This window comes from Adiantum capillus-veneris, chromosome 30 (assembly GCF_014529385.1).
Source record: "Adiantum capillus-veneris isolate H3 chromosome 30, ASM1452938v2, whole genome shotgun sequence".
In the NCBI taxonomy this organism is placed as follows: domain Eukaryota; kingdom Viridiplantae; phylum Streptophyta; class Polypodiopsida; order Polypodiales; family Pteridaceae; genus Adiantum; species Adiantum capillus-veneris.
Genome location: NC_140960.1, coordinates 101,771,268 through 101,843,356, shown reverse-complemented (window position 1 = coordinate 101,843,356; position 72,089 = coordinate 101,771,268). Strand labels below are relative to the sequence as shown.

The 72,089-nt window shown below is 43.3% G+C and overlaps 1 protein-coding gene across 2 annotated transcripts; it reads right to left on the bottom strand.

The window, feature by feature from the left end:
* Positions 1 to 21,147: 21,147 nt before the first annotated feature.
* On the bottom strand, positions 21,148 to 50,024 carry LOC147418532 (methyl-CpG-binding domain-containing protein 2-like). Of its 2 annotated transcripts, none has more exons than XM_086507430.1 (4): positions 49,356 to 50,024; positions 21,686 to 21,739; positions 21,518 to 21,593; positions 21,148 to 21,379 (listed from the first exon to the last, which is right to left on the bottom strand). In XM_086507430.1, the coding sequence occupies exons 1-4, from the start codon at positions 49,877 to 49,879 to the stop codon at positions 21,341 to 21,343; spliced, it is 693 nt and encodes a 230-aa protein (XP_086363556.1). In that variant the 5' UTR covers positions 49,880 to 50,024; the 3' UTR covers positions 21,148 to 21,340. The 2 variants fall into 2 exon arrangements, with proteins under 2 accessions (XP_086363556.1, XP_086363555.1); XM_086507429.1 differs by having other exon boundaries at positions 21,518 to 21,604; positions 49,356 to 50,023.
* Positions 50,025 to 72,089: the final 22,065 nt, after the last annotated feature.

Sequence of the window (72,089 nt, the reverse complement as noted above, 5' to 3'; positions counted from 1 at the left end):
AATCTCATTGACATAATTAGGATCTATAAACAACACCTTTTTCCCCATGTTGAAGAGGCATGGTTGCCATTCATAAGCCTTAAATATGATATGAGACTTATGTTTATCTCACTAGTATTTCTGTGAATTAAAGTACCCAATTAATCGGGTCCACCCATCCATAGACTAGTTCTCTTTGGATATGAGTCTCCCACTTTCCAAACCGCACTCACCCATTCTTCTTGTTTTGTAATTACTACCATATTGTTTTATATGTACATAGAATGTTCTTTTTTTAATTTCAGGCACAACTTCTTTCATACAGGCATTCAAACATCACCAAAACAATCCTTTCTTAGTCAGGGTCTAATAAAGACAATCCTAGATTTCAAAAAAATTAATTAACTAAGTTTCTTATGAGTTTTGTGCTACCCACGGCATTTCTCTCTCTAACCAACAGAGCCTTTGCAAAGGATTTACTTATTTGCTAACATGCAAAATGCAACTTAATCGCTAACCACAAGACATCTTGCTAACTACAAGGGACAAAAAGAGAGCTGATAATCTCAGCTTATTCTCCTCTAACCACGGAATTATCTCGCTAATCGTGAGTTCCATCTGGAAATAAGATATTCCTTCAGTAATTATTTTCTTTAAGTGCTTCTTCAAGCATGATCCCAACTCCTAATATCAAACAGTAACAATTTGTCAAATAATTCTTTCACTACTCTACAAAACCATATGCTTGTTTCTTGTGATATAATCACGTTTCTTGGCTTGACTTATCAGTAAACATGTACAACGATTCATAATTATAAATTTATCTTATCAAATTAGCGACACAACTGACTACCTCTTGTGTTGGAGGTCGGACAACTTCAACTTCTTTCGCAGCTGATACCTTTGCTTGCATTACGATTGAAGTAGATGATACCTTCCTTTGTATCTTCCTTGGAGGTGGAACAACAAGAGCATCTTTGGAGACCTTTTTCTTTCTTTTTTTAACATTGCATGCACGCATCTTGATGCACGATTTGGAGACTCTAATTTAGGAGAAGCTTGTCTAAAAAGAAGAAAAGAAGTTCTAATCTTGACTAACCTACTTTGTTTCTCTAAAAATACTATTTCTTTGCTAAAAATACTCCTTCTTTCCTAAAAACACTCCTTCTTTTCTAAAAACACTCTTTCTTTCTTCTTGAGGATCAACTCTTATCTTTAAACATAGTCTTTAAGGCTTAAATTCCCATAGAAACCTTTTCTTCCCAAGTGAATAAGGGCCATAACTAATTTTCACAAAGTCCAAGTTTTCTTTTGATGGTTCTGTTAAAACTCTCTATGAATTAATAAAAATGCCAACCTCAAATACTTTTGCAAAATAACTGAAATATTTTTATCAAAAAATCTTAGGTATGTTACATCAAGCACTAATGGCCTCATGCTCTTTCACACTAAGTAAGTCTTCTAGGGTCACCTTCTTGGTATTGGGAAATCTGTTGGGTGGATCCATAGGTGCTAGGGATAATTCTTGTAGGTTGTCTCATCTTGGGGCCTCTTTTCAAACCATTTTTGGTGCCGTAGAGGTTGACTCTCCAGGATGAGAAACATATGCTACGTGGTTATTGGGACTCCCTCATAGCCTCCTTTAGCATTTGGTTCTAGTTCTAGAAGTATCTTTCTATTCCACAAAATAGCCTCTTGCTTCATCAATGCTAGTGGAATCATCTCATGGCTAAAATTCTTGGCATGCTCATTTGGCTTGATCATTAGTAGAGCAGCTGATTCTAGGACCTTGAGCACGTACAACATGTATTCTTTGTGTGCACCTTTGGGCATATCGTCAATCCATTTCCTAAGCTCATCCGGTGCATCCATTTATTCTATCTCTTCTTCAAGCTCTTGCATTCCTCCCCTGGATGAAGTGCTTGGTAAGTCCACCAATAATGGGGGTAGGTCAACACTCTCAAACTCAACAATCTGGTTTTGTATGATCGGAGCTTGAGTCTGTGTTTGTAGAGCAATCAATTCTTCAACTCTAGCTTGCAACTCCTTGTTGTGCATCTCCATTTGTGCCATTAAATTTGCTCTTGCCTTACCAAACTCCTCTTGAAGCTCCTTGATCTATTTCTCTCTTTATGATTTTGTTCTAAGTATGCCGGTCATCAAGAATTTCTTTTGCAATTTCTCTTGCTCTAGCTCTATCTTTAATGCTTTTATCTCTTTTATAGTCATAGTGGAGGATTTCAATGTAGAAGTAGATGCAACTATGTCTTGAGTTTCTAGGAGGGTGGAGAGGGTGTGCCTAACCATATCATAGGAGTTGCACATCTTGGAGGATCGTTTCTTTTCCCCCCTCTAGATCCTCTTCTAGTGCTTGTTGTTGCACTTGGATCTCACTGTTCACTTCAATATTCTTCTCTAGATCTTGGTAGATACTTGCAGCATCCTCCTTCTCTCTCTTCAAAGAGGTTTGCAATTGCTCCTTATCCTCTTGCAGTCTATTTACTTGTTGCTTGAGCTGCTCTATCTCTTGTTGTGAGAATTGAGTGTCTACTTTAGCATCTTTTGTTCTTGTATCCTAAGTTGTTTTATAGCCTTTTGACATCTAAATTGTAGTTCAATCATTTCAAGATGCTTTGAGATCAAATTCTTCAAGGATTCTTTGTGTCACCACCTCGTCATCTTGGTTTGGAAGTGGGACATCCCTCTTTACTTGGTTCTCTCTTTTTGGGAGGTCTCCACTTTTGTTTGTATTTGGCGTTGCATTTCTAGATGTTGTTGCCTTTCAAAATTTTGTTGTTTTTTCCTCACGTAGTCTTGATCTTCCTTTCTAGCTTGAGATTCTCTTTTCTCTTTATCAGCAGGAGGTGGAGATGGCTCGAAGATGGTGGCTTTGGAGAGACCATCTACTCATTTTCCTCCGCATCTTTTGTCGTTGTTGTGCCTTGAGCAGTCTCATCATGGTGTGATTGTTGACTTTTAGGAGATCCCAAAGGTGAATCTAATTCGATTGTCTTTTGTCTCTTGGACTCCTTATCTTCGATTTGTTCAAATTTCCTCTTCAGTACCTTGTGGATTTACTATCAGGTTGAGCTAGCCAATTTAATTTTTGCTTGAGCTTTTTGTCTCCTTTCTTCCTTAAGTTTCTTGATCCTTGCATCTGGATCAAAATCATCAACTTTGGATGTAGAGTACTCTTCCTATGTTTTCTTCTTTCTTCTTTTCCTCCCCTCTCTTTCCCAGGATTTCCTCTCTTAGTAGGGATGAGCTTCCTCCATGGATCATTGTACTTGAGATTTTTGGATATGCTCAATGTGTTGTGGTTTCTTTCTGACGAAAGGAATCTCGACCTCTTCTTCCTTTGAGGAGTGATATTTTGATAGAACATCCTCTTTCTTCTTGATTTTATCTCACGAAGCTCAAAATTCAACTCCGTAGCTTTGATGTCGGTTGTTAGTGCTTTGGTGATATGGCCATGTGTTCTTCTCTTTGTGGGAGTTGTGGAAGAGTTTCCCACTACTTTACTAGGTTCTTGGCATTGTGAATTTGGTCCAACTAAGACTCTGCTTTTGGTAAATCCCCTATCATGCCCAGGGCTTGGTAGGCAATCCGCATTAGCATTTTTTTCAACATTCATGTAGACCTTGTTCCTCTCATTGATTTTTAAGTTGGCTTCAACTAGATTGTCAAGGATACATTTTCCAAGGTCACTCTTCATGACTCTTCTCTCTGCCAACCCAAAAGCCATGACCACCACTACATGTACTAAGGGCTTTGTATAGTGAGGTTCCTTCTATACCTTGTGTTGTGAGATGAGTTGTAGGGGCAACTCTATCTCTAAGTGAATCAAATCCTTGTAAGTCAGCTTGTGCCCTTGTTGTTTGAAGAAATATTTATCATTGTCAATGGATTTTGACTTAAATAGTAGGTTGTGGCTACCTGTGCTTGGCAGATAAGGTCACTTGTAATTCACTAGAGGCTCCATCTTTGTTTGTTAATGTGACTTATTTACTATAGTGTATGGTGCTCATTATTTCATGGGTCATCTAGAAGTATCTCCCCCATGGCATTAGTCTGAAGAAACTATCTAATTCTAGAGAGTGGGCACTATCAATGACCTCTAGCTTTTGGTGATGTCCAGAGCTCCTTTGTAAAAATGGTGGCTTTTACTTTAGTGCCATCAACTACCTAGGATTAGTCAATGAAGATAATGGTCGGAATTTTCCCTAGCTCCTCATCTATGATGTGTGCTTTTTCATTTGATGGTATGTCAATGATCTCATACATGGTATCTTGCTACTCAAATTTTAGTTGTTTAGTGTCCAAAAATTGATCATAATGTTGGTAAAAAATTCAATTCAATGCAAACTGACAATCAAATGAAAAATGAGAATAACTTGAGAAAAAGAGATCCAAATCTGACAAAACTTCACCAGTGTGTCTAGGACAACTACATACACTAGGTCAAACTGGCTCAAGTCAATTCTAGGTCATATGTACATAGATCACAATCCATGTTGGAGCACATTTTGGAGTGATCTTTGCACTGTTTAATTTAGCATGATCAAAGGATGCTATGGGTCAAAACTTTTGTGATTTGGATCACTAGTTGGGTTTCTAAACCAAATTTTGTAAATTTTCTGTAGACTTGAGAATTTTGGCATTCTCACAAGGATTTTGTTATTCAAATGGATTGAAAACTTGAGGTTAGGCTTTAAATAGCATGTGGGTCAAGTAGAACCTAACCCACCTGAAATCTAGAAAAGGTGCATGGATCGCAATCCATGTTGGGTCACATTTTGGGCTAAGACTTTGTGGGCATGTTCCATTAGCCTATCCTAGCACACTAGTGGAATCTTTTTAAATTTAAATCTAGTTAACCCAATTGCCTAGTTTATGGCCCTGTTTTCATGACTTTAACCATGTATTTTTTTGAGAACCCACTTTGATTTATTATTGTGGGTAATGGGTGTTGGTTATTGTGTTTCTAATACTTGGATGTTGATTAACACATTTATACCCACTTGTCCTTAAAGTTTTAGTGCCATCTGACTTTGATTGACCTTCCTAGTCTTGCTATCAAAACTTACACTTTTTCCAAGCATTTATTGGCTTCTCTTTGAAACTTTGAATATTCAAACATATCTGACTTTAGTACTTATGGTCTTCCTTTCTTTTAAAACCCTAGGCACTCTCACTCTTTAAAATCGCAAGTCTCTGGAAATTTAGACCAATCTTGCACAATTTCCTCATTACTTGATGATTTGGACACTTCCATACACTTGGGACCCAAAATTTGTAAACTTTGCACCTGGGAGTCATGGATTGCAATCCATGTTTGGAACCCAAGTTTTACCAAACTTGTGGGGAAGCATCTCAACATGTTCCCTACACCTTTGGTCATCAACTTTTGAGGTTTGGGTCTTTTCTTCTTGAACTAAGTCAAAATGACCATTTTTAGATTAAAAGTTTGAGAATTTAGGGTTTTGTGGTCTAATGATATCCATTTTGGCCCAAACTTCAGGGCACTTTCCCAAAGCTTGATCTAGTTGTGAATAATTTTTGGTCCCATTTTGACATGTTGAGGGACATGAATTGTGATCCATGTCTAAGAAGATTTTTGAAATGTGATTGAAAAATCTGATAGGCATTGTGTAGGGTATTCTATAGGCAAAAACTCTCTGGATGTTGGGAAACATGGATCGCAATCCATGTTCCACCACCAAACATGGTTGTGTTTGCATGTACTTGAAGCTCTTGCTTGAGGAGTCTTTTGGTCAAAACTTCTTGAAATTGGAGAAGTTTTACCCCCTCTATCAGCCTCTGATAGTTTGCAAGTTTTGTGGATTTTATTTGATTAATGTGTCTAATCTTGTCTCATTTGTGTGGTGTGGCTTATAGGCATTTGTGAAGGGAGTTTAGTGAATCATACATGTCAAATCTGGTCGAGTGGTGGCTCTGCATGCCTTGCTTGAGGAGTCTTTTGGTCAAAACTTCTTGAAATTGGAGAATTTTTACCCCCTCTATCAGCCTCTGATAGTTTGCAAGTTTTGTGGATTTTATTTGATTAATGTGTCTAATCTTGTCTCATTTGTGTGGTGTGGCTTATAGGCATTTGTGAAGGGAGTTTAGTGAATCATACATGTCAAATCTGGTCGAGTGGTGGCTCCGCATGCCCATAGCAAGTAGAAATGTGCTCCTATGGGCTAGGTCGCAAACAACAAAGCTCTCTCTCTCTGTCTCAACTCAAGCAGATGTAAATGAGGCCTTTTTGGTCCTATTTTTCCTATATGTGTTCGACTTACCCGAATTCTCAAGTGCACAGTTACCTTCCTTGACTTGATTTCTCATGGCATATCACCTATGACTTAGCATCTCATCATTTGGACATTAATCACTGATTGCCCTCGATTTTGCGAATTTTATTTGTCGTAAGTTTGCCAAAATTTGATTTGCCATGAATCTTTTAAAACTTGACATGCTTGAAGCTCTTGCTTTATTGATCCGATGTTCTCTTTTAGAACTCAATTTTTGCTCTCTTGATTGATTTTATTAATTTTTTAATTTTACTAGCTAAAAAATAAAGAAAATTATTATTTCTTGGTCAAAAATTATCAGAATTTATTTTACACTCTTTGTTTATATACTCTCACTCTAGGAATCTTGATTGTCAAAAATCTATTAATATGGCTCATTATTATGCTTGATAAGAGGTAAAACTAAGTAGAAAGCAACTAAAAAGCAAAAATTAAGCAAAAAAACACACTTTTTTACATTATACACATGAATTCTTATCATCTTGTAGCATAATCCCCCCTTCCCATTTTGAGTTATCTCGAAGGAAGGTTTGTACAATGTGCATGGACGAGAAGACCGTGTCTATGCAAGGACCTAGAATGTGGCCATATTATGCCAATGGAAGAGATGCATGGGGTAACAATATAATGTGCAAGATGTGGGTACTAAATGGATTGTTTAGTGGATTTTGTTGGTGAGGCTCCATCTATGCTACGTAGTCCAAACAAAAGTATTTGAAGATGGCATACTCTTTCTCTCATTGTTGATTTGTGGAGTACCATTGTCTTGATTTCCATGGTTTGTGGCATCTTCGGTGCCCACTTGTGTTTGGTTAGTGGATATTGTTAAATTGAATGTAGAATGGGTTGCTTTGGTCTCCTTTGCCAAGTTGTTCTGCTTTAATTTGGTTGGTTGGATGGTTTGCGCTTTAGAATTCATTGATATTTGGGTTGGTTTTGTTTTTAGGCTACCACTTCCAAGTATAACTATATTGAGGTTGTCCAGATTTTGCTGGTAAAATTTGTTTCTTTGGTTTGGTAGCCACATGTATATTGGTTGGCTTTGGTATCCATATTTGCTTAGGCTTATTGGCCATGATGGATTTCTTTACCCGTACATGTCTTGTGGTTTGTCCATTGAATTGTCATATTAGCTGTTGTTCTATAGCAATGGGTTGTGCCTCCCACATATGATCACTTTGTGCCAATGGAGTGACATAAGAGGTGTTGCTGAGTTTGAACTTTAAGGTATCCTCTTACCAATCTAGAATTTCTTTGTAAGTTTGTATCCATGGTACACCTAGGATGATTGTTCTTTTGAGTACTATATCTGCCATAACGTGAAATTGATGTGTGCATTCATGTCCATCTATGTTGATTGGCAGATTTTCCTGACCTAAGCTGACCATCTTTCCTCGGTTTGCATCTTTAAGCTCTATTTGATTTTTTGTTAATGATACATCTGACATCTTCATGTATGTAGAGTACTTGATGGCACTGGCTCAAGCTCTAGTGTCTACAAGTTCTCTCTCTATCGATCCATCAAAAAGTTGTATTCAGATGCATACATCTATGCCTCCAAGCCAATTTTTCTTTGTCTAAATTGCTTCTATGGAAGGAGGTGCTATTGTAGGTTGTGGTAGAATGCGTATGTGGTTTTGTCATTCCTTGTTCTTTAAAATGCACAATTTTGCTTCCTCTTGAGCCTTTGACTGATTAGCTTTGGCTTTGCTTCCACCTTTGTGTTGTGTTGTGGATCTTTGCCAACATTTCTCCAACCAGTGGTAGATGATATTTCTTCAACCTACAGCCATTAATCTAGTTGGGCATCTCTTCTCCCTCTAATGTTGCAAGTTTTGTGGCACCACTTGATGATATGTCATGAATTTTGGAGTGTTGTTTTAAGGTATAGACTAATTCATAGTCACCATTTTTGAACACATGTTTATAACATGTTGATTGTGACACTCTTTCATGTCTCATTTTTGTGCGTAGATGTTTGCAATAGCTCGTAAGCATGTCTTGTCTAGCTGCTTGAGAACATCTAACTTCTCTCATAGCTCATGGCCAGTTCACTCTAAGTTCTTGGCTACTCAAAGCATGGGAATCAAGAATTCCATGGGCAGTATTGCATTAAATTCAAACGCTAAGTTAAAAGGTGTCGTTCCAATCAATATTTTGTAAGCTATGAGGTATGCCCATAAAGCTAAATGCAGCTTGGTCCCCATCCACTCTTGACTCATTCACTATCTTTGTGAGCATCGTGCATATGATTTTGTTCGTGCTCTCCACTTGTCCATTAGCTTGAGGGTGATAAGGTGCTGATTTGCGATGAATTACCATGAACTTTTTCAGGAAGAATTATATCACTTCATATAAGAAATGAGTCCTTCTGTCACTAACTATCTCAATTGGTAGCCCATAGCTTTGATCCATTTGATGAGATAGTCAGTGGTCACTATAATATACTAAGCATTCGTACAATACACAGAAGGGGCTATCGATCCTACAAATTCTATGCCCACTTTGTAAAATCTCTTGTCCCTATCACTGGTCTTAGAGACATTCTGTCTCTCTGCATAGGTGCTTTTGTTTGTTGAAATTTGTCACATCTCTTTACATATGCTTTACCATCCATAAACAAGGTCGGCCACCAGATTCTTGCAGCAAGAATTGCTTTCATGGTTTTGTCAGTAGAAAAACGTATGCTTGCTTGTCCAACATGAGCTTGCTCAAGTATCACAATGTATTTGCCTTTTGTGGTGGACATCCGCACTTGATTGTCCTTTCCTCTCTTGTAGAGGTTGCCCTCAAGCAACATGTAGCTCTCCGCTTTGACCTGAGTGGATTTCATTCTTGCTTTGCTCAAACCCTCTGGTAAGGTTCCATTCATTAGGTAATGCACAATTTACGAGCTCCACTTACGTGGAATCGTGACTTTGAACAATGTTGCATGTTCTACAAGTGCCTCAGTTGCACAAATATCATATGAACTAATGTAGTCATGAACACTTCTCTACATTCTAGGCCATTATACACCTAGTGTCATTAATCTCTAAAGTGTTTGCACTTTTTCATTGTGAACTTCCATGTTTTTCACATGTACTTGGATCAAGTACATGTTTCTATCATTTGGCTCTATACATAGCCTCAATATACTGTCAGTTCCTTGCTTGTATAGTCTCCTAGCTATCAGCACAAGTGTTTGTGTTGTTTTGATGGTTGATGGTTGCCTTTCAATTTGTAGTGATCCATTGGTGAGCCTTTGAAGGTATGACATGTTCACTCCACCTTGAAGCCATTTCAGTGTCGAATAGGTAAGAATCTGGCAAGGCATCATCAACTCCGATTGGTGCTTCTCCATGTATCAATCTTGACAAATGGTTAGCCCTCTCATGTGTGGTTCCTTTCTTTACCACTACAGTGAAATTAAACTCAATCAATTTAATGAACCTTTGTACATTATGTCCTATAGTGCAAGGTTTGTTCATCAAGTATAATAATGCTTGATGATCCACAAAAAACACAAACTTTTTACAAGAATGTAGTGTCTAAACTTCTTTACATTATAGACCATTCCTAATCCTTCTCTCTCCGTGGTCGTGTAGTATTTTTTTGCACAATTCAGTTGTCTATTGGAGTAACACATGGGAAAATCCATGTTCTTCTCTCCAAATTGTGCTAAAATAAATTTTATAGTGTAGGATGATGCATCATTGTGGACATGGAAGATCTTTGTCCAATCAAGAGCTTTTAGAACTGGAGTAGAATCAATTTTTTCTTCAATAATTGGAAAAGTCCCATGAAGACTTGCACCTCCCTACCTTTTGTCAATCGTGGTAGAGCTACAATCACTTGAATCTTCTTGAGATCTGTAGAAATGCCATTCTTGAAACACAATGGTACCTTAAATTTTTCCTTGTCTTACCATGAAGACACGTTTCTCTGGGTTCAAGCAGATATGATAGGTTTTGCACTTCTCAAATATCCTCTTCAAGTGTTCTATGTGCTTATTTCTCATGAGAGAATGTATGCATAAGTCGTCCATGTAAATCTCTAAGAATCGGGCTCTCGCATTTGGAATCTCCACACATCTAAATATATGCTTTGGTTTGTAACCATGTTAGGTATCTTTTTCTCATTGGTTGTTGTTGAGTCAAATTTCTCTAAAAGAGTTCAACTAATATCTCTAGAGTTGTGGTCCTTGACACTGATCCTCATTGTAATCTCCTTGTGTCATAAGTAGATATGATCATAGCTCCAATCTTGTACCATTTTAAGTTGACGCGTGAATGGTCTTTCTAAAATGACATCGAAGTTGAAGTTGTTGCTCTTGTCAAAATCCACTATGGCTAAGGTATGCTCTTACCCTATCCGGAATGAGGATACTACGATTTGTTCCAACATACCCACATCTCTCTCTATGCATCTCTCTGCAAGGTTTAGATTCATTTTTGTTTTTTTGAGAGTTGGTCGCCCCTATTTTTCCCATATTCCTCCTCCTTTGTGTTCCAACGATAGGGTGGTATTTCCCTCTTCCCCTTCACACTAATCACCCAGCTTGTTGATAGGTACTGATTTAGTTGTTTTGTGTCATTTTACCCATGCATTCATCTATAGGGATGTCCGGATAAGAAAATTTCAACCCCATTTTTTCCAAGTTTTTTCCTACTTCTCCCCATAAATACAATCTAGTTTTTACAGGTCTAAGAGAGTGATCGTGCATTGTATAGGATTCCACGTCAATTCATGAATTTTTTTGGTGTCCATCATCTTTGGAATTGACTTCCATTGAGAAAGCACTACCTTGACGTCTGGTTTTGTTTCATACTCCAAACTCTCAATTTTTTTTGAGCTAGCACTTTGCTTTTGTCCTCAACAAGTGTGTTTTTTGCAACTTCTTGAGCTTGAGATCTAGTGACCACATTTATTGGAGTTGTTGGCTTGGTTTTGGATCCACTTGAACATGGCAAAATTATATTGGTGTTTATTGTCTCTTTTTCCTTATTGTCAAGATTTTGGAACAATTTGGAAGAAGATTATCTATCCCACATCAATCACAAAACCCAAAATTCTTCTTATGTTCACCCATGTGTGGGCAAACTCTTGCCCAATGATCACCTCCACATCCATAGCAAGGGCCTTCTAGTTGACATTCTTGTTGAGTCCCCCATTGGTTGTCTTGACCTAGGAGGATAACCTCTTTCTAATTTTCTATGAACATGAGTGTGTTTTTGTTCAATGTATAGTGATTCCTCATTGATTGAGCAACATATGATGGCTCTATAGCATCATCTATCCTTACCCACGAAAGATATCCTTCATCGGCATATGCAATTCTCTCAAGCTCTCTCTCATAAGTCTCACTTGGTTAGTCGATGGCAACATTCCCTAGTTTACAAGTGTTTCTACAGGTTATGTATAGCTAACAATTTCTCACTTATCTTGAGGTAAAGGAGGTTGTTGGCCCAATACTAGTTGAGGCTAGTCTCCCATTTGGGTTGCGTTATATGGGCCTATTTGGTCCCTCGATGGTTGTGCCAAAGATTGCACCCCCGGAGGTCTATATGGCATTTCCCTCACATAGTTCTTGTTATAAAAACACTCACTTGTTTTGTGATTTGTCCCCTTCAACACATGTGGTACATTTGCTACTAGTGGTGGTTCTCATATATTAGGGTTTTTTCGATAGCTGTGGTTCATCCTTCTAACCACTGGTTCAACCATTTGATCAACATTCAGTCCGGCTGGAGAGAACACTCCACTTTGTTGTGGATTCACTAATAGTGAAAGAGGTGCTACTCTTGCGTTACCTCCCTGTAAACCTTACATTTGTCAACTAGATATGTAACCCTTGCAGGGGGGATTCCCATGTAAAAGATTAATATCAAGCCATTTTGGTCATAAATAGAAAGTTTCTATTTTTGGTAGTTTTTCCACCTTTGATGTACTAATAATGAATATATTGATGTAAGCTTTTCAAAAATGAAATTTTTAATTTTTTGTCACATTTTTCTAAATATAGTAAGTTTTGAGGTGCTTACACCCACCTAAACATGGCCCACCTTCTTATCAAAATCTACCCCGTCTTGAATTTTCATAAAAATAGCTACCTGGTCCAAAATACAGCAGGTATGTGCATCTAACACCTTAAATTGTCATCCTCAAGCATGTCTTTTAATAGCGACTTTCAAAATTAAATTCTGATAAGCGCCCAAGCTCACTCTAGACAATTAATTTTCATCATAGTGTTAATAAATTAATTCATGATTCTAAGGTATGTATGTGTATGCATGTGCATGGGTATGTATGTGCATGTGTATGCATGCCAATGGATACCCATAAATGATACATAGCCATGGACCCATCTCTTATAGAATAATTGACTATGAGCATGGGGGCACTACATGAGGTGTATCACCCAAAAGGTAAAGAGGGACACCTCTAATGACTAAGTGGGAGCTTGTGACACCTCTACACATGCTTTTAGCAAGAGGGGGCAAGTTAGGGAGGTATGGGGCTGATTTGGGCAACAAGACACTTCCAAGTCTCTATATAAAGGGCATTCCCACTCAGTTTTACACACACTTGGGAGAAGGGAGCTCTGTTGTTGTGAAAAACAACTTGGTGACTACCGCATCAAAGCTTTGAGAGATCAATAACTCCAAAGAACATTTAAGCAATGTAAATCTATTATTTGATCAATTTATTATCAATCTCTTTTCTCAATTGGAATCCTTTCCAATTGCTGCCATATTAATATTCAATTGGAATCCTTTCCAATTACTACCATATTATTACTCAATTGGAATCCTTTCCAATTGCTACTCTATTATCAAATGCTTTACTCTTATTTACCTATCCTCAATTGGAAATCAACAACCATTATACCTATTTTATGGTAATTTCTCTACATTACAAAATAATGAAGGTCTCACTGCTCAATTACATAATCAATTGTGTTCACTGTATGCACAATTCTTCATCAATGTAACCTAGATGCTTGCATGAATTAGCTAATCATATTCAAGAATTTTTTTTGAGTAAAATGATGGATTGTTCTTGCAAGTAGATATAAGTGATTAATCATGTGATTAGTATATGGGTTATAACGCATGTTTATCATAAGATTATGGCAAGATTAAGCAAGCATATGTTTTTGGTTTGATGTGTGGAATAACCATATATGCTTTTGAATTAAAACGCTTATTATCATTTACCCTACTTCCATTGGATCTTTATACTTTAGCTTACAACTTCTCAAGTTATCTAGTAGTGGGAATGGCAACCAAGAGAACTCGCTATGGTGGATCACACGATCATGAAGCCAGAATCAGTGATGGTAAAGGAAAAAGAAAGACCTCAATGAATAAGGATGTTCCATTTATCCCATGAAGTGATGTTATTGCTCAAGAACAGGTAGGAAACTTCTTTTTTGTTCGATGCATCATGAGTAATTAGGAAGGAGAAAACTACCTAAACATTGGGCCAGTCCCAATTCGACACCACATCAATTGAACTTGTTAAATTCCTTTAAGATGTATTAATATGGAAGGATTGTTTGAGGATATATTATTTGAAGTAGGAAAGAAATTTTTTCCTAGTAGGAAAACTCTCGAACCTTCTTCATTCAAAATCCTATATTGATATAGTCAAAACTCTCTTTGATATCCAGGGAGGAGGGATTAGCGGAGTGAACGCTAAAGCAGTGCATATGGGTGCACACATCTTACGGGTTTGTGCCCAGCTTGTAGGACAATTTAGTTGTATGTGCAACTAAAGACACCGGGAGCTATAAACTCTCACCAAGAGGAGTGAACTCTTGAGGTTGGTATATTTTAATGAAGAAGGATCGTCTGTTGTTTTTCTTCTAGAAAAGATTGTTTTGGTGCCACTTTGATCATGTTTAAAGGGTTGTTTTAATAAACTTGTGATGGGAGCCATAAAAAGGAACTTTGTGTATGAACAATCATGTGCTAGTAATTAGAAAACAAGCTAAAATGTGTGAGTGTGGGGTGGAAAGTGGGGGCTGGCTCTGCCAGTCAAGGATGGGTGGTCTCGATTAGTCAAGAAACTCTCCACTCTCTCTTATTAAGAGAAGCAAAATAGAGACTCTTTGTGCCAAGAGTCGAGAAGTTCCAAATATGCGTGCCCCTGAAAGCTATGGGTAAAAATTATTTGGATTTTCATCTTTTGGAAGGTGAGAATTTGGGACATATAAAATTCTTGTATTAGCCTGCAAGATAGGGCTAGGAACCCTCTTCAATGGTTCGGACTCAAGTTACTTGATGACGAGAGACCGTCCATTGGAAATCAATTCCTTCTTGACTATGTTTTCTCAAGCGATTAAGGCCTAGCAACCTGTGAGATATCTTCCTATTTCCAAATGGATATGGTAACGAGGTGGGGACCTCACACGTCGTATTAGAGCTTAGGTTAGGAAACTAGAAAAATCATTATTGTTTGAAAATTTGGAAAAATGGATTGGAGACTTAAGTTTGAGAACTTACCAGCATCGATGTTTCAAGAAGATGTCGAAGTTGAGTATCGCAAGTTCAAGACCTTTGAGATAATGTATTTTGAGGCTTGTCACTCTTCAAATTTTTCTTTTGGATGCAACATGATGAAGATTTTGATGAAGGCTTTCTCTCCTCCATCAACAAGAATTCAGAGGGGATGGGAACTTGCGTGAGGATGCAGCGGTGGCATCTTTTACATCAATATGAAGAAGCTCGAATGCCTCTCTTCTGATTTAAAGAAGCTTTGGTGGGGGAAAGAGCTGCGAGTTATCCAGCTTTACTACTTTATTGGTATTGTTAGAGATGACTACAATGTTAACTCTGAAGATGGCATTCACATGACCGTAAATGAATGGGTTTTCAATCAAGTGGTGAAAGTAATCCTTACTTATAGGATCAAACCCATTTCTATCCCTGACATCTTTCCGCAAAATAAGAGTCTTGTATTCTATGAACCCCGCAAAGATGTGTATAAAAGCTACTACTTAGACAGAATAGTGGATTGTAAAAACTTATCCACAAATACCTATCAATTATAACACTATGTCCTTGGGAATCCATCTATAAGAATCATATAGATTTTTAGTAGAGCTAATCTTTTTATACATCGTAATAGAATAAAAAGATGCTCATCTAGCTTCTTGATGAGATCTCAAGCTTGTACGTATCTTGATATAAATAAAGTTATGGAATCTTGAATTTAATTAAGATAGTTGCTTTCCAAATTTTGCCTTGAGTTGTGGAAGTTTAAAGCAATTGATATTGCGATAAGTCTTAAATCAAACCATCGACAAGCATATTATTGTGTAGGAACCGTCAAATGCCTTATACACTACCGTATAGGAGAAAAAATTTCTTCTAAAACGAGCCCAACCACCCACATTCAAAGGCAAGGGAACCCATATCGAGCGCAATGCTAAAGCCTGGATTGAGTCAATGGAAGACTATTTCGAAGTTGCAAGGACCCAACCTAAAAATCAAACTATGCTTGAAATGTTTCATCTTATTGGCGATGCAAAAATATGGTGGAAACAACATTGCAAGAACTTGGGTGTTTCAGGACCTTATCAGTCTTGAGAGGATATTAAAGAAGCGATTACAACACGATATCTTCCACTCGCTCATCAAGACGCCAAAATGAATGAGTTCTTTGCTCTAAAACAACTATCCTTATCGGTGGCAGAGGACTACTCCAAATTTGTAACCTTGCAAAGATATGCCCTAAAAATGTCCATTGAGCAACAAGTAGCACGGTCCTGTCAAGGATTGAATCATCCCTTGGATACTGTCTTGAAGCAATGAGACCCACATCGCTGCAAGATGCTCTCTTAAGGGAAACACCTTTGGCTAAATAAATGACCACGAATCAAGGGAGAAAATATTCTAAAAATCAAAGGGGCATTCCCAACAATTGGAGCCCCATACTTGTTGATCAAACTTATCAACCTCGCATTTTAGCAACCGCAACTACAACAACTCAACTTGAGCATCTTGATGTTCGTTGTTATGAGTGTAATGAGCTAGGAAACTATAAAAGTGTAGCAACTACTGCAAATGCAATTCCTGTAGCACCGAATGGTAGAGGTCAACCGGTTCATCGTGGAGAAAGGAAGCAGGAAGAGGTCATTGAAGAGGAGTTGTGGCTCAAACTCATGCCATTATTATGAAAGAGCCAACATTAGGAGACCTAGCTAATGAGAGATTAACTTTTCACCCTCGAAACTTGAGAAAGGAAGCTTAGGAATAGAAGCATCATCGAACACCTTGTCAAATGGAAAGATTTTCCTGAAGAAGATGAAATGTGGGAAGACGAGAAATATCTCCTTAAACATCATCCAGGCTTACCTTTGAGATGAGAACATCTGAATTCTTCAAGTTGGGGAGAGTGTAAGTTCTCTGGCACCGTTGCAGAGGGGATTCCCATGTAAAGGATTAATATCATGCCATTTTGGTCATAATTATTTTATTTTTGGTAGTTTTTTCACATTTAATGTACTAATGATGAATATATAGATGTAAGCTTTTCAAAAATGAAATTTTTACTTTTTTGTCACCTTTTTCTAAATATAGTAATTTTTGAGGTGCTTACACCCACCTAGACGCAACCGTCTCGTCAAAATCTACCCCATCCTAAATTTCCATAAAAATAGCTATTTGCTCCAAAAACTGCTAAATATAGTAGGTGTGTGCAGTCAAGTAGTGCTTAGAGATCAATTTTTCCAAATGCGTTGTGGTTCGCTAGTCATTGCGAGAGGAGCCAAGATTGGCTTGGTCTACCCTATGCATGTATTTGAGGTGCGAGACGGTATAGTCTCGATTACATTACACTCATGTCAACGAGAGATTAGACACATATCTTTCGCAGATGAGCTCCACAGTGTTATGCACAACATGTTTGTAGATGCAGAGTTAGAGCGGCCATGCTCTAGCGAGACACAGCAAATTGATCCTCTTAGGCTAGAGATGCCTCCTACCACGTAGATGAGCGATATAGAGTTCTTTGACATGCTCTTGCTAGAGGGTGATATGGTGAAGCCAGGACATGTGGATACAATCACTATGGACAATGAGGGAGTGACAACTACCCTAGACCAGGATTGACGTGTCTATACGCAACTAGTTCTAGTGGTGATACAAAATGAGCATTGAGATACTTATACTGCGGATAGATTGGTAGAGGTCATTGAACATGGTGTTGATCCGATTGTCGTGGATATGCTAGTAGAGATTACTTGTGTATCATCAGCCTTCAAAACTCTCATGTACGACCTCTTAGTATCGAGATCCAATATAGCAGCTACAATGGGAGCGTTTGCAGTTGGGATTCTCAGTTGTGCGATGACTGACATTAGCATGATGCGTCATGGAGTAGTGAAGATCATTACAGGATACGTGCATGGTATGCATGTTGATTCTAGCAGGGATATTTTCTGTTGCACACCGCTAGAGCCTATACAACAACATCCATTGACTTTGAGAGAGCCAGTGGGTGTAGATTGAGACGAGTTTCCTCCCTATACCTCTTGTACATAGTACTAGGCCCTATAGTAGTAGCACTTATCGTCACATTCGCCTTTAATTGGGAGATTGTTGGGGTAAAGGCAGTGTGTCTCTTACCCCCCCAGATGGCCAAAGGCATTCAACCCTCCATCAATTGTACACACCTTATTCTTTACTAGATAGAAGAATAAGGGGCTCTATTACACATTGTGGTGATTTTTTCCACCTACATTGTGTGTTCTCTCTCTCTCTCCCTCCTTCTCTCTTTCCACACACGTACCACATTTGTGCACTCTAGACCACTTGGGCCACGTTGGACTTCAAGTGGGAGATTGTTAGGTTAATTCAAATCCTCACTGAGAGCTCTTCTTCTCCCTCTCACTCCGCACGCATCGTGCACTCTACAAAGAGAGGAGAAGAAGAAGATGGTGTTGAAATTGTGTTTCTAGTATGAAACAACACAATCTATCTCATAAATCGCTCCTTTGGAGTCAAAACTATGCAACCCATGAGTATTTTTGAGGTTTTAATACATTTGGGACATAATAAAGATTTGTAATTTTCTCAGTGTAGAAGTTTTCAATAGCTTACAGCAATACTTTGAAGGTTTAGACACCGCATCATGCATCATTGTTTTTGTGTGCTTTGTGCTTAAAACTTGTTTTAGGATACTCTGAATCATGAAGATAGCCATTTGTGAGCTCTATGTTGAACATCATCACTTAATCTCCTTTGAACTTCTTGGCATGTTTCTTCCTTATGCATTAGTCTACCTAAAAAACTTTGAGGGCATGAGAGAAAGGGTGTGATTTTCAATGTTGGTTGTGGTGTTGAAGGTTGGTGTTTTTACAAGGCATGTGTGTAGGAGAGTTGCAGAGACATTGGGTTCTACTTCCTCACAACATGTGAGATGGATGGTTCGACACTAAAACAATACGCTTCCATGTACTGAGCTATCATTTCAAGTTGAAGAATCTTAATTATTTTTTAAAAGTGCATGGGTTTATACACGGCCTAGATAGGGAACATTGGCGTAATGTACATACGTAAACCCTAAAATCATGCAAGGTGCAATTAAAAGTGCAAATATATGGAATCTCGTCCCCCGCCTATAGTAAAGCTAGCTAAGAAGCCCAAAGTCTTGAGCACTTCGACTAAGCAATGCATGCCATCATTTTCCTTTTCAGAGATGGTGTACTCATAATTGTGTTCTTAATCGTTCTAACACTAACAAGAGACTCTCCTCACCAAGAGCATTCATATTGCTCTAGTCGTGGGGAAAGAGGGTCCAGAAAAATTGAATGGCAATGGATTTCACACTTGGCACACCAAGGTGAAGGGCTATTTGGTGAGGAAAATATATGGGCAAGTTGCTCAAAATGGGTTAAAAAATACACGCAGTAATATTTATTTTAGGAAAAAGAGGTTGTGCTTGGTAGTACTTTGGGCAATATGTATTCCAAATTGGTTTATTTATGTTGGAATTTTTGAGACCTTCGAACTATTTTTTACGACGCAATGCAAGGACCTCCCTTCACAATTAATACTGACATCAAACAAGTTATTTTCACTTTGAAAAATTGCTATGTATCAAGCTCTTATTTGTACGCCACCATAGTAGCATTGTTTGTTGAAGGGACTTGGCTATAAGTGCTTTGAAGATGGAACATTGCAATATCTTTTCTCTAAATATATTGTTAGTGAACGCTTAGCATGGAATTTTTCAGGAATGCATAGTAGAACTATTCTCATACCATTACCTTAGATTGCCTCTTGAGAACTCGTGGCAGCATACAAAGGCCAAAAACTCATTGATGAAGTTGTGGGACATGAAATTTTGCGATCGAATCCTAAGCACTCGTGTGTCTACAAATCTAGTATTCTAATCAAGGTGATTTAGCTTGAGTGGGTGCGGTTGCAAATGCATTTATGGACAGGAGCTAATGGAGTTCACTTGAGGTACTACAAGTAGTTGTTTGTAAGCTCTTCGTGATTTCGGCACAACACCATGGGACCTATAGAATACTTGAAATAGGTGTAGGCTATAGTCTTGTTCTTAATGTTGTCACCTTTGCTTGCAAGTTGAAAGCCTCTGGCTTTGTAGGAGATTTTACAATAGGTCCAAGAAGCACTTCTTCTAGTTTTGAAATGGCATGTATGGGCTAAGGACACTTTGCTTGCCAATGTAGTTGTAAATATGTAAGCCCAATGTGGTGCATTCTAAGAAGCACAAAAAAGTGTTTGTTGAGCTTTCTTCTTGGAGCATTATCTCATGGGTGGCTTTGATGGACTGATATCCTCAACATGGACTTACTTAAGAATTCTTGAATTGAACTGATATCCTAAGCATGGACGGACTTGAGAATTCTTGAATTTTTTGGCAGACTCATCAATAGGGGCTCTCTCCACATGCAGTTACTTGAGTTGGCTTCTTTAGAGCTTGTGGCAACATAGGACCCACATCAAAAGGGCCAAAAACTTCAAGTTGAACACAAGAGTGTATGTTGTTCCATAAAGGCCCACAACACAAGCTCTAGAAGTTTACCTAGCCCCTAGCCTCAAACCTTGCCCTTACTGAAGTCAAGTCAAGCTTACTTCAAATAACCTCTAGAAGTTTACCTAGCCCCTAGCCTCAAACCTTGCCCTTACTGAAGTCAAGTCAAGCTTACTTCAAATGCTGAGCCATCCATTTTGACCAAGAGTAGAGCAACCATGGCTTGTGTTCACCCATGAGGCCACCCACATAGCGTGTTCTTGACCCATGCTTAACATAGAGGACGCAAGTATATCAGAAGCATGTTTTGGCGTCGGATCATGGATAAGCATAAATACATACATCCACATATATTAAACAACCAGCATGAGCATTTGCTAATCTTATCACTCAATAACAAGATACATTTGTTGCCAACTTGTACTCCTAACAAGTAATATCTAAATTTGGCAACATCTGCTGACTACATTTTTTTAACACAAAAATGACACTCTAGGCACGGTGTACATGCAAGGCACTCCCTATCCCCAAACATATGCTAAAAGCTCTCACAAGATCGCTCTTACCCCGATTGCTGCAAATGATCATGGTCTTCCCCCTACAATTTGTTTATAATGCAATGCATAATCAAGCTTAAGAGGCCTTAAATGCTGTTGAACTACAAAAGTTAGTTAAGTAGACAGGCAAGGTGTATCCATGTCTGAACCAGTAATTTCATTTAGCACCAAAAACAATATCACTAACCTATCATCATATGCCCACCAGCCAGCTATGGACGAACGACCCTGCGCTTGTTTAATGCAAGTTGCACATTGGACAAGCTTGCTTTATACACTACACCATCTAGCATCAAGAGAAGGCAAAACCCCCAAATTCACTCTCAAAATTACTAAGAATGAGCAAGTTGAGCTGTTTTATCAAGTAATAATCTATATCTCCCAAGTCATACCTGTGAAAGGAACAAGAAAGAACCTCGGGAAAGTACAAAAGGTAACAGAACAAACAGAATATGTAACTCGCCGACTGAACAATGAGCCACTATCGCCCCCAATCTGCTAACGGGGATGTATGTCTTCACGCAAGAAGGATGGCCTCTGCTAACAAAAGACAAAAACTTCAATCCTTTTTCTACAGAGGAAAAGCTTTACTCCTTGTCGTCACTGCAAGGTCTCTTATGCGTTAAGCTGCCCCTCATATCATGAGGAGACTCTGGGCTCCTCTTCCTAATATACCTTGGGTGAAGAGGTTTTGGTTTGAGAAATGAGAATTGGCTTTTCTGAACACCCGCACTCGCGTACTCTGGATGCTCTGCCAAAAAACTGGAGGTAAATATATTAGACAGGTTTTGCATCTCTGTGATCCTCTACATAGCTTTCTGAAAAATAATATGCTAGACATACCGTTCGACATCACGCATGGACCGCAACCTTGTACCAGTTGGAGATCTATAATATCTGCAACATGTACACACAAAATGAACACCTCTATCATTATGGCAACAAATTATTTGATACAATTACCAATAGCAAACACGGATGTTCATATGCAGCTTGCAAAGGAGACTGTCAAAGTGGCCCTTGAGACCAAAACAAACTACAACTTTTACAAAACGGAGAGTGTATCACAATATCACCACCTAGAACTCAGACTTTGTGTGTGTGGGGGTAGGTGGGTGGGTGGGTGGGGGGGGGGGGGGGGGAGGGGGCTGCTTGCATTGCCCATTCTTCCCCACACACAGCCAGCTAGCACTCATCGGACTGTTCGTTGGCTCATTGCCTCCCCTTCACGCACAGCCCACTGCTTGTCTCAGCCCAAGCAGCTAGCTGCTGCACGGTACTCAGCCACAGCTCCCATTACTGCTGCTAGCACCCACCCTCAGAAAGAGGGATGGAGATGTTTCGAGATATGGCGCCATATCTCGAAACATCTCCATCCCTCTTTCTGGGCCAAGCAATAGATGATGAACTATGTGCAATATACAGACGTTGTTCTACTTCCCAAAGTGTGTGGAAAGCACACACCGAGTACACATATATAGTGGGGACTCCTAGCTATATATAGCATGAGTGTGGGCTCTCTATATAGCTCCAACACGTACACCCATTCACTTTCACACAGAGGGTTTCTTACTGCAAGCTCCCTCTTGCCTTCAAATAACAGACACAATCTTGTCCAAATCCCTGCTGAAAAAGACAAAACTCCTCTGTCATCTACCAGCTGAAAAACGCAGGTTCTGAAGTGTTCTTTGCAACAAAATCGAAACATAGCACCATCAGCCCTGTCACAATGCAAAAACGCAATCTGGAGAGACTTTTTTTTTCTCTCCACTTCCATTAGTTACCCAAAGGTCTACAATTTGTCACAGAAACAGAAGCATGCACTTAATACTTTCGAATTAATCAACCTTTTTCATATGAGATTACACACATAAAGATATGACGCAAAAGACGGACACGGCACTAGGGACCAGAAGATGGGCTGATCCCCATCCTTGAAGGAGATTTCTTATTATTTATGAACAAGGGGGGGGGACCAGAAGATGGGCTGGTCCCCCCCCCCCCTTGAAGGAGATTTTTGTTATTTCTGAACAATTACAAGCACAAAAATCCGAAACAGCATACGCTGCTCGTATTCCAGATACTATTCTAAGTATTCATAAGCTTATTGGCTGAAATTTTCATACCTGTAGTTGTGAGTGGCTAATTCTGCTTCATGCTGAGATTTCCTAAGCGGGAAATACGTTTGCTATTATCTGCTCACATAGGGAGTACCCACATGAGTTCTCTTGGCTGAATTCTGCTTCTGAACGCAGTCGGAGTGCTGAAATTTGTGTGGACAGCCGGTTCTACCCTTGTCTGAGTGCGTCTATTCCCCGCAGGGACGCACACAAGCTCTGTGGGCTTCCCTACACCATTCCCGCGCTTCGTGGCCTCTAGCAAATCATTGGAGAGAGAGAGAGAGAACAGGCTGAACTGAGAGCGGAAAGAGGAGAGCCTCTACGTGGGTGAAAACTGCTGCAGAGAGTGTCCAATGTGAAGCGCTACCTCCTTTTATGGCTAGCACTGGGTTTTTGTCTACTAGATGGCGCCAGCGCTGGAGTTTTCTAAATCTCACACTAGGAGTTCATTTTTTAAATACTTTAATAATGTGGCTGCGTCGGGCACTAATTTTTAAATGTTTTAAACCTTTCACTTAAAAATAGGCATAAAAACCCAGTTTCTTGACCGAACTGGAGCATAATTAGCTTGGCCATTTTCATGCCTCTACCGACTCAGCATGTCTTCTCCCGCCGGGACATATTTACATTGTGCCCGGCCGGCCATTTGCGTGGGCGGCCACACTGAATATTTAATTATGACTTTTTTGAGTCCACTAGGGACACCATCTTATTCATGCACTTGTCCGAATCTGTTCTGCGCTGCGCCTGGCTACTGCTCTACTTATCATACTATCAGAACACGAATAAATTCCCAGATTACACTGGAAAAAGTTACCCGTTCTATTTTAAGTAATTAATTGGTACCAATAAATTCATAAGTTCATAGATTCATTCTGTGTGCACAAAAATCATTTTCATATTATCTGAAGCCGTAGCTAAAATATTACATCCCTTTGGCTTCTATACAGTTGTCCTCAACTGTAAGGCTTCATGATACTTATGCAGGATGTGTCACGTGCACATCTAACCCTATGTGCATGTGGACAAGCTATCTCACGTCTAGGGTTTAAATCAGCCTAGGAAGAGTTCTGGCACCTTTGTGAGCCTGTGCATAGGCCGTGCATGTCCAGGCACTTAGATTAGTTATCCTTTGATTGCACACAGCATAATCATTAGCATGGCATTCAATACCCATCATGAGCATTTTACAGAGCATAGACCCCTTTTTCCCAAAATACACATTTTTCACTTATTTATTAATAAGTGACTTTTGTTGGAAAAGTAAGTAGGGCAAATTGCTAAGGGAATATAAAAGAAACCCAGTGGTTACTCAATGTTGGCCGCGCACCTAGAGGAAGCCGAGGAAGGCGTGCCTCTTTCTTTCAATTGGGGCGACTTCCAAGACAAGCTCAAGGCGCGGTTTATGCCACCTCAGTACCTAGCGCGGTTGATAGAAGATTGGTGCAATCTCAAGCAAAATGGTATGTGTTCCCTTTTCACAAGCAAGGAATTCACTTTGTTTCCCGATTTTCCGTTTCGTCGATCGCTTTGACATGTTTCTTCCTTGGCATGCCACAATCTCAATGTAAGGTGCAGCGGAAGTGAATGTTGAACTGTGCTCAAGACGAGTGCTCCGAACTGTGCTCAAGGGTTCCTTTTACTTACGGAAGGGAGAGCCTTCCGTTCCTTTAGTGAGAGTGCAATGGACACAAACAAAGTGGTGAACACTGTGAATGAAGATGCTGAGACTGAGAGATAGAGACAGAAGAATACGACACCATAATGTTGTCAAAACCCTCCTCCGAAGGCCCCACTCTCTATGGCGAGAGCGGTCTACTATTGATTGCACATATCTCTACAATGCTTGGACTTGCCGACGATGTCGCCGACAATGAGGACGACGACAAGATGGGCTGAAATCTGAAAATGCTAAGGGCTGAAATCTGCAAATCTCTATCTGCTGAATTCTGACTCTATGTCGGTGAAGATGTCGATGGCGACGATGCGACGACGACGCCTGAAAACGCAGATGTTGAAATCTGCGTTTTCCGGGCTGAAACTGCAAACCTTGGTGGATCTGACCGTGCGCGAGGAACTGTTGCGGGAAGGTGAGATCTGCGAGGTCTGGGACTTCTACTGCGGGGTCTAACTGCTGAAAACTGAAAACGCTGGTCTACTTGTTGGTTCTGTCGCGAAGATCTGCAAAAATGTTGGTTGGTCTTGCTGATCCAAAAACGCTAGGCTGAATTCTGTACTTGCGGTGGAAATCTGCTGACGCTAGGTCTGATCTGCTGTCATGCTGTGGAATCTGCTAACGCTAGGGCTGATCTGTTGTCATGTTGTGGCCGGGGTTGATCTGCAATGCAAAAACGCTGGGGGCTGATCTTGATGCAAAAACGCTGGGCCTTCTGATGGCTGAAAACGCTAGGTTTTACCGCCGGTGGGGAATCTTGTTGAGAAGGTGCCTGTTGAACGCGAAGTTCCTACTGCGTCTTCTGCCAGAAAGTGCTAGCGCTAGGTTTCCTTATATATTTCCTCGCTGAATTTGCCCTACCCAGTTCCCAACAAAAGTCGCTTAATAAATAAGTGAAAAATGTCAAAAATAGGGAAAATAGGTCTATGCACTTTAAAAATGCTCCAGATGGGTTCTGATGGAAATCTGATGATCATACTGTGTGCAACCAGAGGATATGCATCTAATCTAAGTGTATGGACATGCACGGTCTGCGAACAGACTCACAAAAGTGCCAGATCACTTCCTATTCTAGACTGACTTGACTGAACTGAACCCTGGTCATGCTGGTCCACGGACACATAGGGTTGGATGTGTCACGTGACACTTAGAAAGAGCACAAGCAAGATTGTCCATCAAACATCAGCATTTCCGTTGTGATTTGCCACAGTTGATAGGTTTACATTGAAAGGTCAAGATTCAACCTTCCTTTTTGCGTGTGTAAGGGTTTGTCACTCCGCCACTTTGTTCATCTGCATTGCATGCATAATCATTTAGGAAGAATAGTATTTTTCCAGTCACTCTACATGGAATGGATATGATTATAATTTCGTGTTGGAAGTGGTTTCAAGAATTTTCCTCCTTGGGGATTCTTGTAGAAGGTAGACACACGACCATAGCTGAAGTTCGAGCATTGAAGCCGCAACAGATCACTTTTTTCGCTTTCGACGTGGCCCAAATAAGCAAGCATTGCAGACCTTCATGAAGTTCGAGTATCGCACGACCCACGCATCAGAGTGGGCGGACGAAGAGTTCTTCGCAAGATTCCAAGAGTTGTTGGCGCACTCTCTCGCCACCATACAGCTCTGTATCGTGCAACGGAAGTGAATGTTGAACTTTGCTCAAGATGAGTGCTCCGAACTGTGCTCAAGGATTCCTTTTACTTACGGAAGGGAGAGCCTTCGTTCCCTTAGTGAGAGAGTACAATGGACACAAACAAAGTGAATGACACTGTGAATGAAGGTACTGAAAATGAGAGATAGAGAGAGAAGAGAATACGACACCAGGGAGTTGTAAAACCCTCCTCCGAAGGCCCCACTCTCAATGGCGAGAGCGGTCTACTTATGATTGCACAAATCTTTACAATGCTTGGACTTGCCAACGATGTCGACGACGATGAGGACGACGATGAGACGGGCTGAAATCTGAAAATGCTAATGGCTGAAATCTGCAAATCTTGTATCTGCTGAATTCTGACTCTATGTCGGCGACGATGCGACGACGACGCGCTGAAAACGCAGATGCTGAAATCTGTGTTTTCCGGGCTGAATCTGCAAACTACGCAGGATCTGACCGTGCGGCGAGGATCTGCAGCGGGAAGGTGAGATCTGCGAGGTTCGGGGGTTCTACTGCGGAGTCTGAATGCTGAAAACTGAAAACGCTGAGTCTATTGCTGATTCTGTCGCGAAGATCTGCAAAAATGCTGAGGTCTTAGGCTGATGCAAAAATGCTAGGGCTTTTGCTGGTTCTGTTGTCGCCGGTTGTCTTGCAGATGCAAAACGCTAGGCTACTTTGTTGTTCTATTGTCGCCGGGAATCTCCAAGTGCAAAAACGCTGGCTTCTACTGTGGAAGAAAACGCTAGGTCTCTGCTTGGCAAAAACGCTAGGTTGGTCTTGGGGGGTTCTATTGAGAAGGTGCCTGTTGAGCAAAGGTGCTCCCGCTGCCTCTTCTGCCAGAAAGTGCTAGCGCTAGGTTTCTATTTATACAAACTTGGCAAAATTGCCCTACCTACTTTCCAACAAAAGTCACTTAATAAATAAGTGAAAAATGTCAAAAATAGGGAAAATAGGTTTAATGCACTGGAAAATTTCCCTTGGTGGATTCTGATGAATTCTGATGGGAATACTGATGATCATGCTGTGCACAACCGGAGGATATGCATCTAATCTAAGTGACTGGTCATGCACGATCTGCAAACAGACTCACAAACTTGTTTATCCAATTGACTATAATGATATACATACAAAGGTACTCCAATATCTACTCACTCTCAGTCAAAAGCAGTGTCAGAGAGTGCCAGATCACTTTCTATTTTAGACTGACTTGAGTGAAGTGAACCCTGGTCATGTTGTAGCTTGACCACGGACACATAGGGTTGGATGTGTCATGTGACATCCCCTCCTTTTCAAAGTGAGGTACTAGCACCGAACTGTATGGCGTCGAGGGAGATCGCCCACAATCGAAAGCACTCTTCGCCGGCCCACTCTGAGGTGTGGGTCGTGCGGTACTTGAACTTCATAAAGGTCTGCAAAGCTTGCTTCTTTGGGCCACACCGAAAGTGACACAAAGTCTCCTGTAGCTCCTTCGATGCTTCAACTTCGTCTAGAGTCATGCTTCTTTCTTCTTCAAGAATCTCCATGGCTGAAAATTCATGAAACCACTTCCAGCACAAAAACATGAACATACCTATTCCATGTAAAGTGACTGGAATTAATCTCGTCTTTTCTAAAGACTGTGCATGCAATGTAGATGAACAAAGAGACGGAGTGCCAAACCGTTCACCACACACACGCAAACAATGAGATCGAATCTTTCTCTTCTGATCTAAATCAATCAATTGTGGCAATTCACAACGGAAATGCCCATGCTTGGTGCTCATACTTTCTTGTGCTCTTTCTACAACTGTGTCGTGCCAAGGAAGAGACATGGAATGTGACTTCCTTGAATGCATACTTTTCAGCTTTTCATGAATAATCCGCATACATCCGTGCTCATTCATGAGTGAAACGTGCTCAACATACAATACGTGCTGACTAATCATGCGAACAGATAGTACTTCCTGTGAGGTTTCTTTGGACCTAGGCTCGAAGCCAAGATCGGTTCTTCCTGAGGGCGTTCTTGGGACCTAGGCTCGAGAGCCAAGATCGGTTCTTCCTGAGGGGGTTCTTTGGACCTCGATTCGAGAGCCAAGATCGGTGCTTCGTAATTGATCGTTTTTGCAAGGAGGTTAGCTTCACTAGAGAAAGTATCAACTAACACATCATCCTTGTGAACAATCACATCATCTTCATGCAAATCATCATGCTTGTCATTATCATGCAATGCATCATGCTTGTCATTGTCATTCAATCATCATCATACAAATCATGCGTGTCATGCTTGGGAGAAGAAGAGACGGAGAGAGTCTCCTTTTCCTGATCCTCTTTAAACTGTGCCTGCACAATAGAAAAGAGTCGCAAGAACTCTTTCATGTGTTGATCACTCTTTACTTTTCTTGCTTTGTTTTTACGATCAAATTCTGCTTCTCTTTCGTTGTTCTCGCGCTCGTGCTCATGCTCTATGGCTGCCATTCTGTTTTCGTATTCACAATCTATGGCTGCCCTTCTTTCTTCGTAGGCCTTTCTTTCTGCTTTTCTTTCTTCGCGTTCTAACTTCCTTTCCATAAACAACTGCTTCAACTCCTCCATCATCACCTCCAAACGAAGTATCCATTCCGCTTCGAGTGATGACCATCCACTGAAGTCTTGGGTTCTTGTGGGTTCTTGTGGTCTTGGGTTCTTAAGTTCACGAGGAACCTGGGTTCTTGGCTGTCTTGGTTCTTAGGGTTCTTGAGGGTCTTGAGGTTCTTGCGGTTCTTGAGGTTCTTGCGGTTCTTCTTTCGCTTGCAATATGTGTTAGAGAAGGATCTTCTCTTCACCCGAGTTCTGCTCTTTTCCGCGGACACACCCCTTGGCGGCCTTGCGCTCACACAAAGGTTGCTTTTTCCCACCTCACGTCGATTGGTTGGCCACTAAGTGCACGGTCCGCTCTCAATGAGTGAAAAGACGCAAAAAGGGGAAGCTGGACAAGCCCTTCTTTCTTGGGTTTCCTGTCACTCTTCAAAAACACGACTAGGAATCGACATGCCCAAGTGAACTTGGGTTCATGCGACCTCAACAAGCAAAAAAAATTATGTGGTTCTTGTGGTTCTTTCCTTGAGTGATACAGAACACTGCCAAAGCTCTACCAATGTAAGGTGCAGCGAAAGAGAATGTTGAAAATTTGCTCAAGATGAGTCCTCCGAACTATGCTCAAGGATTCCTTTTACTTACGGAAGGGAGAGCCTTCGTTCCCTTAGTGAGAGAGTGCAATGGACACAAACAAAGTGAATGACACTATGAATGAAGGTACTGAAAATGAGAGATAGAGAGAGAAGAGAATACGACACCAGGGAGTTGTAAAACCCTCCTCCGAAGGCCCCACTCTCTATGGCGAGAGCGGTCTACTTATGATTGCACAAATCTCTACAATGCTTGGACTTGCCGACGATGTCGACGAGGATGAGGACGACGACGAGACGGGCTGAAATCTGAAAATGCTAATGGCTGAAATCTGCAAATCTTGTATCTGCTGAATTCTGACTCTATGTCGGTGACGATGTCGATGGCGACGATGTGACGACGACGCGCTGAAAACGCAGATGCTGAAATCTGCGTTTTCCGGGCTGAATCTGCAAACTACGCGGGATCTGACCGTGCGGCGAGGATCTGCTGCGAGAAGGTGAGATCTGTGAGGTTCGGGGGTTCTACTGCGGAGTCTGAATGCTGAAAACTGAAAACGCTGAGTCTATTGCTGATTCTGTCGCGAAGATCTGCAAAAATGCTGAGGTCTCAGGCTGATGCAAAAATGCTAGGGCTTTTGCTGGTTCTGTTGTCGCCGGTTGTCTTGCAGATGCAAAACGCTAGGCTACTTTGTTGTTCTACTGTTGCCGAGAATCTGCAAGTGCAAAAAAGCTGGCTTCTGCTCTGGATGAAAAGGCTAGGTCTCTGCTTGGCAAAAACGCTAGGTTGGTCTTGGGGGGTTCTGTTGAGAAGGTGTCTGTTGGGCAAAGGTGCTCATGCTGCCTCTTCTGCCAGAAAGTGCTAGCGCTAGGTTTCTATTTATACAAACTTAGCACAGTTGCCCTACCTACTTTCCAACAAAAGTCACTTAATAAATAAGTGAAAAATGTCAAAAATAGGGAAAATAGGTTTAATGCACTGGAAAATTTCCCTTGGTGGATTCTGATGAATTCTGATGGGAATGCTGATGATCATGTTGTGTGCAACCGGAGGATATGCATCTAATCTAAGTGACTGGTAATGCACGGTCTGTGAACAGACTCACAAAAGTGCCAGATCACTTCCTATTCTAGACTGACTTGAGTGAACTAAACCCCGGTCATGCTGTAGCTTGTCCACGGACACATAGGGTTGGATGTGTCACGTGACATCCCCTCCTTTTCAAAGTGAGGTACTGGTACCAAACTGTATGGCGCCGAGGGAGATCGCCAACAAAATCCGGAATCCTCGAAAGGACTCTTCGCCGGCCCACTCTGAGGTGTGGGTCGTGCGGTACTTAAATTTCATAAAGGTCTACAAAGCTTGTTTCTTTGGGCCGCGCCGAAAGCGACACAAAGTCTTCTGTAGCTCCTTCGATGCTTCAACTTCGTCTAGAGTCATGCTTCTTTCTTCTTCAAGAATCTCCATGGCTAAAAATTCATGACACCACTTCCAACAAGAAAACATGAACGTACCTATTCCATGTAATGTGACTAGAATTAATCTCGTCTTTCTAAAGACTGTGCATGCACTGTAGATGAACAAAGAGACAGAGTGCCAAACCGTTCACCACACGCGCAAACAATGAGATCGAATCTTTCTCTTCTTATCTAAATCAATCAATTGTGGCAATTCACAACCGAAATGCCCATGCTTGGAGCTCATACTTTCTTGTGCTCTTTCTACAACTGTGTCGTACCAAGGAAGAGACATGGAATGTGACTTCCTTGAATGCATACTTTTCAGCTTTTCATGAATAATCCGCATACATCTGTGCTCATTCATGAGTGAAACGTGCTCAATGTACAATACGTGCTGACTAATCATGCGAACACATAGTACTTCCTGTGAGGTTTCTTTGGACCTAGGCTCAAGAGCCAAGAGCGGTTCTTCCTGAGGGGGTTCTTGGGACCTAGGCTCGAGAGCCAAGATCGGTTCTTCCTGAGGGGGTTCTTTGGACCTCGACTCGAGAGCTAAGATCGGTGCTTCGTGATTGATCGTTTTTGCAAGGAGGTTAACTTCACTAGAGAAAGTATCAACTAACACATCATCCTTGTGAACAATCACATCATCTTCATGCAAATCATCATGCTTGTCATTATCATGCAATCCATCATGCTTGTCATTGTCATTCAAATCATCATGCAAATCATGTGTGTCATGCTTGGGAGAACAAGAGACGGAGAGAGTCTTCTTTTCTTGATCCTCTTCAAACTACGCCTGCACAATAGAAAAGAGTCGCAAGAACTCTTTCATGTGTTGACCGCTCTTTTCTTTTCTTGCTTTGTTTTCACGATCAAATTGTGCTTCTCTTTTGTTGTTATCGCGCTCGTGCTCTTGCTCTATGGCTGCCATTCTTTTTTCGTATTCACGATCTATGGCTGCCCTTCTTTCTTCGTAAGCCTTTCTTTCTACTTCTCTTTCTGCTTTTCTTTCTTCGCGTTCTAACTTCCTTTCCATAAACAACTGCTTCAACTCCTCCATAGGAGTTAATGCAATCCTTGTCGTAGATGGGAAAGAGAGAGGGTCGGAAAAACCTCCTGGTGGGGAAAATTCTTCTTCACCACCCTCATGCTCATCACCTCCAAACGAAGTATCCATTCCGCTTCGAGTGATGACCATCCACTGAAGTCTTGGGTTCTTGTGGGTTCTTGTGGTCTTGGGTTCTTAAGTTCACGAGGAACTTGGGTTCTTGGGGGTCTTGGTTCTTAGGGTTCTTGAGGGTCTTGAGGTTCTTGAGGTTCTTGCAGTTCTTCTTTCGCTTACAATCTGTGTTAGAGAAGGATCTTCTCTTGTCACGTGACACATCCCAACCCTATGTGCCCGTGGACAAGCTACACCACAGCAGGGTTCAGTCAGTCCAGTCAAGTCTAGATTAGCAGTGATCTAGCACTTTTGTGAGTCTATTCGTAGACCGTGCATGCCCAGTCACTTAGCATAGATGCATATCCTCCGGTTGCACACAGCATGATCATCGGAATTCCCATCAGAATCCATTAGCATCAGTTAGGGAAATTTTCCAGTGCATTTAGCCTATTTTCCTTTTTTTTGGTTATTTTCACTTATTATTTTTAAGTGACTTTCCAACAAAAGTAGGTAGGGCAATTTTGCTAAGTTAATATATAAGCAAACCCAAGTTAGCACTTTCTGGCAGAAGAGGCAGCAGGAGCTTCTCGCTCAACAGGCAACTTCTCAGCAGTAGCCCCCCTCAGCACCCACAGCAGATACCCTCACCATCCTTCCACTTCCCTTGGCGTTTTCCCCTACAGAAAGCCATCGCCCACAACCTCCTTGTCCTGGTGGTTGTCCCCCACAGGCAGCCCCCATCACTTGCGTTTTCAGATCGTTAGCAAATCAGCCAGCTTAGCAGTTTTGCAGCGTTTTTCAGCATTGAGGAAGCTGCAGATATCAGCGTTTTCAGCAGGTACAGCCAACCCAAAAACGCAGCCAAAAAGGTGCCACAGCTCAACGTTTTTTGACCAGCCATCTCAGCATTTTTTATCAGCAAATTCAGCCTTGAAAAACGCAAGTTTTCAGCAGATGAATCGCAGCAGAACCAACCCAGATCGGTTGCAGAAGTCCCCCCATCTTTAGCCCAAGAAAACGCAGCCAAAACAGTCATTTTCAGCCACCGAAACAGCCATAAATTCAGCGATTAGAAGATCCCAGATTTCAGCCATTAAGTCGTCGTCATCATCGGCATAGTCCAAGTTGCATCAATCCATTGCATTTGCATTGTACACCTTTGTGCAATCAAAGTAGACCACTCTCGCCGACGAGAGTGGGGCCTTCGGAGGAGGGTTTTACAACCTCTCGGGTGTCGTATCTCTTCTCTCTCCTTCTCTCAGTCTCATTCACTTGCACGCACAATATCCACTCACTTTGTTCGTGACCACAGCACTCTACAAGACGGAAAGCTCTATCTTTCCCTAAGAACTAAAAGGAACCTTGAGCAATAAAGATCACTAATCTTGAGAAAATACAACATTCATTCCGCTGCACCTTACATTGGTATCAGAGCTTTGGAAGTGTTCTGCATTACTCAAGGAAAGAACCACAAGAACCACAAGAATTTTTTTTGTTTGTTGCGGTCGCACGAACCCAAGTTCGCTTGGGCGTGGCGATTCCTAATCGTGTTTTGTTGAAGAATCCCAAGAAAGAAGGGCTTGTCCAGCCTCCCCTTGTGTCTCTTTTCACTCATTGAGAGCGGACCGTGTACTTAGCGGCCGGCCAATCGACGTGAGGTGGGAAAAAGCAACCTTGGTGTGAGCGCAAGGCCGCCAAGGGGTGCGCCCGCAGAAAGGAGTAGAACTCGGGTGAAGAGAAGATCCTTCTCCAACGCGATTTGCAAGCGAAAGAAACCTCAAGAACCTCAAGATCCTCAAGAACCCAAGATTCTCACGAATCAAGGACCTCAAGAACCTCAAGACCCTCAAGAACCCAAGTTCCTCGTGGACTTAAGAACCCAAGACCCCAAGAACCCACAAGAACCCACGATTGCAGATTGGTCATCACTCAAAGCGAAATGGATACTTCAGTTCGAGGTGATGAGCATGAGAGAGGCGAAGAAGAATTTTCCCCACCAGGAGGTTTTTCTGACCCTTCCCCATCTACGACACCGATTGCATTAACTCCAATGGAGGAGTTGGAATTGTTGTTTATGGAACAGAGTTTACAACGCAAAGCAAGAAATGCCACAAGAATGGCAGCCATAGCGCGTGAGCGTGAGCAAGCACGCTTGGAAGCCAAAGAACGACAAGCCAAATTGGATCATGAATTCAAAGAAAGAAAAGCAGAAATGGAACGCAGACAAGCAGAGAACCAAGCAAGACAAGCATAATTTTATCGCGAGAACAAAGCACGACTGCAAGAGATGTTGCGACTCTTTTCTCAAGTGCAGGCACCGATGCAAGAGATTCGGGAAAAGGAGACTCTCTCAGTCTCTTCTTCTCCAAAGCAAGACGCACGGGATTTGCATGATTGTGTGAAGCATGATGATGATTTGATTGACAATGATTTGCATGATGATTTGAATGACAATGATAAGCATGATGATTTGGATGCCAATGATTTGCATGATGATTTGGATAACAATGACAAGCATGATGGTTTGCATGATCAAGATGTGATTTCTCACAAGCATGATTAATTGCAGCAAGATGATGTGATTGTTCACAAGGATGATGTGTTAGTGGATGCTTTTTCTAGCGAAGCTAACCTCGTTGTAGATTCAAGCAGTCACAAAGATCTGATCTTGGCTTTCGAGTCGAGGTCCAAAGAACCCCCATAGGACAATTTGATCATTCAGGACGAACCGATCTTGGCTCTCGAGCCTTGGTCCAAAGAACCCTCACAGGAAGTGTTGTGTGTTCGCATGACTGATACACACGCATTGTTCGAGTGTTTCATTCGTGACGGTTTCCTGTATTTTAGTCAGCATCGTTATGTGATCCCTTTTCCTAAGCATGACATATTGTATGTTGAGCACGTTTCTCTCATGGATGAGCACGAATGTATGCGGATTGTTCATGAAAAGTTGAAAAGTTTGTATGTAAGGAAGTCACATTCTGTCTCTTCCTTGGCATGACACGGTTTCCGAAAGAGCACATGAAAGTATGAGCACCAAGCATAGGCATTTCCATTGTGATTTGCCACAGTTGATTGATTTCGATCAAACAGAAAAGATTCGATCGCATTGTTTGCATGTGTTTGATGAACGGGTTGTCACTCCGTCTCTATGTTGATCTACATTGCATACACAGTCTTTAGAGAAGACAAGAAATTTTTCCTTCACTTTACATGGAATGGGTATGTTCATGGTTTTGTGTTGGAGATGGTTTCACGAATTTTCAGCCATGGAGATTCTTGAAGACGAAGGAAGCAGGTCTCTAGACGAAGTTGACGCAAGAAAGGAGATTCAAACGACTTTGTGTCGCTTTCGGCGCGGCCCAAAGAAGCAAGCGTTGCAGACCTTTATGAAGTTCAAGTACCGCACGACCCACACCTCAGAGTGGGCCGGCGAAGAGTCCCTTCCAGGATTCCAGATGCTGTTGGCGATCTCCCTCGACGCCATACAGTTCGGTACCAGTATCTCACTTTGAAAAGGAGGGGATGTCACGTGACACATCCCAACCCTATGTGTCCGTGGACAAGCTACACCACAGCAGGGTTCAGTCAGTCCAGTCAAGTCTAGATTAGCAGTGATCTGGCACTTTTGTGAGTCTATTCGTAGACCGTGCATATGCAGTCACTTAGCATAGATGCATATTCTCCGGTTGATCACAGCATGATCATCAGAATTCCCATCAGAATCCATTAGCATCGGTTAGGGGAATTTTCCAAAGCATTTAGCCTGTTATCCTTTTTTTTGGTTATTTTCACTTATTATTTTTAAGTGACTTTCCAACAAAAGTAGGTAGGGCAATTTTGCTAAGTTAATATATAAGCAAACCCAAGTTAGCACTTTCTGGCAGAAGAGGCAGCAGGAGCTTCCCGCTCAACAGGCAACTTCTCAGCAATACCCCCCCTTAGCACCCACAGCAGATTCCCTCGCCATCCTCCCACTTCCCTTGGCGTTTTCCCCTACAGAAAGCCATCGCCCACAACCTCCTTGTCCTGGTGGTTGTGTCCCCCACAGGCAGCCCCCATCACTTGCGTTTTGAGATCGTTAGCAAATCAGCCAGCTTAGCGTTTTTGCAGCGTTTTTCAGCATTGAGGAAGCTGCAGATATCAGCGTTTTCAGCAGGTACAGACAACCCAAAAACGCAGCCAAAAAGGTGCCACAGTTCAGCGTTTTTTATCAGCAAATTCAGCTTTGAAAAACGCAAGTTTTCAGCAGATGAATCGTAGCAGAACCGACCCAGATTGGTTGCAGAAGTCCCCCCATCTTTAGCCCAAGAAAACGCAGCCAAAACAGTCATTTTCAGCCAACAAAACAGCCATGAAATTCAGCGATTAGAAGATCCCATATTTCAACCATTAAGTCGTTGTCGTCATCACCGTCGTCGTCGTCGGCATAGTCCAAGTTGCATCAGCCATTGCATTCGCATTGTACACCTTTGTGCAATCAAAGTAGACCACGCTCGCCGACGAGAGTGGGGCCTTCGGAGGAGGGTTTTACAACCTCTCGGGTGTCGTATCTCTTCTTTCTCCTTCTCTCAGTCTCATCCACTTGCACGCACAATATCCACTCACTTTGTTCGTGATCACAGCACTCTACAAGATGGAAGGCTCTCTCCTTCCCTAAGAACTAAAAGGAACCTTGAGCAATAAAGATCACTAATCTTGAGAAAATACAACATTCATTCCGCTGCACCTTACACGTGCACTTAGTGGCCGGCCAATTGACATGAGGTGGGAAAAAGCAACCTTGGTGTGAGCGCAAGGCCACCAAGGGGTGCGCCTGTGGAAAAGAGCAGAACTCGGGTGAAGAGATGTAAGGTGCAGCGGAATGAATGTTGTATTTTCTCAAGATTAGTGATCTTTATTGCTCAAGGTTCCTTTTAGTTCTTAGGGAAAGATAGAGCTTTCCGTCTTGTAGAGTGTTGTGGTCACGAACAAAGTGAGTGGATATTGTGCATGCAAGTGAATGAGACTGGGAGAAGGAGAGAGAAGAGATACGACACCCGAGAAGTTGTAAAACCCTCCTCCGAAGGCCCCACTCTCGTCGGCGAGAGTGGTCTGATTGATTGCACGAAGGTGTACAATGCGTATGCAATGGACTGATGCAATGGGACTATGCCGATGATGACAACGGCGATGACGACGACGACTCGATGGCTGAATCTATGATCTTCTTAAGGCTGATTCTTGAACTGTTTCGGGGCTGAAATGACTGTTTTTCTTGTTGCTTTACTGGCTGAAAATGACTGTTGTGTCGGGGCTTAGGGCTGAATAAAAAACGCTGACCTTCTGCCGTGTTCTGGCTGCGTTTTTATGTCCCTGTAAAGGGCTGGAAACATTGGTTGCTGCCGCTTCCTCAATGCTGGAAAACGCTGAGATGGCTGACTGTTTAGCGTTAGTAAAACGCCAAGGCTAGATGTGCTTGAGGCTGAAATCGCTGAGGGTGATCAAGGGTGGTTAGCGTTAGCGATGACTTGATGTTGCTGCCGGTAAGGGCTGAAAAACGCCAAGCATTTGGAGGTCTATGGCGATGGCTACTGGAGATGGAAAACGCCAAGGGAAGTGGGAGGATGGCGAGGATCTACTGCTGGGGAGGGGGGGGGGGGTACTGTTGAGAAGTTGCCTGTTGAGAGGGAAGCTCCTGCTGCCTCTTCTGCCAGAAAGTGTGAACTTGGGTTTGCTTATATATTAACTTAGCAAAATTACCCTACCTACTTTTATTGGAAAGTCACTTAAAAATAATAAGTCAAAATCCCAATAAATAGGAAAATAGGCTAAATGCATTGGAAAATTCCCCTAACTGATGCTAATGGATTCTGATGGGAATTCCGATGATCATGCTGTGTGCAACCAGAGGATATGCATCTATGCTAGTAGTGACTGGGCATGCACGGTCTACGAATAGACTCACAAAGTGCCAGATCACTGTTAATCTAGACTTGACTGAACTGACTGAACCCTGCTGTGGTGTAGCTTGTCCACGGACACATAGGGTTGGGATGTGTCACGTGACATCCCCTCCTTTTCAAAGTGAGGTACTGGTACCGAACTGTATGCCGTCGAGGGAGATCGCCAATAGCATCTGGAATCCTAGAAGGGACTCTTTGCCGGCCCACTCTGATGTGTGGGTCGTGCGGTACTTGAACTTCATAAAGGTCTGCAACGCTTGCTTCTTTGGGCCGCGTCGAAAGCGACACAAAGTCTTCTGTGGCTCCTTCCTTGCTTCAACTTTTGTCGAGTATCCTGCTTCTTTCTTCTTCAAGAATCTCCATGGCTAAATGCAGGAAACCTTCACGAATGAAACACTCGAACAATGCGTGCGTATCAATCATGCGAACACATAATACTTCTTGTGATGGTTCCTTGGACCAAAGCTCGAGAGCCAAGATCGCTTCTTCGGGCTCTTATCGAATCTTCTTGTGGGGGTTCTTTGGACCTCGACTCGAAAGCCAAGATCGGTTCTGCGTGGTTGATCGACTCTACAACAAGGTTAGCTTCGCGAGGAAAAGCATCCACTAACACATCATCCTTGTGAACAATCACATCGTCTTCATGCAATTCATCATGCTTGTCTTTTTCATCCAAATCATCATGCAAATCATTAGCATTCAAATCATCATGCTTCTCATAATCATGCAAGTTATGTGTGTCATGCTATGGAGAAAAAGAGATTTGAGAGAATCTCCTTATCCCGAAACCTTTCAACCTTGTCCTGCATAGTAGCAATGAGAGATGGAGAAGGAGCAATGTCCTCTCCATGAAAGACGATAGGAGAATCACTGTCGGCATTAATAGTTATAGTGTTAGCCTTAAATTTCATGAGAGCATCATTATCACGAAACCATCGAATACCCAAAATCATATTACATCCTGAGAGAGGAGAAACAACAAATCTTCTAGTGAAGGCAGTCTGTTGAATTGCAAACAACACATCAAGGCATTCCTCGGTGATGAGAGCGTCCATACCAGGACGAAAGCTAGAGACCTCGATAGAAGATCTCGGATTAACTTCGAAGCGGGCTCTCTCAACAAGAGAAGAATTGATCACATCATGCATACTACCTGGGTCAAACAATATGACAAAACGGTGCCCCGACGTACGACCATAACATTTAATGAGAGAATCATCAATGGGAGGGTCCTGAGAAACTGTGGGCACAAACGCGTTATCATTCATTGCATTGACAAATGTAGTGGGTGTTGTGGGTTCTTTAGATTCATTCGATTCAAGCTTAGGACATGTTCTTTTTATGTGACCCTTAATGTGACAATGAAAACAACGACCTTCCTTAAAATAAGTGCTTTATTCTTCCGAAGTGATGTAACCTCCTACAATTCCTTGTGCTACCTTTTCATCTGGAGTAAGCTTAGGTTTAGCAATTGTGTTAGCCTTACCCTTAGATTCATTGGAAGAATTCGTTGATGAGATACTGTTGGAAGATTGGTTAGAAGAGTTATCATTCTTACCATTCTTACCGTTCTAAGGGTTCTGAGAAGTCTGCGAGGTACTTGTGGAAGTCTTGTTCTCCTTAGGCTTTCCCTTGTTGTGCTTCATCTCCTGTGCGAGAGCAATCGCTACCGCCTTGTTGAGATCGATTGGATCGAATACCTCGACATCGTACTTGATATACTCGTCCGATCCAAAGAGAAAAGCCTCTTTGCGCTCATCATCCGACATGCGTAATTGGGTACCTAGCTGCAAAACACGATTAGAAAAAGACATAACCGGCATACCATTTTGCTTGAGAGCGCGCCAATCGTCTTTCAACCGTGCGAGGTACTGAGGTGGCATAAACTGCGCCTTGAGCTTGTCTTGGAAATCAGGCCAACTAAAAGAGAGGGGCGTGAAATCGTCGGCTGCCTCTAGGTGCGCGGCTAGCTGTGCCTCTTGCCATGCGTGGTACCAATTAATGGCATCACCGGCAAGGTACATAGCTACCGTCAAAACTTTGTTATTGCTTGTCTTCTTAATTGTCGCAAAATAAGCATTAAATTGATGCAACCAAGAATGAATAACTGTAGCATCCATCTTACCGTCATACTTACTGAAAATCAACTTTTCTGTAACTGGATGGTTGGAATCCGCGTCGTGGCTGGCGCCACCTAACGAACTTCCACGATCTTTGGGTGGTTCGGTCTTCGAGGCTAGGACTTGGGCAATCAATTCTTGAGTGTGTAGCTCTCGTCGAGCCTCACGCTCGGCCTCCAAGGCCAATCTATGAGCGGCACGATCGGCCTCCAATGCTGCGTTTCGTGCTGCCGCTTCTTCCTTCCTTGGTTCTTCTCTTTCTTTTCTTGCGTCGCGCTCGCGTTCTAAGGCAAGGCGCTTGTCTTCCTCTCTATCCATCATGGCCATCATCTCCTTCATCATTGCCTCCATAGGGTCTGGCGTAGATGGCGAAGGGGGAGGGTTGGAAAAATCTCCTGGTGAGGAAAATCCTTCGTCGCCTCTCTCATGCTCATCACGTGAATGCGAAGTATCCATGCCGCTTAGGGTGACGACCATGCACTATGAGCTTGGGGTCTTTAGCTCGCGAGGAACTTGGGTTCTTGAGGGTCTTGAGGTTCTTGAGGTCCTTGATTCGTGAGAATATTGGGTTCTTGAGGTTCTTGAGTCTTGAGGGTCTTGGGTTCTTGGGGTTCTTGAGGTTTTCTTTCGCTTGCAAATCGAGTTGAGAAGGATCTTCTCTTCACCCGAGTTCTACTCTTTTCTGCGGGCGCACCCCGTGGCGGCCTTGTGCTCACACCAAGGTTGCTTTTTCCCACCTCACGTCGATTGGCCGGCCGCTAAGTGCACGGTCCGCTCTCAATGAGTGAAAAGAGACACAAGGGGAGGCTGGACAAGCCCTTCTTTCTTGGGATTCTTCAACAAAACACGATTAGGAATCGCCACGCCCAAGCGAACTTGGGTTCGTGCGACCGCAACAAGCAAAAAAAATTCTTGTGGTTCTTTCCTTGAGTAATGCAGAACACTTCCAAAGCTCTGATACCAATGTAAGGTGCAGCAGAATGAATGTTGTATTTTCTCAAGATTAGTGATCTTTATTGCTCAAGGTTCCTTTTAGTTCTTAGGGAAAGATAGAGCTTTCCGTCTTGTAGAGTGTTGTGGTCACGAACAAAGTGAGTGGATATTGTGCGTGCAAGTGAATGAGACTGAGAGAAGGAGAGAGAAGAGATACGACACCCAAGAGGTTGTAAAACCCTCCTCCGAAGGCCCCACTCTCGTCGGCGAGAGTGGTCTACTTGATTGCACGAAGGTGTGCAATGCGTATGCAATGGACTGATGCAATGGGACTATGCCGATGACGACGACGGCGATGACGACGACAACTCGATGGCTGAATCTGTGATCTTCTTTAGGCTGAAATTCTTGGACTGTTTCGGGGCTGAAATGACTGTTTTTCTTGTTGCTTTACTGGCTGAAAATGACTGTTGTGTCGGGGCTTATGGCTGAATAAAAAACGCTGACCTTCTGCCTTGTTCTGGCTGCGTTTTCATGTCCCTGTCGAGGGCTGGAAACACTGGTTGCTGCCGCTTCCTCAATGCTGGAAAACGCTGAGAAAAACGCAGAGATGGCTGACTGTCTAGCGTTATTAAAACGCCAGGGCTGGATGTGCTTGAGGCTGAAATCGCTGAGGGTGATCAAGGGTGGCTAGCGTTAGTGATGACTTGATGCTGCTGCCGGTAAGGGCTGAAAAACGCCAAGCATTTGGAGGTCTATGGCGATGGCTACTGGAGATGGAAAACGCCAAGGGAAGTGGGAGGATGGCGAGGATCTACTGCTGGGGAGGGGGGGGGGGGGGGGGGGGGGGGGGGGGGGGGGGGGGGGGGGGGTACTGTTGAGAAGTTGCCTGTTGAGAGGGAAGCTCCTCCTGCCTCTTCTGCCAGAAAGTGTGAACTTGGGTTTGCTTATATATTAACTTAGCAAAATTGCCCTACCTACTTTTGTTGGAAAGTCACTTAAAAATAATAAGTGAAAATCCCAATAAATAGGAAAATAGGCTAAATGCACTGGAAAATTCCCCTAATTGATGCTAATGGATTCTGATGGGAATTTCGATGATCATGCTGTGTGCAACCAGAGGATATGCATCTATGCTAAGTGACTGGGCATGCACGGTCTACGAATAGACTCACAAAGTGCCAGATCACTGCTAATCTAGACTTGACTAAACTGACTGAACCTTGTTGTGGTGTAGCTTGTCCACGGACACATAGGGTTGGGATGTGTCACGTGACATCACGGTTCGCTCTCAATGAGTGAAAAGAGGCACAAGGGGAGGCTGTACAAGCCCTTCTTTCTTGAGTTTCTTGTCACTCTTCAAAAACACAATTAGGAATCGACACGCGCAAGTGAACTTGGGTTCATGCGACCTCAACAAGCAAAAAAGATTGTGGTTCTTGTGGTTCTTTCCTTGAGTGATACAGAACACTGCCAAAGCTCTGATACCAATGTAAGGTGCAGCGGAAGTGAATGTTGAACTTTGCTCAAGATGAGTGCTCTGAACTGTGCTCAAGGATTCCTTTTACTTACGGAAGGGAGAGTCTTCCGTTCCCTTAGTAAGAGAGTGCAATGGACACAAACAAAGTGAACACAGAGCTGCAAAACACGATTAGAAAAAGACATGACTGACATACCATTTTGCTTGAGGCTGCACCAATCGTCCTTCAACCGTGCTAGGTATTGGGGTGGCATAAACTGCGCCTTGAGCTTGTCTTGGAAGTCGGCCCAATTGAAGGAAAGGGGCGCGTCTTTGTCGGCTGCCTCTAGGTGCGCGGTCAACTGTGCCTCTTGCCATGTGTGGTAATTAATGGCATCATCGGCAAGGTACATGGCTACCGTTAAAACCTTGCTATTTCCTGTCTTCTTAGTTGTCGCAAAGTAAGCATTAAATTGATGCAACCAAGAATGAATAATAGTAGCATCCATCTTACCATCATACTTACTAAATGTCAACTTCTCGGTGACGAGGTTGTTGGAGTCCGAATCTCGGTTTGCGCCACTTGATAAACCACCAACATCTTTGGCCGGCTCGGGTTTCGAGGTGAGTACCTGTAGGACCAACTCTTGCATGCGTTGGTCTCGGTGCACCTCACGCTCTAACTCCAAGGCCGCTCGTCTGTCTTCGGCTGCCACTCGATGGGCTCCGCGTGTTTGCTCATGCTCAAGCTCAATACCTGCCTTTCTTTCTTCGGCCGTAACCTTTCTTTCTTCGGCCCCCAAGCGCGCTTGCTCAAGCTCACGCTCCAAGGCTACCCTTTTTTCTTCGGCCACCAAGCGCACTTACTCACGCTCACGCTCCAAGTCGGCCTTTCGTTCTTTGCGCTCGCGATCCAATTCTGCTTTTCTTTCTTCGCGCTCGCGATCCAAGATTGCCTTTCTTTCTTCGCGCTCGCGCTCCAAGGCAGCGCGTTGCGCTTCTTGTTTTAACATCATGTCCATCATCGTCTTGACCAAAGCCTCCATAGGATTTGGTGCAATCCTTGGCGTAGATGGGGCGGGGGGAGGGTCGGAAAAACCTACTGGTGGGGAAAATTCTTCTTCGCCAATTCCATGCTCATCACCTCCATGCGAAGTATCCATTCCACTTCGGGTGATGACCATACACTTAAGTCTTGGGTTCTTAAGTTCACGAGGAACTTGGGTTCTTGTGGTTCTTGGATTCTTGGATTCTTGAGGTTCTTTCTTTAGATTGCAATCTGTGTTAGAGAACATGATGATGTGAATGACAATAACAAGGATAATGATTTGCATGATGAGCAAGATGTGATTTCTCACAAGCATGATGATTTGCATGAAGCTGATGTGATTGTTTACATGGATGATGTGTTAGTTGATACTTTCTCTAGTGAAGCTAACCTCATTGCAGATTTGATCAATCACGAAGAACCAATCTTGGCTCTCGAGTCGAGGTCCACAGAACCCCCACAGAAAGATTCGACCAAACACGAAGAACCGATCTTGGCTCTCGAGCCTAGGTCCAAAGAACCCCCACAGGAAGTATTCTGTGTTCGTATGATTAGTCAACAGGCATTGTTCGAGTGTTTCATTCGTGATCGTTTCCTGTATTTTAGTCAGCGTCTTTATGTGATCCCTTTCCAAAGGCATGCCATATTGTACGTTGAGCACGATTCACTCATGAATGAGCACGGATGTATGCGGATTTCTCATGAAAAGCTGAAAAGTATGCATTCAAGGAAGTTACATTCCATGTCTCTTCCTTGGCACGACACAGTCGTAGAAAGAGCACAAGAAAGATTGAGCATCAAGCATAGGCATTTCCGTTGTGAATTGCCACAATTGATTAATTTAGATCAGCAAGACAAGATTCGATCTCATTGTTTGTGTGTGTGTGGTGAACGGTTTGGCACTCCGTCTATTTGTTCATCTACATTGCATGCACAGTCTTTGAGGAAGACGAGATTTTTTCCAGTCACTTTACATGGAATGGATATGTTTTTGTGTTGGAAGTGGTTTCAAGAATTTTCAGCCTTGGAGATTCTTGAAGAAGATGGACCTACGTCCATAGACAAAGTTGATGTTGCTAAATTGACTTTATCTGACATAAAAATAATTCTAAATGAATTATTGGATTTATAAGTGAGAGGGTTTTCTCGCTTCGAACACCAAGGAAAAATAATTCTAAATGAATTATTTGAAATTTTAAGTGAGAGGGTTTTCCTCATTGGAGACATCCGAGTACAGAGTATCCCTAGTGCGTCATTCAAAGTAATCCTTTGAGCACTGTGAAAGGGAATATCTATAAGGCCACCACGAACGGGTACTTCTGATGCGTCACAACGGATGGGTGACAGGGAGCATCAGTAAGATGTATCCGACCATCCGGGAACGGACATCTCAGATGCGTCATAGGATGGTGACATAGAGCATCGTGAAGGGGATTGTACCTTAAGTTCGGTAGAAAAGGACTAGGTGATGGGTATTCCTGATGCGTCACAAGGTGGGTGACGGGTGCATCAGAAAGGGGATATCCATGGTCGAGAGGGAATCCGAACTAGAAAGAGGAATACGCGTAAAGACACAAGCACAAGAATAAAGATGGGTTCTGAGAAGCTTTTCTTAGAAAGCGGAATATTTTAACGAGTTTTCTAGGAAGATCAGACGCTTTCCCGCGAGGAATCTATGTCTGCATTGCATTTGTGCACGCGGTTGCATCCAGGGACGCCTGGGAAGTGTTGTGAAAAGCATTGTTTTAAACTTATAAGGTTTTATTGAGTTTTTGGAAAGGTTCATACCAATTTTAAAAAATGTCGGCCGTCCACTTAATAAGTGGGCAGCCACTTAGAAAATAAAGCAACAAAACCAACTAGCGAATTCTCTCTCCCTATTTCGGGTGGAACGGAAAAAAAAAAAAAAAAAAAAAAAAAAAAAAAAACGGCCACGATCTCTACGCGAGCAGCTATTCGTGCCATGGCCAAGGAGCTATAAAAGCACCACATGCCCTCACTGAAAGAGGAGTTACCAACGTCAGCAAGAGAAGACTCTGCCGCCAGATAACGCAAGAGATCGCAAGACTACGAAGCACGGAAGTCGGTTTTCTCGCACAAGAGCGACAGGTATCTATTGTGGATTCGCCATACGAATTGTTGTCGCGTGTTTGTGTTTGTGTTTGTGTTTGCAAGTACTTCATCGTCGCGAAGGAGAAGCGAGAAGGCTTCGGCCTACGCTTGGGAATTCCGGGAACGGAATTCGGAAATTGTCTGCGGAGTCTCGACTGCGAGTACAAATGGAAAAAGGATTGAGAGCTCGTCTCTCGGATTTCCCTTACGGGAAGGAACGACCATCGAGTCAAAGATTTAGAACGGAGGGGTTTTCTCCGGTTCTTGTGCTTGTAAAAAGATTCTCCCTAATAAAGAATTCTCTTTAAGGGGGGGGACCAGCCCATCTTCTTGGTCCCAAATACTGTGTCGAACTTCTCTTTCAACTCTGTTTAGTTGAAAGATTATTTATTGTCATCTTGTTGATTATTCGTGTGGGCTCCCGTTTGTGACAGTTGAAGCATTGAAGGAGCTACAGAAGCCCGTCGCTTTCGGCACGGCCCAAAGAAGCAAGCGTTGCAGACCTTTAGGAAGTTCAAGTATCGCATGACCCACGCACCAGAGTGGGCCGGCGAAGAGTCCTTCCCTCGACGCCATACAGTTCGGTACCAGTACATCACTTTGAAAAGGAGGGGATGTCACGTGACACATCCAACCCTATGTGTCCGTGGACAAGCTATAGCATGACCAGGGTTCAATTCAGTCAAGTCGGTCTAGAATAGGAAGTGATCTGGCACTTTTGTGAGTCTGTTCGCAGACCGTGCATGTCCAAACACTTAAGAGTAGATGCATATCCTCTGGTTGCACACAGCATGATCATCAGCATTACCATCAGAATCCATCAGGAGCAGTTTCCAGTGCATAAAACCTATTTTCCCTATTTTTGACATTTTTCACTTATTATTAAGTAACTTTTGTTGGGAACTAGGTAGGGCAAATTTCATAAGTTTGTATATAAGGAAACGTAGCGCTAGCATTTTCTGGCAAAAGAGGCAACAGGAGCTTCGGTTCAACAGGCACCTTCTCAGCAGGACCCCCAACCTAGCGTTTTTGCCCAACAGTAGAGCCTAGTGTAACAAACTGCTGACGTGTCAAAGCCTAAAGAATGGAGCCAACTTACAGATGCCGGCCGAGGGGCCTAAACCCTAAGAAGAACAAGTAACAGAAGAAGTCCTCCCAGCTTATGGGGACCCCGTCCGATGGGGCCCCAAGTGACACAAAGGATTAAAATAAAGCAAGACCCGCACACACAAAAACTGATGACGTGGCAAATTTCTGATAATTGCACTGACATGATGACATGGCATGTTGTACGGAATTCCGCGTTTTGCGTTGGCTGATGACGTGGCATGCTGTACGCATTTCCATAAATTACGCTGGCAGCTTTTGGCATTGCTTTTTGGACCAGAAGCTTTTGAGTTTTGAAGGCTTTTCATGTGAACTGCTTTTTAGGCCAAGGGCCTTTAAATATGAGGTTAGGGCTCATTCTCTGGCATGCATCCTGGAGAAGGTGCAGAGTCTAAAGTACCGGCTTGTACTGTGTTGATGCAGTATAAAGAAATACTGAAAGGGACGCCAAGATTTGGGGCCAATACTCTCTGGGGTGGAATTCCGCCACTCCGTGTCATGTCTCGTCTCTCTCTTTCATTTCAATTGTTATTGAAGTACTAAAAGTCTGTTCATTCTGTTCTTTTCTATTAGCACGTGGTGCCCGTCTTGTGACACCTAACGTTTTCCTTCCCAGATCAGCCTTGGCGTTTTTCGATTGCAGAGCTGCCCCGGCGATCACAAGACACAGTAGATCAGCCCTAGCGTTAGCAAATTCACAGTGTTTTTGCAGCAGGACCCATTTTCAGCCCTAGCGTTTTTGGATCAGTATACCATCCTAGCGTTTTGCAGATCCTTCGCGACAAAACAGTTAGAAGCATCAGCGTTTTCAGTTTTCAGCACTTAGGCATAGCAGAACGACCCCCCGAACCTCGTAGATCTCACCTTCTCGCAGCAGATCCTCGCCGCATGGTCAGATCCCGCGAGGTTTACAATTTCAGCCCGGAAAACGCAGATTTCAGCATCTGCGTTTTCACTGCGTCGTCGTCACATCGTCACCATCGACATCGTCACCGACATAGAGTCAGAATTTAGCAGATAAAGGTTTGCATATTCCAGCCCTTAGCATTTCCAGATTTCAGCCCGTCTCAAGGTCGTCCTCATCGTCGTCGACATCGTCGGCAAGTCCAAGCATTGTAGAGATTTGTGCAACAATAAGTAGACCGCTCTCACCATAGAGAGTGGGGCCTTCGGAGGAGGGTTTGACAACATTCTGGTGTCGTATTCTCTTCTCTCACTATCTCTCAGTCTCAACACCTTCACGCACAGTGTCCATTCACTTTGTTTATGTCCATTGCACTCTCTCCTTAGAGAACAGAAGGCTCTCCTTCCCTAAGTAAAAGGAACCTTGAGCACAGTTCAAAGCACTCATCTTGAGCAAAGTTCAACATTCACTTCCGCTGCACCTTACATGCATGTAGTAGGAGTTTGGGAGCTAAGTTGATACAAGATGGCCATGTGGTAGCAAAGTTGTCTTCTCCTGAACTCAAAAAGGGTTGCAGTGATACATGCTTTGAGTTCATGCAAGCTTGGTGCAGATTTTACAGCGCGCACACATCATCAAGAATTTGTGATGTCTCTTGTCCCAACCAAATCATCCAACTAGTCTACACTTTTAACCTACTTTTGAACCATCAACCTTGCCTTGATGGCAAGCTACAACCAACAGAAATAGCTCCTTCAGGCAAAGAGGTCAATTCCAATGTATTTCTTACAGTAAGGGCTACCATTCGCTCATCAATAACTAACCCTATTTAAAAGTTCCTACAGCCTCTTTAAAAGAACTGGATTGTTCGTCTTGCTATACCTTCGTCATGTATGCAAAATGATGTGCACCATACCAGGCATTTTGACAACACACCAGCACAGCATCTAGGCTGTAGTGGAGCAATTGTGGCAGCAGCAGCTGTCCACTGTGGACTCACTTCTGGGACAGCTGCCGATCATGATGTGAATGATTGGTAGCTCACACTGAATGGTGGTTGGTAGTTATTCTGCAACAGCATAGGGTGTGACATTAATGGGTCTCGAAGGCATTTTCCTCTGAGACTACTCGTATGTGCAGAAATATGGCTCAAGATTCTATGCCACATGCAAGCTATTTTACAAAATAACTGGGGAGCAGCAGCATGGTTGAGCTCGTCTGCCCAGTCCTCAACTACAAGATAGAGGCAGACAGCATGGCAAATTTGATTCAGGGAGGGAGCCTACCAGAGTGACCCACTCCAGACGTCTTCATGCAGGACTGGAGCCAAGAGCATGATATAGCCTGGAAGCTGAGTGCTGCCATCAAGGCACATGTCGTCTGCTGAAGTGTAGGTCACTGGCCTTCTACACTTTGGAACCGACTGCCGAAAAGGCAAGCTTCCAAAACTTCCCAGCAAGCAAACTGGCTTGAACTACCAGCAAATGTAATCTATCAGTTGCATGTAAGGCCATACCTATTTGGCCATGACTCAAACTTGATTAAGCTGCAAGCACTTGCAAAGGGTGTCAAACAATTGTGAAGACACAGCAACACCGCACAAAAGAGAGCGCTCCCTGTTAAGAAGACAAACAGAAGAACACTCCAGGAGATGAACAGACTTACACATCTGCAAACTTTCCTGACCCCTCTCCTCTGAAGCACAGCAAGCGTTCCCATCCTGCTGGAGCCAAAGGAATGTCCGGCTGGTCGATAGCCCATAACAGACTGGCATCTTGTGACATATCTGATGGGTCATTGCAAGAAGCATTCGCGTGCCACGAAGAGGCGCGGCTACAAACAAACGGGTTCTCTGTCACAGTTTGCCTTATCTCTTCATACAGCTCTTTTGTAGGGATGAGCCTCCATTTGAGACATGAAGAACATTGCGCAGAGAAGGCCTTTATTGTAGGCAAAATCCGAGGAGGAGTGTCATTGCAAGAATCAGGACTCTTGCTTGTATCAATCTGCTGGGTCTTTGCTGTGGGTGTGTGCGTAAGCTCCTTATGTTCCAAAACTGCACTCCTTTGGCACTGAGTAATCTTGGCATGCTGGGAGGATAAGGGAGCGGACGATGAACATGATGCAGAAGTGGGCGCCAACTGTTTCATGCTCTTGCACTCATATGGTCTACTGCAGAACATTAACATGCAGAGATTCAACTAAATTCATTGTACACGTACGCGGGCGACGTTCTGCTGCTCCTCTTGTCGAAGATCATGGGCCATAGTTTTCATTAAGAGGAAAATTTTACACATAATGAAACTTGGAGGTGCGAGGCCACAAATTGGAAATTCTGCCTAGGACTGTGGTGACTTTGTGTCTTAGCAATTATTACAATTTTGTTTCTAGGCTTCCTTCCGAGAGAGAGAGAGAGAGAGAGAGAGAGAGGGGAGAAGGAGCTCTTCAAAAGACTCAGCTTATGAGACAAATCAATGTACATGCATGTGTGCGTTCCTTGTCGCACTGTCGAAGCAAAGGACTTGTCGATACACCGTGTGCGAGCCACAAATGGTTCCAAGTACACAACAAGATTAATCTAGCAAGCTCAAGAGAGCAAAGGGTGTGTCACTCACCGCTCTACGCTCGTCTTCGTGGTGGATTCTTCGCCGCGATGAAGAAGAAGCTGTAGTCGTGCCGCGCTCAACCGCTTCGCCGTCGTCGTGTCTTCGTAATGCTCGATCGCACACACACTCTCCCTCTCTTTCTCTCTCACATACACACACACACAAGGAGGTGAAGAAGAAGAAGATGGAGATGGAGATGGAGCAAGAGCACTCTTCTATTGCACAAATGAGAGAATGAGTGAATTTGAGGTTTAGTTGGCTTTTATATGAGCTCACCCCATTCACACTTGGGCGCCCATGCTTAGCCAACTAATCCCTTGAATGTCCCAGTTAGAGTGTGTCTCTCATCGACGATCACTCTTACCCTTTTCCTATTGGTCCGACAAGCCCGGTACCTGACTCTACCAAATACATAATACACGTCCGTCGTAGGTGATGGGGTGTCCGTGAGCTGTGAGGGTTAACATGCCCCCCTTCCTGATGTAGATTCCGTCATCGTAAGCTATTGAGTTGAAGCTCGTTCGTCGATGTGGAAGAGCATTTGAGACGAATTTCCTTAGCCTTCTTCAGTCACTGCAAAATCAAACAACATTGGCACAGTAATTGCATTCTCATAAGTGATTAAAAAGCATATGCAGTTTTAGGTAGACAAATTGATTGGTAAAAGAATTTCAAACAATTTGTCAGCAATGAACATTAAATTGCAATGTAATCAAATGCATAAACAGATGTAAAGGTAAAAAATTAAACAAGTCTGGGGTCGCTAATTTGACGGTCGAAAGGCACTAGAGATCGAATATTAATACCATGGGTAAGCTTCTTAATTTTCTATGGTCAATTAAGTTGTTTAATCGCGAGAGCCAAGTATTCATGTTCGAGGGCTGACTAGAGGCTATATCTAGAAGACCTTGTAGTTAAGCTACCATAAAAGGAATTTCTCATGAAATCATCGCCTGACTGATTACTTTTTCTTTGACCCCCCAAAGTCTTTTCACAGTGATTCAATTTTGATGTGTATGCTTATTTTGTATGCCTTGGGTTTTTTGCTTTTCAAGTAAAAGCGCCCATACTGGGAACCTCTAGGGCTCTAGTACCATAGGCAATACATGTGAGTGAAGTACCAAATCAAGCTGAGATTTCTCTTCCAACTTAAGATTTTACAGTGTGGCACTTTGATTTTTTGTTTGTTCATTTTCAACATTTTAATTTTGTAACTTTGGGGGGTCATATAACACTGATACACCTCCCCAGGCTCATCACACTAGTAAACTCCCTTTATAATACTTAAGCTAAAGGTCAATAGGGTCAAGCCCACTAGAAAGCCCTAGTACATTTCACACAATGCTGCCTAAATCAGATTAAGAACCTAAGTAACCATTAATTATTAGGAAGGCATTCCCCATGGTATTAAGAGAAGATTTCTAACACCTAACTTGGTCAAACTAGTTTGTCGGACTGCTTGATTTTTAAACCTAGACAAGTGATTATGACAAAAAAATACATTGAATTAAATGTTTGATACTAAGCAAATGCGATGAATATTAGGCTACCAATCACAATTAAAGCAGACAATCATAGATGCAAAAAAGATAAAGGGCAATGCTAATGGACAAGAAACACCTGTTTGTGTCGATGGTCGCGCTTGATTTGAAGAGTGAGTTGAGATAAAGATTCCATGAAGGTCCAAATCCTACCAATAGCAACACGCTCATGTACACACTAGAAAACAAAAGGAATACCTCCAGGAGGCACATTAGTGGAAAAAGGTACCAACACTTATTGAACACAACAAAAAACATAAGGAACCCTAACCTAATTATTTGCACTCCCCCTAGAGAGTCAAGGGAATAGGATATTGTAGAGGTTGGGGGGAAACCCTAAGGCTAAACCCCTATCCTCGTCGTCAAGATAAACAAAGTATTCATCCATGAGACCATATGTGCCATCCGTGTAGTCGTGTAAATTTTCTTCTTCATCATAGGTGCCCATGTTTACTAAGAAGGTCACTAGACGCCTATAGTCATCTTGGTCAAAAGGGTAGGCTTGTGCAATGGGAGAAACGCTCTCTACTAAGTATGGATCAGACGTGGTCAAGAGACGTATAGCCATTCTAACTCCTCAAAATTCCTCTCACATGCTAGCGTACCTATCAAATCCCATTCACATGCAAGCACTGGAAAGACCATGTGAAATATTTGTGAAAAGTAACGAGGATACCTCTCACCCAAGGCAGGAGTGGATGACTCTAGCGTACTAGCCATATCTATACACGCAAATAGATGATGGTTAGAGTGCAAATATTACAAGGGTCGTGTAGTTGTGCATAATTTGTTTTTATGATTTGTGTTATGGCTCTTGCTCTTTTACTTTTTTATCTTGTTTTTGTGAGTATAAGACTTTATATATACATTCCCTAAGATCGGAGATTAAGAGGTCAGGGAGAAAGGTTGAGAGGGAAGCAAGTGAATGATGGATGTCCACAAACACTCCCCCCTTCCTTGGGTAGATCATACGGTTTGAAATGATGTCGTCACCCTTTGAAACCAATTGTTCCAGTTGGTAATAGGTGAGGATTTTTGCCATTAGTTTTCTATTACCCTAGGTGCCTCGTCAAGTTGCAAGGGTAGTAAGGTACTCTCCCAGGATCGAACTTGAAGTGGTTCATCAGGTGATTCTTGAACACTGGGAGGTGTGGATTCTTTTGTAGCTTCATGGAGGTCCATTACTATAGATGGAGGCTGTGTAGAAGCTTTTACCTCTATGGATGTATTACATGAGGAGCTAGAAGCTTCATGGAACTCCCCCCTTCCTGAGCTAGGTGGAATAAATTGGTTTTGCCTTGGAGCCCAAACTAGCTCTGGACTAGGTGTGTAGCATTCTGTGATCTTTCCCTTCCCACGGTCTGCCATTGGCTTTAGCGTTACACTGTTTGACTCATATGGGTTTGTTGTCGATAGGGAAGGACACATTTTACGTTTAGGTACCCAAATTTGCTCATTTCCATCATAGTAGCCTTGGGCTTCTAATAATTGTTTTGGAATCCATCGTGATTTGGTCTTGACTCTCCTAGGGCGCGCTCTTGGTTTTCTCGGGAAATTTTTTCTTGGAATGGATGGGAGGGTTGAGGTAGTTGGAAGTAAGGCCTTGGGGACCCATTGATATGTACTCTTAGGTCGTGCAGGTTGAGTACTTGCAATATTACTGCTTGCTGCAACTACAAGTGTTGAAGTGCTAGGTTCATGGGTAGCTGGCAAAGACGAGTTAACCACCTTGGCTTGTGAATGGGTGATATCCTTCAACTTTGCTAGAGTTTGCAACGTAGGTGACTTTGCTTGAATGATAGGGGTAAGAGTCGGTGGTCGCGTCGTGACACTACCAATATCCCAATCAATAGTGCATTTGGTTGCCAACATCCACGTGCGTCCCAGGTTTACATTGCCTTCCATAGCTCCCGCGGGCATGACTAGAAACCTCTGCACTATGCTTCCATTGTCATAGACAACAGGGGTCTGAAGGACTCCAAGAATAGCAGTTTTCTTTTTATTAATGCCCTTGACTTGCATCGTACTCGGGGAGAGGGTCGGTTTCCCTAATTGACACCAAACTCCATAGGATAACAAATTGTGTTTAGCTCCCGTATCTAATAAGGCATTGTATAGTACTTTCCCATAGGGGCTATTTAGCTCAATTGGGTATCGTAGGGGTGGCTCAGATTCTAATGAGTCGTCATCTGTGTCCTCGAAAAATGCTTGCGTGATTCCCAGATTAGCCTCTCGTTGGCGTCTAAGACGTTGTTGTCGTTCTCGAGCCTCAACTCTTGCTTGGATTTTTTTAAGCTCTGCTTGTTCCTTGGCAACCTTCTTTTGATGGATGGCTTGCAACTCTTCCTGGCTTAGAGGATCATAATATCTTTTGAATTTACTCCCATTAAGGAATCCAATGGTTTCAACTCCATCAAGAGTCTCCACAATGGTACCTTGCGGAGTAATTGCACACACTCGATATGGTCCCTTACCAGCGTATTTCAATTTCTTCTTTTCATTACGTACCCCGTACATAAGAACTTTATCACCAACCTTGATGTCTTTATCCTTTAAATGGCTATCAAATCACTTCTTTCTCCTATCCTTCTCCACTAGAGCATTTTGCACAGGTAATTGTCTTTCTTCATCTAGCCTTTCCAGGATATATAATCGCTCCACTAAGGGGTTACCATCCCAACCTTCTTCAGAAGCTACTCGAAGACTAGGAATGACAAACTCCCATGGCATAACTGCTTCTTGGCCATACACCATCTTAAACGGTGCGCAATTAATAGCAACTTTATACGCAGTACGATAAGCCCATAAAGCTGATGTAAGCTTTAGGTCCCAATCAGTGCGATGAGCCTCGACTGTCTTTGTCAAAATGGAGATGAGAGTTTTGTTGGTACTCTCAGCTTGGCCATTTGCTTGGGGATAATAGGGTGTAGACTTGTGGTGAGATATCATGAAGTTTGATGTGAGTTCTTTTATTACTTCATTTATAAAATGAGTTCCATTGTCACTCACAAGTTCAAAGGGGCATCCAAAACGTGTGATAATGTTCTCAAAGAGGAACTTAGCTGTTGTTTTTGCATCCGCCTTTCGTGTTGCTTTTGCTTCAGCCCATTTGGTTACATAGTCGATAGCGACAATGATATATCGTGATTGCGTGTTACGTGCAGCCGGACTAATCAGTCCTACAAAGTCTAAGCCCCACTTTTCAAATGGTTGGGTTACCTTGATGGGATGTAGAGGCATCCTATCCCTTCTTTGTGGCTTGTTGAAGCGTTGGCATTCATCACATCCCTTTGCAAAAAGTGATGCATCCTTAAACAGAGTGGGCCACCAATAGCCTGACTGAAAGATCTTTCGGGCAGTCAACTTTCTGAAAAGTGACCACCAGCTACGCCCATGTGTGCCTCTTGTAGAATATATAAATACTCATCCTCGCGGGCACAACGTCTAAGAACATCATCTTTTCCTCTCTTATAGAGAGTTCCAGCTAGTAAGCAATAGGGTTCGCATTCCTTGATTAATTTTCGAGCTATATCTTTTCGCAGTTCTTTGGGTGGAAAACCATTAACTAAGAAGTTAACAATCTTTTCACTCCATTCAGGCATTGTCTCAACAATGAACAAAGGAGTATCAGGCAATTCATCATCAACCCCCGTAGGAGCTTCGCCATTAGGGATACGAGATAAATGATCCGCCATGACATGTTTCCTCCCAGGCCTCACAACAACGGTGAAGTCAAACTCAAGAAGAATTAACAACCATCGTGTAATTCGACCTGTGGAACACGGCTTGTTTACCAAATATAGCAATGCTTGATGATCAACATAAAACACAAACTTGGTAGCAAGAAGGTAATAGCGAAATTTCTTTACTGCGTAAATCATAGCTAGACCTTAGCGCTCTGTAGTAGTGTAGTTCATCTCGGCATCATTTAATTGGCGACTTGCAAAGCTAATAGGGTAGTCCAATTTATGTTCTCCTGGTTGAGTTAGAACACACCCAATAGCAAAATTTGATGCATCAATATGCACATGAAAAGGTACATTCCAATCGGGTGTTCGCAGGATTGGAGCACTTGTTAGGGCCTTCTTTAATAACTCATAAGATTGATGACATTCTTCCGTCCAGTGAAACTCGATAAGAAGCTTGTACAATGGACGCGCTATCTCGGCAAAGTTTAAAATAAACCTTCGATAATAACCAACATGGCCCATAAATCTTTGAACTCCTTTATAGTTAGTAGGTGGTGGCAAATCGGCAATGGCTTTAATCTTACTCTCATCTGTGGATATCCCGTTCTTGGACACTATATGCCCTAGAATGACTCCATGCTTAACCCAAAATTGGCATTTGAAAGGGTTCAATGAGATGCGATAAAATCTGCACCTTTCAAATATTTTTCGTAGATATAACAAATGCTTCTCCCAAGAAGAATAAACACAAAGGTCGTCTAGGAAAGCTTCACAAAACTCCCTTAGAAATTCTTTAAACGCAGTGTTTATTAATCGTTGGAATGTAGCAAGGGCATTCGTTAAGCCAAAAGCCATAACACGAAATGCAAACACTCCAAACTCTGTGATAAAAGCAGTTTTAGCTTGGTCCTCTAATGCAATTGTGATTTGATTGTAACCAGAGTACCCATCTAAAAAGCTATAAGCTTCCTTGCCCGCAACTCTTTCAAGCACATGTTCTGAATATGGCAAGGGATAATGATCTCTCCTAGTGGCTGCATTAACTTTCTTGAGGTCCACGCACACTCTTAGTTTCCATTCTTTTTTGGCACAATGACTATTGGAGAAACCCATTCTGAGTGCTCAATAGGGTATATGAATCCACATTGGATAAGTTTTTCAATCTCCTCTTGTACAATTTTGGCGTACTTAGGATTCATTGGATAGGGTCGTTGCTGGACAGGTTTAGCAGTGTTGATCATGGGAATTGTATGTTGCACCACAGAAGGTGGAACGCCCTTCATGTCATGATATGTCCAAGCAAAGATATCCTTGTATTCCTTGAGGAGCTCCTTAAGTACAGCCTCTTCAGTTTCGGTAAGGTCTTGAGCAATAAAGACTGGTTTAGACTCCTCACCTGGTTCTGCTAATTCTATCTCTTTAACTATCGCTGGACCATCATAGACTCCACTGCTTCCATTGGTAGGTATTCGTTGGGCTTTGGCATACACAACCTTTCGCTCCCCCGTGGTATAAGATTTAAAATGTTCAGGAGCCGTATGTAAGTCAGCAGGCTCTTGTCCTGACGGAGACCTTTCTTTTAGTTCTGCCTCCTTTTGTTGTTGTTCTAACTCTCGGTTTTGACGTCTTCTTATAGTTCGACTCAATTTCGGCTCTGTAACCTCCAATTGAGCGAGGTCAATGGGTCGCGGGCTGCACCACATGACACTCTGGAGATGTTCACCCCAATTGTCTACTAGCTTTCGATGAGCATCACATGCCCCTAGATAGCTAAGCCATTCTGCAGTAGATCTTTCCTTGTTCATCCTAGCTCTCACATTTGCTCGATATCGTCGTCTCTTATATGACCTTTGTTTCTTGTTAAGGTTTTGATTTTGGTAAATGTTTGAACTCGACTCGCTTGATAGGTCTTCGCTTGTATCTTCTTCACTCTCATATAAATTACCATAGATGGTCGTACTAGACCTTCAGTGTTCAGTTTCTATACTTGGCTCACTCGATGTTTCCTCAGGTTCTGAATCCATTTCTCCCTGAGATTCCGTTTCTGATGTGTATTGGCCTGAAGCCTTTGAGGAATCATCGGTTTCACTCTTAGGTAGGTGTGCCTCTTTCTTATCATCGGATGTTACATGCGCTACACCTAACATGTTTACTGGTGCAATGTGTGGTATCTCTTCCCCATCTGGTGTTACCCAGGTTGTTCCTCTAGCTCCCCATGTATCTATAGTTGCCGCTGGGTGTACCCAATCGACATTGTCTGACTCAGCCATTCCGGGTAGGATATCCGTATAAGGAGAGTTCTCCCCAATATCCGTGTCTTCGTTACACGTGTAACAATACTGTAATGGAGCTGAGTGAATTGTTGTGTCTGATCGATTATCAATGATGAATTTATTTCCTAGAGGATGCGTTCGACCACTTAAAAGATCCACTCGAATGACAGATGCTTGGAACTATAAGTAGACGTGGTTTTTGGACCAGTCATGCACCATTTTTGCTTCCCTCATGAATGGACGCCCTAAGATCATCTCAAATGACATAGGATGCTTGGAAAAATCCATAACAATGAAAGTCTGCCTTACCTTGTGTCCCAAGACCTTGATCCTGAGATCCTTAAGCATTCCAATAGGCGTAACAATAGATCCATTAGCCATTTTTACCACTACGCTTGTGGCTTCAAGGTGAGGTCGCCCCATAGACTCCCAACAACTCTTTGTCACCATGCTGACTCCCACACCACCGTCAAGGACTCCCTTTATAGTTAATCCTTTAGTAGTGATTGGCAGAGTAGCATTAGATTCATCACCTTCAAAGTATTGCCCCAACTTGTTAACGGGTACTTCAATTACAGATTCATGTCCCGCTAGGTCAGATGGTGGTGCTAAATGTTCCTCATCATTCATTACCGAGTCAGGTTTGTTCATATGTGCAAACTATGGTAATCCGGCCTGTAATTCTCCATTGAGGAAGGCTCGAAGAGCTGAGACTATCTCGGGGTCTTTATATAGTTTGGACATGATGGTGGTTCTAACTTCTGAAGACATGAAATCCATCAATTTGGCAACATTTAATGGCATCTTGTGGGACGTAGGACCCTGACAAGAGAATGGTGAAGATGGAATCTCCACTTCCTTAAGGGGGTCGGGTATTCCCTCACCAAACATTCTCTCTAGTAGGAAAGGTGTGTGTCCACTTTCAGATGTCCTACCCTCACTCTCTTCCCGAATGATACTGGGTATAGCTAACGGCCTGTAGTTCTTGTGAGGTTGAACTTGTGTGGGAAACACTGTGTCCGACATCTGGATATGTTTGGGTTCAGGTTCTAATGTTCGTTGAGTTTCTTCCACCAAACCCCTCAGTTGTTGGACTCGTTCAATTTCCACTGTTGGGTTTGGATAGGTTCCAATCTTTCTCTTGCAATCCTCATTTTTTGTCTCTCGTGGCTTATCTTGGGGGTTCGCAACTGGGTGGTTTAACCTTGAATACTCTTTTGGTGTTCGTCGTAATTCCCTCTCGTAATTCCTCACTGGCTTTTTCCTTTGTAGTAACAGTTTTGGTCTCCGTGGTCTCTATCGAATCTGAGTCATCCTCAGGGTCATTCATATACACGGGATCCTCTCATGTCCCTATGTTAGTCTTTGAACTAGGTTTTGAGCTAGAAGCATTAAGGGATTTCTTTCTTCGTGTTTTCTTCTTTCTCGCTCGGCCAATGGATGCAGCATCTCTCTCTCTTCGAGGATGTAATTTTGCTTTTGGAGCATCGACCGTGTGAGTGCATTCACTGGTGCTATGTTTATAGTTGGTGGTGTCCCATCAACGATCTCTATTATGTTCAATGGTGTGATTTTCGGTGCGTTTGGATTGTTAGGACACTGTGCGATCAAATGATCTATGCCACAACGATTACAAATGAGTATTGGCATTGCCAATGCACTCCCTTGATTTGTTTGCATTAGTGCAGCATTCTTTTGCATTCTAATGGGGCACTCAGCTACTCGATGTGGTCCACCACATTCGTAGCACTGAAGAGGTGGTCTCCTGGCAAAACTATTAATGTTTTGGCCTCTTGCTGCTAGCGCAGTAGCTTGATATACCGGTTTGATTTGTCCCCAATGGTCTTCCATATAGTACATGGGACACTCCTCAAGCATGTCGACTCCATAGGTGATACTAGGGTCTATGTCCCCTTCACAATCTACATAAGTACTAGATGACTCGCAACCTATTTGGTTCATAGGTGTAACTCTTGGATGAGGGGGTTGCGGTCCTAGCACTGGAGGTGGCAACGGTGTGGTTTGGACCACATTTTGGGTTCTAGGGACCATGTGCTATAATGGCAATTGTTGCTCCATGGGTGGGGTAGACATCAATGCAGGAACTCGAGGTGAGTTTGCCCAAGCTATAGGCGGTCTATTTTCCATGATGCGTTTAAGCATTAGTCAATCCTTTGCTTGATGGCCATACCTACCACACGTGTTACAAGTCCCGTTAAACTTTACTCTGAAAGTAGGGCATTCACTCGTAGTATGTGGGCCCAAGCAAATTGAGCACCATTGTTGCTCCCTTTTTGGATACATATGAGTGTTTTGTGGAGCACGATTACCCCTAAGTCTTTCTTGGATGGCCTTGGTGAGATATGCCAAAGTCATCTCAGATATCATTTGCTCTTTCACGATTGGCTTTATCTTCATTGGCTCATGCACTGATGCTTGCGAGCTACTTGACTTCCGCTCGGCAGACACTCTTTCTCTTGCAATCATTAAATTATCCTCCAATTGGATTGCATTCATGGTGACTGCTTCCCAAGTAGTGATACCTCTAATGACTAGGCCATTATAGATACTTTCATGTCGTAGTCCCCTAATGAATCTATCGAGCAATTGGTTGTTGTTGAATCGCCCGTTTGGATTGCATCGAGAATTCAAATTCTTTAGGCGACTAATGAAGTCTCTCACGAATTCACCTTCTTCTCGTTGGGATTTCTGGAGCTGAGAGGCTACACCCCAAAGTACTCCCTCTCGTATGTATTCTTTTAAGGACAGTCTCCTAAGAGTAGAGTAGATCGTTTTCTCTTATACTCTTAAGGTTCTATACCAATCTCCAGCCTTTCCGCTTAGGGTCAAACTCAAAGCCTTACACTTATGTAGCTCATTGTGCTCTTCCAAGGAATCGCACACATGTTCAAAGACTTCCATATGCTTTCTAGCATCTCCGTCTCCACTGAATTTATGTGTGAGCTTAGCTACTTGAACTGCCTTGCTCCTAGGCTCTCTATCAGGTGCACTACGCATGTTTTCCGCAATAGAGCGACCGATAGTTTGAGCAAATGCTGCCAAATCTCCTATTTGAGCAGGTATAATGGGTGTATGTGCTCCTGGAACCACATGTGAGATGGGAGTTGGCCTTGGCCTTGGCATACGCGTGGCTCTTGGGTCCCAAATTTCGTATGGTGGTGTACCAGACGGTGGTCCAAAGTTTACAGGCGTGGCCCTAGGCATAGGGGGTGCCTGATATGGCATGTTATTATTAAATGGCATGGCTCCACTTGTATAAGAGCTTGGACAATTCCATTGTGGATTGTAAGCTCTTGGAATAATCGGAGGTGTAGGAGCTACATGAGGCTGAGGTACGACAGGTGCACATGATTGATACATACATGTAGGTATAGTTGGGGGCACTGTGCTACTAGGCATCGGCGCAGTGTTAACAAATGAACTCCATGGTGTACTTCTTGTCATGCTCACCATTGGGATATGCATGGTAGCCGTAGTGTCATTAAGAGAAAGATGAGCTAGATCTGGGAAGGTAAAGCTGCCACTTGTGGGCTCAGATTGTACTGAGGCTCCTGGCGAAACAACATATGGAGGATCAATGGGGCTCACTGAGGGAGTCTCCATTTGTGACAGGGTTGGTTGGTTGGCCTTTCCCGTATCCAAGAATCTCATTAGGCCTGTTGAAGGCATGTTGATCCCTCTGTTCTGTCTTTCTAACTCGACAATCCTATGGAGGACATCACAGACTTTCTGTTGTTGCTCATCTATGCTAGTAGCACCCGATGTGGATTGTAGAACATCTAACCAACCCACATGATAGGTGTGTCTTGTGTACCGATCAGTTAAAGCTTCTGCTTGTAGGTCATACTCCCAATTTTCGTTTAGGAATATCCCATCTAGGCCTGGCGTGCTGGAGGTTTCCCTTTGAAGTGGAAGCATTATTGCTCCCCATAGCTTGCCCCTCCGTGACTGCTACCTTGGGAGCACTGGGTTGCTCGGCTGGCATGATTGTTGTCATAGGAGCCTTTGCTTTCAGGGCTTGACTTTGTTCTATCCTTTGTAGGTGCTCAATTTCCCTCTCCCTTGTTGCTTGCATATAGCGTTCGATCTCTTGTACTTCGGCAAGACTCCTACCATCGGGTAGTAAAACCTCAGAGGGAGATAGTCCTAAAGGATCAGGAGGTGCAGTGGATGGAACATTCACATGCACACTCTCAAGAAGCATAGGGTCCATTTTAGGCATGAATGACGAATTTACTTCCCCACTCCCTTCATTTATTTCATTAACCGCATGTTCGGAGCGAGTAGCTCTACTAAGGGTCTCTTTTAAGCGGCTAAACACGCTCGACCCGGGCCATGGGCCCATGACATGCATGTCTTGACTTGAACTATCAGGGTTTGGTGTAGGATACCCCTCCATGACTTCGTAGTCAGAGGAAGAATCACTAGACGCGATATGAGGATCTTGGGTCGCGCTACCTTGAGTCCCGGCCGAAGGTCCAGAACCTAGGGTGGAGGAATAATGGGTGCCCGCGTAAATGGAGGCACTACCAATATGCTCGTGCTCTAACACTCGTCCAGAGCGTAGGTTCATATGACTTGGATCCCCTAGAAGTGTTAGTGAGGGCCCATAAAGGCTGCTCACCTAGTAATTTTGGGTGTTTTGCAACCCAAGTCTTTTCTTATTTATTTATTTTTTGATTTTTTGGTCCTTTTTTTTTGACCCAGCTATAGAATAGAACGTATGATAGCTCAAAACGAGCGTCTCGGTCAGAGGGACATGCCGTGCTTTACAGCCCTCCGTTTGGTCACTTTATGCCCTCGGAATCCCTAAAACCGTCAATTTCTAGTAGGGAACTAGGCCCAAATTAGAAAGTCTAAGGGTGCAAGTGGGAAGAGAAGGGAGGAGAGTGGAGAACTTGCCCCACATGCTCTCATTCCCTCTTGAGGGGGTAGGGTATATATATAAGAGTGAGTCTAGTATATATCAAAAGACTGAGGACTGAGGCCTGGGCTTGGGCTTGGGGGAATGATCCCGATCCCGATCAAAATTTTAGTGTAGCCTCCCAGTCACTCACGCTTAAATAAATAAATATATATTTTAGCGATGACCGCGCGCGGTTCAGGTGACCCTTTCTTGGCCACACACACTCTCACCTACCTAACCTCCCAGTCAACAGCTCACTACCTTATCTACTTACTAACAGTGCTGCTAACCACTGACTAATCTGTTAACTGCTTACTGACAGTGACCTAACTGTCCACCTACTTCCTCTCTCACTACCTTGCTGTGCAAAGACTGTGTGCAGCCAAACCTTGACAGAAAACTGTGTACAGACTGTGTGCAAACAGAAATTGCTAACTACCTTCCTACTTATTCATTCACTGCAAACAAGCTAACGACTACTAATTGTGCAAAGACTATGTGCAAACAGAAAACACAACATTATGCAAAAATCACAGAACTTGCAGACAACACAGAAATTAACAACTTATAGAAAAACAACTCATTCCTCTCCCTCTTCCTCTTCTTTCCTACTACAAACAACTCATAGGAGAAGCACAAAGTGCCTCTTGGGCTTAGTGCAGGGCGATTCCCCGGCAGCGACGCCAAAAATGTGCGCTCCTTGCCGCACTGTCGAAGCAAGGGACTTGCCGATACACCGTGTGCGAGCCACAAATGGCTCCAAGCACACAACAAGACTAATCTAGCAAGCTCAAGAGAGCAAAGGGTGTGTCACTCACCGCTCTACGCCCGCCTTCGTGGTGGATTCCTCGCCGCGATGAAGAAGAAGCTGCAGTCGTGCCGCGCTCAACCACTTCGCCGCCGTCGTGCCTTCGTAATGCTCGATCGCACACACACTCTCCATCTCTCTCTCTCTCTCTCTCACATACACACACACACACAAGGAGGTGAAGAAGAAGAAGATGGAGATGGAGATGGAGCAAGAGCACTCTTCTATTGCACAAATGAGAGAATGAGTGAATTTTAGGTTTAGTTGGCTTTTATATGAGCTCACCCCATTCACACTTGGGCGCCCATGCTTAGCCAACTAATCCCTTGAATGTCTCAGTTAGAGTGCGCCTCTCATCGGCGATCACTCTTACCCTTTTCCTATTGGTCCAACAAGCCCGGTACTTGACTCTACCAAATACATAATACACATCCGTCGTAGGTGATGGGGTGTCCGTGAGCCGTGAGGGTTAACAATGGTATAACTTCTGTCATTCCAAACTGAATGATTACTTCATGGGGAACGGTTTGATACGCTCATAAAGTAAATCACCATTGAATATACTCCAATGGACGCATAGATATGTACACATATTTTGGGTCAAAAATTGGTTCCAAAGCACATTACATAAGTTATGAATCATCCAAACCTCGCAACAATGAAAGGTTAGAAGTTAGTAGATGTCCATAGCAATAAAAAAAATTATAGACATCATCTCAGAAGATCATGATCACTGCATCATGTGATGGCATTGAAGGGGATCGGGGAGCACCACAGACGGAGAGTGAGAGAGAAATGAAATGAAATGATATATTAACGTCTTCAAAAGGCCAAAATGACCTATGAGACCATCAAATGCAAAGTGGTGAATCTAATACAATGTCTGAAGTACAAGTACAAAAAGTACTGAAAGTAAAAATGAAAACTGAAATGAAGTGTGAAATGTGAAATGTGAAAATGTAGAATAGGCCCTCAATGACAATCTAGGTGTCGTGCTAGAATGCCTCTGATCCTCTGCTAGAGTCTCCGTCGATGTAGTGTGCTCCTGTGTCTTGGTCGTGGTCGTCTCGATCTCCCGAGCTCAATCGCCCTGTCAATGAGGGTGCCTCTGGTATGAATGCGGGTACAACCCTGTGCTGGTGGTTGGTCTCTTGGCTCCCTCGATCCAAAGAAATCTGTGATCTGTCTCTGCGACTGTAGTACTCCATGTCTCCCCAACAGACTGTCTCTATGTCGGTGTAGCTCAAGTAGATATAAGCCAAGGCATCTCTGGTCCTGATACCTCATGACTCTATCTAGGGGTCCAAAACCCTCCCTAAATAAGCAATGGAAGCGCCCTCGTATCTCATAATACACAGTGCAGTGGCATATGTAGTGTAGCTCTGTCTCTGGCTCTCTGCCGCATAGTTGACATATCCTAGACTCTGGTGGTATCCCTCTGAATCTACCCGTCTCAATCTCTAGCTGGTGTGAGGATGTGCGAATCTGACCAATAGCACATCGCAGACCATGAGATAAATGAGTGTCCATGGACGAGTCACAAACCCATCCCTTGAAAGTTGGAGAAGGTGCTCTTTGTAGAAAGCCATCTTCGTGCCAAACTCCTGTATCGGCTCTACCCATGTCCTCCCGGTGTCCAATTGTATAAGATCCTGACGAATGAGTCTAGTGATCTCCGTCCGTGTGACTGGCAGGGAGGGTGCATCCAGGGAATACTGAAAGGGAGGCAATCTATCCATGCTGAGACCATGCCTCTGAAACCATGACGTCATATGTGCATACCAACATGATGCATCTCCCTACATCGCTAACTGTCTAGAGGACTCAAGAGCCAGTCTAGTATATCTACCTCTATGTGTATCCCATAGACTGTGCATAAAGGACACTGATCTGGTAAGAGCCTCAATCTCTATAGGAGGGGCGGCTACCTCCGCTCGAATAATCGCATGTGGTATAGAGGCCTTGGCTCTAATCATCCGGGATATCATAAATACCAAGGGTCTCTCCATGTTCCTCCAACTGTCATGATTCACAGATGGTCCCCAAACTTGGACCCCATAAAGCATAGCTGAAGCAACCAAAGTATCAAAGAGCCATAGTTTTGTTCGTGGTTCTTGAAACTGAACCTGCGAACACATCCTCTCTAGCCCTCCTAATGCCGCATAGGCTCTGGATAGTCTAGTCTTTGCTGCTCTCCTCAGGGTAAACCTCGGTCCCGTGAATACCACCCCTAGATATGTATATTCATCTGTGTACTCCACAGTGTCCTGGTCATATACGAGTGTAGGTGCCGATCTCTTGACCCACTGTGGTGTGGTGTTAAACACCATAACCTTGGTTTTACCAAGGTTCACAGACAGTCCACTATCCTCTGCAAAGTTGTGCAATGCATCCAAATGTCTTTGAATGCCCTCTGGCGACTCTGACATTAACACAATATCATCAGCATATAATAATAAAGGGATCCATGTCCCTGCCAGCTGAGTGCCTCTGTCACCCTCTCTGTCAATGTAGTCAGAGACCTCATCTACATACATACCAAAAAGTGTAGGGGACAAAGGACACCCCTGTTTCACTCCAATAGTGGAATGAACAATGTCAGAAATCCCCTCAGGAGTGCGTACATGGCCAGTCACTGAGCCGTATAAAGCCATGATCCCCCATATGATCTCTGTGGGTACTCCCAACTTCAGTAGCCTGTGCATCAATTTGTCCCTCGGCACTGTGTCAAATGCCTTGCGGAAGTCCACAAAGCAACAATACATCCGTCTCCCATGTGCCCGACCCTCCTCAATAATGGCTCTGAGTGTAAGAATATGGTCCAAAGTGGAGAAACCACCCCCTCCTGAATCTAGCCTGTCCTGCTGCTCGTATGCCCTCATTTTCTGCCCATTTACTCAGTTGCTGTTCAAGAATGGATGCATACAGCCGTGCCAATGTGTGCCCTATCATAATAGTACGGTAGTTCCCTGGTACCGTGGGGTCCCCTGTTTTGAAAAGAGGTACAATAGTAGATAATCTCCAGGACTCGGGTAGTCCCTCACACATGACACGGTTAAACAACCGTGCAAGAACCTCTGACAGTAAATCTCTAGCATGTATCAAGTGCTCTGCCACCAAACCATCATGATCATATGCTCTCCTAGTCCTCATCCTATCAATGGCGTCCTTCACCATCTCAGTGGTAAAGAAGGTACTAGTGGCTGGACATGGCTCTAGAGGGTCTGGTAATGGTGGTTGCCCAGGTACTGTATATAATGATGCTGCATATTGACCCCAAATCTCGGGAGAGGTAATCACTGGAGGAGGTGAGTGCTCATGGAAGAGACGCCAGGCCTCACCTGAATCTCGGCTCAAAAAGAGCTGATACAAATCACGTTCCATCTGGGCTAAAAAGGCCCGCTTCTTCCATCGCACTAAACGCCGAAGGGCAATCCGAGACTGTCTATATGTAATGACTCCAAGTATAAGCTCGCTCTGAATCTGAACTCTCATCTCTCTGCACTCCTCATCATACCAACTATTCTGAGGCATGTTCCCAGAACGTCTTCTCTAATCTGGTTGAGTGTGTGGGTATGCCTCTGCTGCTGCCCCATGCAAGATCTCCGTCATATAAAGTGGTGATCTCCTCCACTGTATATACAGGCTCAGCTGCCCCCATCCGTCTGTAAATCTCTTCCACATAAACTGAATCTGTCTCTGGCGTAAAAGTATACCGTGTGTGTGTGCAATCCTCCGTGGTGTCTGAGAGACACTATACTGGAAAGAGACTGAAAAAGTTAGGAGAGCATGGTCCACTACTACTCCAACAGGCCTAGGGCCCACACTGAGATCTTGAATATGAGAGATGAAGCTCGGTGAAGTCATGACATAGTCCACTGTACTGGCCCCATGTCTGTGTGGAAAGCATGTGAATCCCCCAGACGAAGGAAAAATCTCTAGACCATTAAGTATGGCCAGACCATGCGTAGTTGTCATCTCCATGAGATATCTCCCATACTCTGTGTGCTCTTTATCCTGTGAGTGTCTGTCAAGTCCCATCTCCGATATATCCATCTCTCTAAGCATCTCCTCCGAGGTATCATAAAATACCGTTTGGGAGTTGGCCGTCCTGGCATTAAAGTCTCCCAAGAGAATGATATCTCCATCTCTGGAGAACTCCCATATGTCATCATCAAGTATAGAGAAAGGGGATTGCCCTCTAGGTGAGGTATAGACTGATGTGATAGGGGGAAAGTAACATATAGCAATGTATAAGAATCTGCCTGTCTCAGCTCTCAGTCTCACCCACATGTATCTCGCCTGGTCATCTCTCCGGACAATCTGTAATAGCGGCTGCAACTCTTCCTTGAATAAGACTGCTACCCCTCCTGAACCTCGACTTCCATGCTGGGATCTAGCGTCTGGCCGACAAGCTGTCTCCCATAAATAGCCAGTCACACTTGGCATCAACTGTCCAGATTTTTGATGTGTCTCCGAGTAAAAGACAATGTCTCTATCTCTGAAGCTATCTTCAAAGGCACCCACATCCAGCCTATATGATCCATTACAATTCCATGCCGCCATCCGGAGTGTGGTCCCATATGTCTCACACCGTCATGCTGTGCGTTTTTCCAAAACCACTACTTTCCCTCCTCTATAAAAGGCAATTTTTCCCTTCTCCCTTGCTGCCTTGATCTCTGGCATCAACTCTTGCATATGTGCTATTTGTGCTAAAGTAAGGTCATCCCCCATAAATATTCCAGTTTTCTTAAGTGCTGGTCTCTTCTTCAGGAATTCCTTTCTTGTTTCCAAACTCGGGAAACGCAAAATAAGTGCTTTCTCTTTGACGTTTCCCTTCTCATCCACTCCCTTCTTTCCTATTCTCCAAGCACTTGTGTGCATAGGTTCCGGGATGCCCATGCGCTGCAAGAGTTTCTTCACTTCGTCTTCTACATTTTCTCTGTCTTTGATACCAGTAATACGCACATGGAGGGCTCTAGTCCTCCTCTTCTGTTCCTCCTCAATGGTCATATTGATGATGGTAGAAGTTTGTGCGGCTTCTGGCATCCGGGCCTTCCCTTTCTTTGCACCTTCGATCCATTTTTCTGCTTCATCAACTTTCTCCTGTGTTTTAACAAGGCGCTCTGCCCATGAGGAAGCCTCTTTCGAGTTTTGTTCTTCTCCTTCGTGCAGAGTTTTCACCTGCTCCTTAATATCTTCAAGCTCCTTTAACATCGAGGGCTGATTTCCCCCTTCCGTTTTGGGTATAATTTTGCAAGCTGCAAGTTCCCCTTTAAGCTCTGCAATCACTGCATCTTTTTCCTTCATGCATTTTTCCATATTGGTTTTCCAAGATTCAAATCTTGTAATTGCCTCATCCAACTAATCTGCATAATACATTCCATTACATTCACTTCTGCATGCATTAGAGCCTGCATCTCCCCTTTCACAGATAAATACATCTCATCATGCCCACCAAGCATCGCTTTATCTAATTCTTTCCTCATATCTGCATACATAGAATTCTTATAGCTATCTGTGTTTGCGTACATCTCTTTCCTGATGTCATCTCTCATAAAGCTGAGCTGAGATTTAATCATCACTTGAACCCTTTCCATCATTAAATCATCTTGGACTCTGACGGTTTTCCCTGCTCGCAGTGAGCTTGGTGAGAGTATACTATCTCTGTTCCTACGCTTGAAAGTCGCTTTCATTTTTTGTGGGGTGGTGAAGCCACTTGCATCACCATCCTCGACTGGTTGGTCCATCAGCGGAGGTCTCGCCTCCACCCTGGTTGGCCTCGCCCTAGTCACCAAGTACTCGCCCTCGTCCTGGCTGACTCCTCGTCCCTAGCCCTGGCAGGCTAGTCTCGCCCCGCCCTCCTGACACAGGACCAGCAGCTTGCCCAAGCCTAGCAGCTCGTCCTTGATTAGGTTCAGCGGACCCTCGTCCAGCAGAGAGAGAGCTCGCCCCCTCGTCCCTCGTCCAGCAGGTTGGCAACGCGACTGCTCGCCCTCGCCTCAGTCAGCTCGCCTTCACCCGCGATCCTCGCCAAGAGCCTACTCGCCCTCGCCCTGAGCCAAGAGAGAGAAGGAGACACACACACACGATGTGGGTGGGGAGACTCAAAGAGTGAAGATCCCCCTATACACTTATGCTATGTATAAGGTATACACGTTAGTGGGCACCCAGACTCTGGGCGGCCAGGCAAGGCACAGACGCCTATACCCCAACAACCTCCCACTTAAAGGCGACTGTGCCTTTAAGCAAGGGAGCCTAGTCTAAAGACTACAAAAGGCGAGAGAAAATCACTCTCAACCGATACCCACTGGTTGGCTGTGATCGTGTGCATCCGGCTATCCTGCTCCCGTGTAAGTCCATACACCACCAGACGTACCGCACACGTACTGCAAGTATCTACGCAATACCTGCATATCTCCCTCGTGCACTATGCCATCATCAGTCAACAAACGACTGACAACCCCAACTGCAAATGCTCCCACTGCAGCTGCGATATCCGGTCTCAAGATCAATATCTCATACATGAGACCACCGAATGCCGATGCAATGCTAGCGGGCCCTGCTAGCTCTATGGAGCATGCATCAACATATATATCCCTGGCAATAGGCATCTCTGACTGACAAGGCGTGTCAGCCACATGCATCTCCTGACTGTCCGCAAAAGACGCATCAACCTGTCGTGCAACCTTAGAGCAAACCATCTACTCTAGGTGTCTGCTGAAAGACCTATCCTACACAACTATATCCCCATGCTCACTGTCAAGCATAGAAAGGAATGATTGCATAATCGCTGACATCTCAGTCTCCTCTGCAATCATCCACTGCAAACATGACCACTCAATCTGCTGTGACTCACAAGAGCTCTCATGCTCTAACTCCGTATGCATAGACTCTTGCACAACGTCCTCCTGTCGTGACTCACTAGAGCAAGACCGCTCTACCTGTTTATCCTGCATAGAAGTATCTCGCACAACTGACTCTCTGCTTTGCTCAGTCACTAGCAAAGCATGCATGTCTGACTTTGTCACCTCTCTGTGTGACTGCTCAAGTCGTGCCCCAACTTTGTGCACAACGAGCTCACTACTCTGCACTCCATGCAAAGCACCCTGCAACCCATGAGCAAAAGAGACTGTCCAGGTCTCTCGCTCTCTGCATGGCTGTAACAAGATTGAGACTCGACCATCTCGCACCAGTACTATGTGCAATGAGTACCATGTGCCAACTCTAGCACCTCTCGCAATCACTAGCGAACCCAAATGCAACGCAAAAGATCGCTCAAGCAGCGATACTCGACATCCACTATCCTGTAACTGTCTGACTGAGATCAAATTGCGTCTCAGATCTGGCACATAACACACATGACACAGGGTAAATCTCATACCACTGGGCAAGGACAAACATACGTCTCCTGCACCCTCAATGTCATACACAACACCATCAGCCATGTGCACACAACCAAGTCTCCCACTAGAAAATGTGCTAAACCACTCATGATGCGACGTGACATGGAAAGTAGCATCTGAATCTAGTAACCAATGTGAAGACAATGTGCAATCCAATATGCAATCTGTAGACATAAGATCGTCTGAAGACAAGCTAGATGTAAATGTGACATCGTCGTCACAAACATAGTCAGTAACCACCATACTGATCTCACTAGCATCTGTCGTGCCCAAATCTGCATCACGCATCTGTCGCCTTCGTTGTCTCAAACGCCCGAAACATCGACGCCTAATGTGCCCTCTATGTCCACAATGCCAACATGTCAAGTCTCTATGCCGTCGAGACTTGCGTGTGGGATCAATCTCTCCCATGGACATAGAAGTGGGACTAGACTCCCCGTAGACATGGATGTCATGTACATAGCATGTAAACTCTGCCATAAAGCATGAGTTGTAGTCTCCCTTGAGACCTACCAGTCAACAGACTCAACCAAATGCAAACGAATCGTAGACATTGCTAACTCATCAAGATCCTGCCAATCATCATCACGCATAGACTTGGGCTTTGCCGATAAACCACGCAAGGGTTTATCCTGCCCCAAATCCGCCAACGCAACAAGCATATGCTCCTTCCAAGCAACAAAATCTGCACCATCAAACTGTGCCAGACCATAACGCTGGAACTCAAATGAAAAATCATCCATAATGCTCGCAAAAGAGCAACCAACAATGAGTAGCAAATGTCAACCAAATCAGCTTAAAACTGGCTCAAATCGCATCAACAAAAGTCTGCAAATATGGCTGCAAATCAATCCCAAAACAGCCCCAAAATTCAGCTCTTAAACAACTGCATAAACAAGTCACAAACGTGTCCCAGATCAGCCTACAAATGAGCCATACATGGACACCTGCAAAGAGGAAACAATGGCTGAAAATTCAGCGTCCAAATAAGCCCTCAAACCTACCTGTAAACTTATAAACCTGTAGCTGAAACCTGCTGAAAAACCTCAAGCCATTAGTACTCGAATCCGGCTACCTAGCTCGTAGCCACACAAGCATACATCACAACATTCACTCTTGTGAGTGTGTCAAGATAACTGTACGCCTATT

What these genes read in the sequence shown, in the direction of transcription:
- LOC147418532 (XM_086507429.1), bottom strand. Translation starts at nt 49,879, where the DNA reads ATGTTAATGTTCTGCAGTAGACCATATGAGTGCAAGAGCATGAAACAG. An exon ending in TCAGGAAAGTTTGCAGATGT is followed by an intron (nt 21,740 to 49,355) that starts GTAAGTCTGTTC and finishes TACATGTTGCAG; the next exon opens with ATATTATAGATCTCCAACTG. An exon ending in CCAAAACCTCTTCACCCAAG is followed by an intron (nt 21,380 to 21,517) that starts GTATATTAGGAA and finishes TTTTGTTAGCAG; the next exon opens with AGGCCATCCTTCTTGCGTGA.